The sequence below is a fragment of the Adiantum capillus-veneris genome, chromosome 30 (genome assembly GCF_014529385.1).
Source record: "Adiantum capillus-veneris isolate H3 chromosome 30, ASM1452938v2, whole genome shotgun sequence".
NCBI lineage: Eukaryota > Viridiplantae > Streptophyta > Polypodiopsida > Polypodiales > Pteridaceae > Adiantum > Adiantum capillus-veneris.
In genome coordinates this window covers 3,991,548-4,063,636 of record NC_140960.1, presented here as the reverse complement: position 1 = coordinate 4,063,636, position 72,089 = coordinate 3,991,548, and the positions used below count along the sequence as shown (strand labels likewise).

Here is a 72,089-nt window from a genome sequence, read left to right as displayed (position 1 = left end):
GGTTGAAGAGGGAACCATTGTTCAATCTTTTGGTATATAAGTAGTGATCTTCTTGGCTCCTTGCATACCCTTGGCATTGCATGTACTTGTCAAACTTCATGTATCATTGCCTTGAGCCGTCTGCTTTAGTCAATACAATTTCTTATGCAATCTACACATCAATTATGCCTTTGTAAGCTTTTCAGGTTTGATTTCAAAACCCTCAAGTTGTTTCATGTAGACATTCTCATCAAGATCCTTGTGAAGGAAAATTATCTTCACATCCATCTGGACAAGTTCCATGTCCTCAATGGCTACTAGTCCAAACACAAGACGCAATGTAGTCATCTTGACTACTGGAGATAAAATCTCATCAAAGGTCATGTCTTTCTTTTGCTTGAAACCCTTAGCAACCAATCTAGCCTTATACTTAGCTTCGGGATCTTTTGTCGTATACTTCTTCTTATAGACAAGGCTTTTTTATTATCTTCATTTGTCATAACCAATTTATACATAAATTTCATTTCTTGCTCCCATTTCACGTTATTTTCCATCTCAATAGGCTCTGGAGAGACACGTGTAAATCTCCTTACTATCTGACTACTAAATTATGCTTTCTCAGGAGCGTCACTAGCTCTCTAGAGCACTTCTAGCGGTAGATATATCACTAGTAGACTAAGATAATTGCGTAACTAGTCTTATGCTATCTTTGAATCTCACTTTGCGATATTCAACCTCTTTCGAAATTTGTCTATGCATCTTTGATCATTAAGATAAGTTGTGAGCTATGAATGACTCTGCGAGATTTCGAGTGCGAGAGATGATAACCCATCTCTCCATCTACACCATAGCCAATGAAGATGCATTTTTACGAGATCTAGCTTATTTCTATGCTCCTTAGGCACATCTCAAAATGCCTCATAGCCAAATACACATAATCTGTCATAATTAGGCTTCTTGCCTATCCACATCTCCTGTGGAATCTTGTAGCTCAATAGTGTACTACGCGACCTATTGATTATATGCATTGTTGTCATAACAGCTTCCCCCCAAAACTCTTGAGGTAAATTTGCTATAGATAGAATGGAAGTGATCCTCTCCTGAGTAGTCATATTCATCCACTCAGCGACTCCATTCTATTTGTAACGCAAAGTAAACTATCATTGAATTCCTCTTTTGCTACAAAAGTCCTTAAACTTAGTGGAGGCATATTCTCCCCCATTGTCAATACACAAAGCCTTCATCTTCTTTCTTGACTGGTTCTCTTACCATTGCAAGAAATTTTTGAAACATAGAAAAACTTTGTCTTTCCTCTTCAACAGATAGACCCACACCTTTTGAGTAAAGTCATCTATAAAATTCAAGAAATATAATGTCCCCCATAGACTTATGTGGTATAGGTCTACATAGATTGCTATGGACAAAATCTAAAGGATTTCCTAACTTTCTATCCAATGTGATGAGGTAAGTGTAGTCTATTTTTCGCCGATATGCAATTCTCACACAAATTAAAATAAAAATAGTTTCACTCAGGGATATAGCCAAGGCGTTGTAACTACTTCACTCCCTTCTAACTTATATAATCAAGCTGGCTATGCCACAACTCAGTAGAAGGCAGCTCGGCTATATAGATAGATCTCTCTTTCACAGAAGAGAGATCCAAGGAATATAATGAGTCACACATTTTGCCTTTTACCATGACCAAGTTACCTTTTTTGATAATCTAGGAACCATTGCCAAACATAGTAGTGTATCCAAGATCATCAAGTTGTCCTGCTAAAATAAAGCTCTTAGTTGCTTTGACACATGTCTTAACACCTCATAGCATGAACTCGGTACCATTATACATACACAACTTCATAGTATGATCAGTGTGATGGGTGTCCGGTCGGTTGGCCTGAATCTTAACACCAAACAAGAAAATTGACCAACTTTTGATAATTTGTAGCATCTACTACATTTGGGAGGTTAGATTGTGACAACATATGGTTGAAATTCATAGGAGAACAAAAATTGATATTCCCTCCTAGAAGAACATGCTATGATTACATAGTAGCATTTTTTTTCATATTTTTCCCATTTCAAAATTAAGTCTCCTCCAATCTGTGATAACATCATCTTGAGCTTTCTTAGTGAAGAATTGCTTCATGATCGCAACATTATACTCTTTCCAATTTTGAGGTCTCTCTCCTTTAACCTTAAGTTTGGACCACTATCTGGTCATTAGGCACACATGTTGTAGAAAGGGTTGAAGAGGTCATGAGAGTTGAGTAGGCCACACAAATTTTGGTCGTTTTGGGGATTGTGAAGCTTAAGATGCAAATTGTAGAGAGCAATTATGAGAATGCAGAGTAGCACTTATCTCTATTGATAAGTAATCATCAACTATATTGCCTCAGTTTGTACATTTTTTTGTAAAAATATCAGGGATGTTGTGAATGGAGCGATCTTTAATTCTCTTTTCAAGCCCTAATTATACTAATTCCTTGGAAAACTCCCATTTTTATCAAAAGTGCATCTTTAATGTGCCCTGTAAAGGAGTATAAAGGGTGAAGGAATTACAATTCACTATTTTCATATCATTATGGTAACTTTGAGAGAAGAAGAAGGCACAAGAGGTGGAGCTTCTATCCCTTTTCTCCATTTCCAAGAGATTTATACTCGATCCTCCTTTTTTTCTTGCTATACTCACAATTGTGAGTGGATGTATTAAATTCACCATGAAGAAATGTACAATAACCCTCAAGCTCGGGACGAGCCTTAAGGGGCCACAAGATACAACAAGGAGCTATATAGTCCGAGACTAACGAAAGTCACCATAGAATATTCCTTACACGGTGGTACTTATTTGTGACATGATGGCGTGGATTGCTTGATTCCACTCATTAAAGTACTTCCTTTTTTCAATGAATACGATGACTTCTCTGCTTTCCTAGATAATCTCAATGAAGCTAGCTATTGAGAGGTCATTTTCAAAAACCCATCTATTTTCCTAGCCCTCAAACTTGCTTAAAATAGCAGAGGCGAACAATTTGTGTGCACACTAAAAGAGCTTGGTTCTTTACAATCTCCCCTCCCAAGAATAGATTCTTCTTGAGAAACCCAATCTTCCAAGTCTTTTGTATCCATTTGCGATTTTTTCTCGCAATGTCTCTAATTCTTGCATTTCTTGACTAAATGAGGGGGATCTTTACTTATTGCTTTGCACCTCGAGCATCTATCCGAGTCAATCCTTCTTCATAGAACTTAATGTCAACCGACATAGCCTCCATAGAACCTTCCACAGGAATACCTTCATTGCATGGGGCCATTGGGGGTCCACATGTTGCTTGATATCAACATCCACCTAGATTTTGGTCATTGCTTACTCCACTATTTATTGAGGGGGGAAACCAATTAGACTTGAGTGTTAGGCTGAGGTAGATATCCTTGGTTGGTAGTTTAAAGAATTATCTTTTTTTGGGCCACTCATATGCTTTCCACTCAAATTCAAACTTGCAAATAGGCATCAAAATATTGTCGAACTCTCAACGGCTCCGTTGATCAGCAGTCTTTCAGTCTCATTGAGATGAAACTAAGTAGGCAAATGGTATGTTTATTTCCATCTCGTGTTGTTGTTGTAAAAGTCCTGGACCAATGTCTTATGGAAATATCTAGCTACCTCCTCCCATTCTAGAGCCTCTGTTTCTCTTGTACATTTTTGTACTAGCTTGCTCGTGGTGCCTAATCTCAAGTTTGTCCATCTAGATGCCAGCAGCTTTCATAAATCCCTAACTCCTTCCATTGACCACCTTGAGAGTAGAGCTTCACCTTGTCAATCATTCATCCTACCATAATGGCCCGTGCCTATTTTTGTTTTGACCATAAATTTGGCACATTGAGCCTCTGCATGAATTGCAAGGTCGGTCTCTTGATATCATCTTGCTCCTTAGGTCTAGCAATAACCTCCCATTTGGCCCACTACTAGGGTATCAAATCTTTGTTGTTATTTTCACCAGTTTCAAGAATTCTTTCCAATTGCATTTAGCTATTTTGAGGAGTGGTGGACCAATGAAAGACATGTACGAGATCATAAACACATCAATCACCTTCACCCTAGCCTGGAAGGGAAGGAGCACATACTCACACCTTCGCATCTTGCTCCTTAATTTTTCCAAGACCCAGTGGAACCATGATTGATATCAACCCCGAGCGGGATCCCGAGGTGCCACAAGATCTTTCCATTTAAGACAATCTCTTATGTCCATTCAGTTGGGTCGAGTGAGTTGTTTTTTGAGAGAGATCAGTCTTGATTTTGAAATATTGTGCTTCAAACATGAGGTTGTGGCAAAATTTTGAACAATCTCTGAGGGTTGGCTTTTAAGAAGAGCAAGGAGTCATCCGCAAAGAGCTTAGCCAGGAATTGCTTGTTACTAGGTAAAGACATCTCTTGGATCTCACCTCTTGCAGCTCTTGCCTCCAGCATGGTAACTAGGGGATGACAACCAATGGCGAATAACAGTGGGGTAGATGGCAACCCTGCTTGATTGATCTTTTGACTTGAAAGGCGTCTATAATTCTATTATTAAACAATAGCTCAAAGTGGCTGCTTGCACCAAGGGCATGCAGAAGCCGACACGGTCAAGGTCTAAAACCAAGAGATTTCATGACATCTTCTATGATGGACCAGGTGATTCGGTCATAGGCTTTGTCCAAGTCAAGTTGGAGAAGGAAAGACTCTCAATTGGTGAAGTGTACACACTCAATGCCAACCATCGCCACCAATATGTTATCATTGATTGACCTTCCTTCATTAATCCATGTTGGTGAGGGGTAATAGCTTTGTATAGGAGAGGAGAGAGTCTAAGGACAATAGCTTCGGCAGTAATTTTGTATGCCACCGTCGTCATTGTGATGGGTTGTCAGTGTTTCACTTAGGAGCAACAAACTTTCTTAGGGTTCGGTTTGATGAGACCCCTTTTAACGCTTGTGTCAAGCACTCCTTAAACCAAGGCTTGGTTAGCCATGCATGTAACAGGGGACATCATACCCTCCCATAACTCTCTCCTTCTTAAGCATACAATGCTTGAAGAAGATGGAAATGCAAAGATGATTCTTTATCATTATCTCTACTCTCGTGTTTTTTCTACTCTTTTTGAATGCATACAAACGTGGTGAGTGAAATGTTTGTTTGTGTGCACTTAATGGCTAATCTCTTCATCATCTTTGTTTGTTCTCTTGTTTATATTAAGTGCAAGAATGTGTTTTGCTTAATCATTGTGCGTAAATGAGAGAAGCTATTGAGGTCATAATAAAAGGATTTGGAAGAAGCTTCCTTGAGCTTGTGAAGATGTTGTATCACCTCTCTCAAGCAAGGACTGAGAATTTGCATCAGTTTCATAATTATTGTGAGCCAAAAAGGAAAAGCCGTAAATGCTCTTTAAGTTCCAAACATAGATATATACATGACGCCTCTCACAATCTCTCTCTCAAAATCATAAAATGAGTATGATTGAGACATCTTTTTGGTACACACACACATATACAAGTAGATATAGAAGTGGAAGTGTAAGAGAGTGTAAAACGGGGAAATTGTGACTAAATTGATTTACAAGAGAGTGTGAAAGAGAAAAATGGTGACCAAATTTCAAACCCAGAGAATAGTTTAGATAAAGATGGAAGAGGCTCATACAAATATTAGCCTAAACATTTATCCTTTTCAAAGATAGCATCATTGCAGCATGCCTTAGTCCTAGCACAAAGCCCTACATTGAAAGGTTTAGGGGGGATTAGCAAGACTAGCATTCATGTTACCATACTTAATTATTATGCTAATTACTTTGTGTGTGTGTGTGTGTGTGTGTGTGTGTGTGTGTGTGTGTGTGTGTGTGTGTGTGTGTGTGTGTGTGTGTGTGTGTGTGTGTGTGTGTGTGTGTGTGTGTGTGTGTGTGTGAGAGTGAGAGAGAGAGAGAGAGAGAGAGAGAGAGAGAGAGAGAGAGAGAAAGTAGACTTAAATGATAACTTCATGAATGATGAACTAACAACATGCTTGATGTGTACATAGACATACAAAGATCTAATGATGATTGATACGAGTTGAAAGGTTTAGGGGGGACTAGCAAGACTAGCATTTGTGTTAGCATACTTAAATGTTACACTACTAATTACTCAATGAGGAGAGAGAGAGAGAGAGAGAGAGAGAGAGAGAGAGAGAGAGAGAGAGAGTAGACTCAAATGATAACTTGATTAATGATGAACCAACAACATGCTTGATGTGCACAAGAACTAGATACTTATACAATAGTTGCATGTGGCTAGGTGCACCTCCAAGGGTCACATAAGCATCTTTCCCAAGGTTCAAGGGTATCTCCTGAAGGGCAAGGTTTACTCCAAAGAATGGAGAAAGGTAGGGTGACTGAGAGTAGCTTTTGGACTCTTGAGCAACTCACCTACCATGTGTGCTAGGCCTTGTGTCCTCACATGCTCATATTATGACTAGGTTGTTTTCTGTAGAAGAGATGGTTTACACAAACGTTGTCGGTATAGGAAAAAGGCCACAATCCCAATATACATTACCTCTACTCTATATTTTTTGTCCTTTACTGCTACATTGCTACCATCCTTGAGCTCCCCTTGTGGGCCTCCTCCTTAACCATTTGTTGCCCTAGATTCCTGCATTTCCTTTGTCTATCCTCGATCATACAAGTATCCAACTATGTATAATAGTATTACAGCCCACCTTAACTACCTACAGTTGGCCACTAGGACTCCTACTTTCGCACATAGGGGATGCATGTATGGTAAGAGGGGAGCGATGTCAAGCCTAGGGTAAGACTGGCCAGGTGAAGGGCCATGACAGAGCCATGCGTTCAAGGGGGGCCTATAATTAGCAAGACAGGGCCTATATAGGGCATGGTCGGGTGGAGAGTTGCAGGCTCAAGTCCCCCTCAGTCTACTGGTATCAGAGCGCAAGGAAGGGGAAGCTATGGAGGAGGGGGTATTGCATGGCAAAGACATGGTTTTGCATATTTCTTCTCTCTCTCTCTCTCTCTCTCTCTGTGTGTGTGTGTGTGTGTGTGTGTGTGTGTGTGTGTGTGTGTGTGTGTGTGTGTGTGTGTGTGTGTGTGTGTGTGTGTGTGTGTGTGTGTGTGTGTGTGTGTGTGTGTGTGTGTGTGTGGGTGTGGGCGAGCTCTTTGGCAAGCAATTGGAGAAGGCCGTGGGCATGGCCCCTTGAATACATAGACATCTTATGGTCGAGGGCTGCGGGATTGGCCGCTTGCATGAAGGAGATGGGCTTCTTCGACCTACAAAAATATGAGAGGTGTTGAGCTCATTGGAATTGCCTTGGGCCAAGGAGGAGAACTTGTCATAGGAGTTTGGACAAAAACCTTATGTAGCGTGTCCCCTCAATTTGTTTCTCCCTACGCAGGCAGCAGCATGATGCCATAGCCAAATAAGTAGAAGCTTACACATTATTGGGTGCCCATGGGCCACCCAAGGGGCCCGTCACACTAGCATGCGGCCATGAGTAGCCGTTTCTTTTTTTGGCGAAGCTCCACAACCATAGCAACGAAGATCTGCAATAGGATAGCCGTAAGGGAGATCTGCAACAGGAAATCATGCATCAAAGGTCGTGTGATTCGAACGACAATGGCAAGGTGCATCAAGGGGTCAAACAGGGATTTGGCACAGGCAGGTGTGGTGTAGCTACAAGCAACCATAGACAATTCTCGAGCAAGCACAACATATTCATGCAAAATGTTAACAACCTCACTTGGTCGACAAGGTTGCAGGTACGCAAATTTATTTAAAGCTAACTTGATTTTGAGTTTATTTTGCAGAAACATCCTACGAATTTGAGGAAGATAGTACGACTATCTTTCTCACGTCCCTAAAGAATGTTTATAATTGGGACAAAGGAGCAAGGGTCCATCCAAAGACGCTCATGGGCACGGTCTGTGTAGACCAACTAGAGCATTGAAGTTTTCACAAGCTTCAATTCGGTTGCGAATCAGGCAGGGCCCTCGGCAGCACGAAGTAGAGCATCTATTGAACCAAGCAACAATATGTGGCAAAGAATTTCTCGGTTTTCTTATCGGTTTTCTCTTGGTTTAATGAGCATGTGGTTGATAGCTATGGTATGCAATGGATATCTGTGAATGATCAAGGATAACAGCCATCAAGTCAAGCAGGTATGAGATGCATAACTTGCAAGTATTGTTATGTTTCTCCATAGGATCAACAATTAGACAAGGTCATTTTTTTGTGAATGATCAACCAGGTCGACTTTCTTTTGCTATGACATATGTCTGTGAGCAAAAGTATTTGTCGCTATGATCAATGATAGCATCCAAAGTGGGGCTACTGAGATGTATCATGCAAAGACAAGACTTCCCAAGTTTGGAATATGCTATGAGTATATGAACTTGGGGGGGTTGGGGGGGGGGGGGGGGGGGGGGGTCTTGCATTTGTAGGTTATTTCACTATATGCCAAGACGACATACATGGTGCATACGACAACTCCCTCTCGTGAAGCAGATATGGTTATGAGCCAAATTCAAGCGAGTTTTTATTTCAAAAACTCGAGACAATTGGCTAGAGCAGAGCAACCAGGTTAGACAATTTCAAGTTTTCTTGTTTTTCTATATTTGAAGTTGGCAAGGATTGCCTACTGTACAAAGCAAAGTGCTTTGACATCATTCATGAGAAGCAAGGCTTCTAAACCGTGCCAAGATCCTGTAGTTGACTTTGAATCAATGACATTGGCTCACAGTTGTGGGAATTTGGCAAAGTGAGGATATAAGCTCGCAATTATGTATGACAACGGCGAATTGTGATGTATCCATGTCCACTTGTGCAAGGCACTTTTGGTATCGGCTCAATTTGTAGGGGCCGTCATTGTCGCCAAGGTTTTAGTGCACGGCATGCTAGTAAGGTCAACATAATTCCATCTCATTATTGTTTACACTTCCGCTATAACACTGACTACTCTGTCAAGGACGAGGTAACTATTGATGTCTTAAAACATTTTTTATTGATGTTATTCAAAGGCAAAGTGCCATATTTAAGGCACCATGATATAGTCACAACCACATACAAGGTAGATGGGTCCAGATGTGACTTATGTTACCTCTCTCTACGAGTGCCTTGTACAAGCACATTGTTGTACATTTATAGGATAAGTTACGACGCAGCCATTGTCTGCACAGAGGCATACGCAGATGGCATACAACACAATAGAATAAGGGATTTTTCTCAGGCCAGCATTCTCTCTCTCTCTCTCTCTCTCTCTCTCTCTCTCTCTCTCTCTCTCTCTCTCTCTCTCTCTCTCTCTCTCTCTCTTTCCTCATTCTATAGAAAAAAAGTGAAATTACGCATGATTTTACTAAAATATTTCTATGACAATATGGTAACAGGAAGGGCTAAGAGCTATCTATTTTGGAATGGCTAAGAGCCATGGCTAAGAGCCATCTGTTTGTAATCCATCAGTGATTGCTTTCAAGATCGAACAATTCTATCAAGTTGAGTACCCATCGATTCTAATGGACAAGCTAGAGTCTTGCCATTAATGATTTTTTTGGTGTTATCTTAACATACTTTAAGTGTAAAAGATTAAGTTAATTTTTTGAATGTCTTAAACTCATAAAGGTTTATCTCTACCAAGGTGTGTAAATGAAGCAAGCATTTTAGACAGCACCTGTTCACAACAACCCAAGATTATGGTTTCAGGCCTAGAAAATATCCAGTTGTGAATACGCTTCCAACTTGAGTGGATCTCCTACTTTGTCTATAGCATTGAGAGTGTCTATACGAGCACAGTTTTGGGATAAGACCCAGCTCATGATTACTAAATCACATATTAAGTGTTGATGGTCAGCTCTTGGAACCTTCACACTTCTCCTTTCAAGGAAAGAAGTTCACAAGCTGCCAAGGGGTAGTGGATAAGTTCAACTTCCAGAGTTGACTCCAATCACTGATAGACATAGTAGATTGTGTGGGTCATTGTTGGCTGCTAGGTTGTGCAATTTTCATGCAAAGTCTAACCTAGCGGTTTGACATTGCAGAAGCTAACCAAGGAATTTGGATTGCAAAGGCAACACCCATAGTTTTTCCAGTTTTTTCTTTCAGGTTTGCAAAGTGCACGTAACTAGGGGTAAGTGAACGTTATGTTCAACCTCCAGGTATGCCTTTGTTTGGTTTTCTTCCCATTTGGAATATGCTTTGCTTGACTTTTTTTTTCAAGACGGATGAATAAGCTTGAATGCTTTCATCCATTTTTCTCTTCAGTGACATGACAAGGTCATATAAGAGCCAAGAATTTTGGGTCGCAGAGTCCCAAGTATATTTCTATATTATGAAGTTATGAACCATTAGGAGAAACTTGGACTCAATTTTGGGCCTTGGAAGAAACGCCAACTCGACATAGAGAGAGGTAATCCTAAAAAATACAAAAGTCCATGTCTGTGAATCTTAATGAATGATGTGATGTGCAATGAGAGAAAACACATAAGAGATGTTTTCAAAATACAAAAGAATACCACAGATGCATCTGAAACGTCCAAAAATCCATGTCTGTGAATCTTAATGAATGATGCGATGTGCAATGAGAGAAAACACGTAAGAGATGTTTTCAAAATACAAAAGAACACCACGGATGCATCTGAAACGTCCAAAAATCTTAGGATAGCACTTTAAAACACTGAAATCCAACGTCTCTAGCTCAAGATACATCCTTTTTAAGCGTAGGGCCTCATGAGGTCAGAAGCAAGAAAATAGAGGCCCCAGAGACCCCTCAGGGGCCTCTATTCGCTTGGTTCTGACCCTTTCATAGTTTTAAATAGTACTTATCAATCACTATCAAGTACGACCCGTTCAAATTTGAATTGCGAATACCTCACTAAAAAATGATTGATGCTTGTGCGAGATAGCAATAGGGGGTCATAAAAAGGTGCTCGGCGCTTGTGGAAGATGTCACTATCAAGCGCCTTACTTTTCTGGTGACAATGAAAATTTCACCAAAATTATTTTCATGGACATTTTCAAAAATGAGACAAAAAACTTTTATATGTAACGTTAGCCTTCTTCCTATTGACTAAGGAGCATTCTGTCACTAGAGCTAAAAGGCCCAAAAATGAGTCCGTTTCATTCCTAATGCTATATGTCAGTTTTTCTTTGGCACATGTTGTCACATGGGATACAACATGGCGTAGGAACTCAAGGAGTTCGGTTTAGCAAGTGTGGAGCACGGTTAATGAGGGTCCCTCTCACTCATGTTGTTGAGTGTTTATAGTTACCTCCACACATATAAGTACATCTCGTACTTGAAGGATGTTCTTTTTCTAAACATCCTTTTTTGAGACATATTCCACATGTGGAGAATATACCTCTATGGGACGGACACTAGCACCCGTTATATCAATTATGTGTCAGCGACAAGTCTCCAGGTGCTGCTCAAATATTTTTGTTGGACCATTTTGAGCACATTGTATCAAGAACAATTTCAGTGGTCGGATACCTAGTATGACTTGTTAAGGTTACAAGTGCTACTAAAAAACGTTAACGGATGGTTGTTCATGCATATAGCAAGGCTATGTATTGTAAATGAAAATGTTTCATTGTTTGTGCCTAGAAGTAACTTAGGTTTCACATTCTATTATGGTTCAAATGTTTCAGCAAGGCTTGCAAATGATTGCAGTAGAAAGTATTTAGTTTCTTTTCAGAACTATTTACACTTCTCTTTTATGTGTGCTATGAGCACCATATTCGCCAAACTTATTAACAAAAATGGTCATGGATATGTAGGTTCGGATCTATTTTTGCTAAATGCATGCACACTACGTGTTATGGGTCCTAGCGTTTAGCAAAGGCTGATTTGGAGTGGCATGCACATTCATGACATACATCTCACAATCACCAATAGAGGTCATGGCTCGGTTTGGGTGCTTGTGGATCTCTCAAGTTAACCGAGATGGTTATTCATAGCATTGTTGATTCCTCAGCAATGTTGTAAGGTATTTTGATCCCTATTTATCAGTCATTTAGGAAGACTGACTGTAAACGATGGAGAAACACACCTCAGTACTGTTGTTTATCCAAAGAGGATCGGCAGATTACGGTGTAATCTTGTGCTAAAGGATATACAAAGCATGTACGTTAGCATCAAGAAATCCAATTAGCAAGCATGTACTGCTCTAGTTGGAGTTTGTTCACCATAAGGTAAAGCATGTTTGCAAGTAGGCTTAGTCTTTTCATGTATAAGTAAGGTTCTCAACCTTGAACACTACTTATGGTGGAATTATTCACTGATGAAAATTGATAACAAGTCAAGGACTTATACTTTGTTGTTGAGTTACGCCAGCCAAATACTTTCTAGGAAAGTGAAAAGAGGTACTCGTTGGGGTACATTTTAGTTGTGATAACTTGTTTAGCATACTCAATTGAGTTCTAAATGGAGTCTACACGCTACGTTGGATACAGACCGATTACAAAAGATGGTTACAAAGAGACAATAATGCCAAAAATCAAGATGTTACTCTAGATTTCATTGAACTTCTTACTAAATCGTGTTCCAATCAAACAAACAGTTTGATCCATGAAGGATGCCACTATGGAAAACATTAGTGTTTTTATGAAGATACATTATTTTTTGTTTTTGAGGATAAAAACGTTTCTCCAAGGAGGGAGTAATGTCAGGCCTAGGGTAAGACCGGACAAGCCAAGGGTCGGGATGGAGCCATGCGGTCAAGAGGAGCCCCTATTATTAGCAAGGCAGGGCCTATATAGGGCATGGTCGGGTGGAGAGTTGCAGGCTCCAGTACCCTCAATGTTATAAGAGACATGAAACACCGGAGAGAGAGAGAGAGAGAGAGAGAGAGAGAGAGGACAAAGAGTCATCCCATGTAAATCAACTACGAGAGAGAGAAATGAAATGAAATGAAATGTTATATTAACGTCTTCAAAAGGCCATAGTGACCTATGAGACCAGAAAGTTACAAGGTGGTGGATCTGATACAAAGTCAAGGTAACAAAATAACCTAACAACAGTACAAAACAAAGATATATATTATGGGATTCTAGATTGGTCGATGTGAGCTAAGCCGAAAACTAAGCAAAAATGGACGGCTAGTTGGGATAGCAAAATCACAAAAGATCTAGCATCTGTCGTTGGCGAATCTCATGAATTTCCTCCATGGTTAGTAGTCTGACCGGGCGTCGTGCATGCCTGGCCAACGTGCTCTGAATCTTTTGACGTAGCCCCCGTCGATGCTATGTAGTCCTTCGCAGTCGTGGGCGCTTGGATTTTCCCAGTTCAATCGCTCAGTCAATCAGTGTGCCTCTGGCGTGAGACGAGGGGGAGCTCTAATGTGGGAGTGGCTCTTGCGGCTGTCCCGTGTCTGCTGTGAAGAAGTCTGTAATCCGTCTTTGAGACTAGTTAGCCTCACCATTCATCAGGCTCTCTCTGTGTCTACGTAGCTCGAGCAAGAACAAACCCAAGCATCTTTGATCTTCGTATCCCATTACTCTTGAGAGTGGTCCAAAACCCTCTCTGAACAAGCAATGGAAGCGGCCTCGTATCTCGTAGTAGACGGGGCAGCGGCATGTATAATGCAGCTTTGTCTCAGGTTCCATGCCACACAAGGGGCATGTCCTGGCCTCTGCTGGTATTCCACTGTATCTCCCAGTTTCAATCCGCAGCTGGTGAGACGATGTGCGTAACTGGCCAATAGCACATCGTATCCCATGAGACAAGTGGGTATCCATGTATCTGGGTCTCGTCACAAAACCATCTTTCGTAAGCTGGAGAAGGTGGTCTATGTAGAAAGCCATCTTCGTGCCCAGTTCTTGTGATGGTTGTATCCATGTCCTCCTGGTGTCTAGCTGGGTCAGGTCTTGGCGGATGAGCTTGGTGATCTCCGACTGTGTAAGAATGAGAGATGGTGCATCCAATGAGTACTGGAATGGTGGAAGCATGTCTATGTTGAACCCATGCGCCTGGAACCATGATGTCATCTCCCCATACCAGCATGGTGTATCTCCTTGTATGGCTAACTGTCGAGAGGACTCAAGTGCTATGCGAGCATATCTGTCTCTGGGAAGTTCCCATGTGCGGTTTATGAAGGAGACTGATCTGGTGAGTGCCTCTACCACTAGTGGGGGGGGCGCTAGCTCTGTTCGGATAATGGCCCGTGGTACTGATGCCTTGGCTCTAATGAGCCGCGAGATCATAGAGACGAGAGGTTTCTCCATGTTCCCCCATCCGTCTGTGCGACCCGACCTCCCGTGGTGATCCAATGAAGGTCCCCATATCTCAGCCCCATAGAGCAATGCTGAGGCCACCAAGGTGTCAAAGAGCCAGAGCTTCGTCCGGGGTTCCTGAAACCGAACCTGCGAACACATCCTCTCCAGTCTACCCAATGCTGCGTGGGCTCTAGTCAGTCTGGTCTCTGCTGCTCTTCTGAGTGAGAATGTGGGTCCAATAAAAACCACTCCAAGGTAAGTGTAAGCGTCTGTGTACTCCACGGTCTCCTGGTTGTATGTGAATGTAGGTGTTGATCTCCCGATCCACTGTGGGGTGGTATTAAACACCATAACCTTGGTTTTACCAAGGTTGACAGACAAACCACTTTCGTGGGCAAACGTATGCAAAGCATCCAATTGGCGTTGCATTCCCTATGGGGATTCGGAGATCAACACAATATCGTCCACATATAACAAAAGTGGAATCCATGTCCCTGCCACCTGTGCACCTTTATCCCCATCCCTGTCAATGTAGTCAGAAACCTCATCCACATACATACCGAAAAGAGTAGGAGAGAGCGGGCAGCCCTGCTTCACCCCAATAGTGGAGTGAACCGGTATTGAGAGTCCCTCCGGGGTGCGTACATGCCCTACTACTGATCTGTATAATGCCATGATCCCCCAAATGAGCTCTGTGGGTACTCCCATTTCCTGTAATCTGCACATCAATCTAGCTCTGGGTACTGTGTCAAAAGCTTTGCGGAAGTCCACAAAGCTACAATAGATCCGTCTCCCATGAGATCTGCCTTCCTCGATGATGGCCCTGAGTGTCAAGATGTGGTCAAGAGTAGAGAAGCCTCTCATGAACCCTGCCTGCCCAGTTGCACGCATTCCTTCCCTCTCTGCCCATCTACTCAGCTATTGCTCAAGAATGGATGCATACAATCGTGCCAGTGTGTGCCCAATCATAATAGTGCGATAATTCCCAGGCTCCATGGGGTCTCCTGACTTGAAGATAGGTACTATCATAGATAGGCTCCAAGTGTCCGGTAGACACACACACACACACACACACACACACACACACACACACACACAAAGAGAGAGAGAGAGAGAGAGAGAGAGAGAGAGAGAGAAGGCAAAGAGTCACCCCAAGTAAACCAACTGACGTAAGAAGGGAAGGGGGGGGGGGGTGGTGTGGTTAGAGAAGGGTAATCTCCGGATTTTCCTTAATGCAAGATTTAAATTTAATTGGCAGGGTCCTACTTATATACCCTATTAGCTTAAGTTGTCTAAGTCACTACCTAAGCTCTATCTTGAGAACACAGATGGACAATTCCATCACATTGTACCAAGTTGATAATCAAAATTCTATGTTTTCTCCATTGTTTCTCTACTTTTGGCTACTACAACATCATACTTTCTTTCACACCCACCCACTGCATCAATGTACTTACAATAGAGCTAAGACACATCAAAAAAGCAAATTCAGAAGGGGTGAGAAGACCTCCAAACTTAGCAAAGAAGAGACTTTTTTTTTTTTTTCTTGCACAAGCTTATGATTACGTAAGGGGTACCAAATGAGATAAAATCAAAAAAGGGGCATATTAAGTTCATAAGGAAAAGGGAATGCGGGTTTGGAAAGTGATATCTCTCCTCACAATGGAAATAAGGGCTAGGATGTAAATAAGTAGCGAGAAGAAGTTAAATCCAAAATCGATCCTAGGAAACCCAAAAAAACAAAAAAAAAAATCTAAGAACGTCAAAAGGGTTTAGATACCAGGAAAAACAAACAAATCGAGAAGCAAAAAACAAAAGAAATTAGAAAAGAAACAAAATCTACAATAAAAGACAAAACAGGTGAAAGCTCCACCCCCAATGTTGAGACCAAGAAACGAAATAAAAGAAGGAATAAACCATAATGGAAAAGCCAAAAATGTCTAAAATGAAAGCCAAGGAATAGTGGGGTAATCTCCGGATTTTCCTTAATGCAAAATATGAGTTCTAGAGCCGTGGTTGATTTTCTAGAAATCAGTTTCTAAACTCCACAGTCCCTGGCACAAGAAGTTTTGGACAAATTCTCATAATAATTCCCACATTCCTCAACATCATGAGCTTCTATGAGGGAGGCACCGCATACCTAGCTGATACGATTGGAGGAAGGGGACCGCCGGCCCGGTAGGGGGGCCGGTGGTATCCTACCCCCAATTGTACGTAGCTAGGTATGCGGTGCCTCTCGAGCAGAAGCTCATGATGTTGCGCATTGTATGAAAAACACTAAAAAAGACTCCGTTTTCCTACATGAGAAAATTTCTAAATCTTTTTGTGTGATAAAAGAGCTGTCCATAAATGCCTTTTTCAAAAAACTTTCTGTTTTTGTTATTTATTTTTTCTAGGAACAAAAGCGAAGCTAAAATATTCTTATACACACTGAATTTAATACAAGATTCAGAGCTGCATAACAAAAGCCTAACTTTGTTCACTCTTGCTAGCAAAGCAAAACTTTAGAAATTCATCCTCTACTTCATCTGCACATCCTCCTTTACTTCTTCATCAACAATCTATGCTCCTCTGCATTCATCCCAGCTTCAATCTTATCTTTCTTTCTCTAACATCAGGTTTGAAAATTCAAGAATGGAGATTCATATTGGGAAATTTGTATTTATCTCCATTTCATGTCCCAAGGGTCCTCTGGCCATTTTGCCACAACATCATTCCCAAAACCATTCAATAAACCTCTCATTACTAACAAGGTACCCCAAACAGTATTTGGGAGGGTTTCACATCACCATTGAGCGATGGGATTCAAAAACCTTTTCTTAGGACTCATAGTTTATCAATGGCTTACTGAATTGTTATAATGCCATCAAGCTTGTTGCAGCTTGAAAGCTTGTTGTATCTCAGGGAGGTACTGGAAAAGGACAGGAGTTACATGCCAATGAGAATGATAACTTCTTGGGAATCATACATATATATATGATTTCTAAACGTGTATTCAGTAAGCTACCATACCGTGATGTTTTAGTACAGGACAGCTTTAGTAGTCTATATTGAGCACATGGCAAGTTGGAGGTCTGAGTAATCAGTCGAGGCTTGGACCAGTTAGTTCCCCATATTGTATCTCTTGATACATCTTATTGTAGAAATTTAATGAACTTACTCAAAGATGCAATACATTGCCTAATCCTGTAACTATGCTTTCTTGTTGTAGCTATTGCAAGGAATGCAATATCAAAGGGATGGATTTTAAATCTCTACGCACTTCCAATATGGTTTGGCAACATTGTAGCAGACTACAAAGGATACATATGAAAGCAATCTCCATTACAGAAAAGAGTAAAGTAAAAATTGAAGGAAGAAAGATCAATTTGAACATACCTCTTACCTTGCTTTGTCCTGTTTATCTATTGATCTACTACAATAGATAAAAGGTAGGAAGAAGAAACTTGCTAATGATGGTTGTTCAGATCAATTTTGAGGTGAATGGTGATTGATAGCTTTTGAATTTTGGATTCAACAAAATCAGGGTGCGATATTTAGAGGACAACAAATTGCAAGGCACTAAAGATATCATGTGTTCAGGACAACACATTGCAAGGCACTAAAGATATCCTGTATTATTGTCACCGATTGATGGTTGCACTTCTCCAAATTGGCTCTATGTACAAGCACAATGAGCATCATTATCCTATGAAGAAAGAACTTTGAAATCTCAATGTGCCTTTCATCTGATTTAACACATTCTTTCCTCATCATGCCAGCTGCTTTTGTCCCAAAATCTTCTCATGTTGAAATGGAGTGTCAGAATCAGCTACAGGTGTGATAAGCATGCACATTCTTTACAGTGAGAATTAGACACCCTTTTAGTGGAGGGCATGCTTTCACTAGACTTTGAGCCCTTTGTTTGCATAGTTAGTTAGGCTTAGTTATTAAGGAAGGTGGTAGAATCACAATGCAAAAGATTTCCAAGCCATACTTACCAGCAATTTCTGTTGCTAGCATATGTTAGATAAAGAGCCAATTATTTCCAAGTTAGTATTCGTCGGGGGAAAAAACATTGTTAATTCATTGATTGAGCCTCTTTCAAAGAAGTCCTGAAATTCCCATCAAAACTCTTCTATTGTACCTATTTTCCCTAATCAGATCCATCTCTTCCATGGTAGCTACGATGCTTCAGGATCAATATGAAAAATTTAGAATTCTGTAAGCTGACAAATCAATACCACCGATACAGTTTACTTATCAAAAGGCGAAAGCAAGGCTTCGTTATACCACAAGGCGGTAAATTTTTTGTATCATTTGGGTTTGAGCTACGTAACCTCAAGAAAAAGGGGGGTAGAAAAGGCAAGCTGACCCAGAAGTGTCATATGCACAACAGAGCTTTCTGCGCAATCGATATAAATAATGTACACGAAGGAGGTCATAAATGCAATTGAAAGATGACCCCACTTTACAAGAAGCATTGGAAATAACAATCCCAACAAAATTACAAAAATGATTAGGCACAAGGCCTCTCTGCCGGTGCTCTGAAGGACTCATGATAACATCACATTTTCAGACCAGCAAGAATGGTTGCTACCTCCTCAAGCTCGCAAGCCTCTGTCTTTACAGAAACAGTACTTGATGGTACAGGCACGTTCTCCTTCTTGAGGCCTCCTATATATTCCAGATTCTTCATCTGCCTGTTCAAGTCCTCCAATTTTTTTCTCAGATTGCTCCCCTTGTCCGGAAGCCTCGAGATGAGTGCCTGTGTGAGTGCGTAGGTAAGCCACACATGTCTTTTTCAACAAGAGCAACAAAGGATGCGATAGGCATAGCTTAAAAGCGTCAGCTAAGCTGTAATCAGTATTTCTAGTACCTTGTCAGACAAGGTAGACGAAAGACGACTAATATGCGCAGAAACCTCTACTTTCTGCCTCTCGAGAAGAACCTCTTCAGACTCTATCTTTGGCTCCACTTTCCTGCAACATGCCATTTATGCTTATGTTTACCTGAACACATAGTTGTGGACAGACAAATTAAGTAGCTTACGTATGCCACTCTTGTGGAGGAAGACTTAGAATATCTGGGCGAGGCCCTGAAGCACCATGCCGCCAATGCCTGAAGAGAGACCTTCGATTATGACTTGCAAATCAGGAGTAAAAGCAATGTAGAATCTTTCATAAAATTATTTACTGAAGATCCCAGCTCTCATTTTCCGCAGCAGGCAACTCGGGAGCTTGCTTTGAGAACAAGAGATCATGATGGCTAACTCCAGCAATATTCTGACTCTCTAGAAAAGTGATGTGCTCTTCTAGCTGCTCATCTCTGCAAAAAGCAAGCATCGGACAGAACAAACCTAGCCTTGAGAATCTATTCTACTTTGGTTAATGTGGTCTTCAACACAGTTAGTAATATTTCGATGTACCTCTGATATTGCATGCTGTGCTCTTCATGGAGCTGTTGTTGAGTCACAGATATATCAAAACCAGTCTTCGGAAGCGTTAATAGCTCATGTAGTTCCTTCAAAGCAGAACAGCAATCAGCTCATTTAGGAGATTAGGCAACTCCTGTTTCGCATCCGCAAAATCAAAATAGGGGATGATGAAACTCCTGTTACAGATTCCCATATATAAAGACTAGACAATATGAACCTGATGAGAGAAGTAACGGAATTGCTCCTTGTGTTCTGTAGCAACCTTGAATAGGCCACCTTTGAAGACCTGGTCACCGGACAAAGTCACTCATTTTTTAAGAGAAAGGTTAGTCAAAGTAAAGACGATCCTGGAGCTTCAAAAAGACCCTTGGGATCCTTGAATAAAGATAGTCTACAGACAAATTAATGATTTGTAGGATGTAAACAGACTCCATTGGTGGAAATTTCTTTCTCAATGTTTGGCAACCGCTCATTATCTTTCCTTGTCTAGGCGACAGAAAGCTTTTCTGTTGGATAATACACCTAAAAACTGGGGGGTTGGTGTTCCTACCCACAGAACAATGCACAACAGATGCTGGTCTCTATATGCATATAACATGGTGTTCTCATTTGAAAATTAAACAACAGTTCACACAAGCACGCATCAGCCGTTCCCTTGCAGAGGTTTTCTGACATCAAATTCCAAAAGTAACTGTGTCATATGTCCAAATCAATGTTAAAAATGAAAGTACTACAAGCTATTGTTGCTAGTATGGCCTTGCCTGCTTTCTGTATATTTTCTCTTCAATTGTTCCACTTGTCATTAATCTATAGATAATGACATCTCGCTTCTGCCCAATTCGATATGCTCGATCCACGCTTTGATTGTCAGTGCTGCAGAGGACACATCCATATTATGACAGGTCAGGTGGCCTGAAATTTGACAATCCACATTTTGGGAACTAAAATGCATGCGACAAAGCATGTCAATTCTGAATGGCACCAAGTGGCTGGCCAAATGACTAAGAGGAAGCACTCATAAACAAAGTTCTCATACTTAAAACCAAGAACCGTTCAAAAACTTGCCTGGGATTCCATGCAGGATCGACAATTATGACACGGTTTGCTGCTGTCAGCGTCAGTCCAAGCCCACCAACTTTTGAAGTTAGCAAAAAAATTGGAATAGAATCATTTTTTTGGTACTCCTGGCATTGGTTTTTTTTTGTTGTAGTTCAGAAAATAAATGTCAACGTTTATCTTTTAATATCATTAAGTGCAATCACACATACTACATTTCCTGACTGCAATACCTGCACAAATCTTTCTCTATCAGAGGCCTTCATGGTTCCATCAATGCGGACAAATCGATATTGCTTCTTTGTGGCTTCCCTCTGTACAACCAAGCAAGGACAATTCAGGTATGCTCCTGTCAGATGGTGTGCAGACCATGCTTTCTTAAAACATATGTTACCTGGATAATATCCAGCATCTTGCGAGTTTGAGCGAACACTAAGGTACGATGCCCTTCATCAATTAGCCTCTCCTGAAATACATATTGCAGTTTGTTTAATTTACTGCAGTTTGTTTAATTTACATAAACTTCTGCAAAGTTGTGTACAGTAAATAGTAAATGAATTGCAAACATACCAGCAAAATCATTATAAAGGCAATCTTGCAGGAAAGTGCCTCGTGTGATTCTGTCAAACCCTCATCTTCGTCCAAGATCTTGGCCACTGAGGCACTCATGGACTCAATTTCAGCTGCATCTTGTGCATTAAGCATAGACTCCATCCCTTCTGCAATGTCATCAGCTGCTCGTTGTGTCAAAAGAGATGGATGATCACAGATCTTCTTGAGCACCTAATGCATAGCCAATGTATAAATTAGTTGTGCACATCGTTGACAGTTTAAGGTAGGTCCCACTTTTATGAGACTTACAGTCAGAGCTGCCAATGCTGACCCCTCAAGTGATTGGTGAGCAGTCTTGCTTTCAAGAAATGCTGTATATAACTCCCGCTGAACTCATTTAAAGAAAACAGGAAAGCAATGAGCTTCTTTTGGGTTGTAATGCCCAAGTAAAAGAGGAAAGCTACAGCAAAAAAGGACTAAATTGGAATGCGATCACAAAGATATACGGCATACCTGCCGTTCCGTTAGTCGAAGCCACACTATTAAGTCAGTTTTCCTTGGGAGTTTGCAACTTGCTGTATCATCAGAGCTGGGAAAGACCTCACTTTTCAAGCGTCGCAAAAAGAAGGGGGCAATGCGTTTTCGTAGTTCCTGGCATCTTCTTGAGTCAGTATTTCTCGAGACAGATTTGAAATAAACAAGCAACTTGAATCAAGCACCTTAATACAGAAGGTACACCAATCATCACAACCTTATTTTGGACTTCCTAAAAAATCAGCAATGAGGCATTTTACATGCATTGCATGATTCAATTCTTATCTCTGTGTATTACCCTTTTTTCCTATGGAAGTTATGCCAAAACCAGTCTTTGACCTTATTTCGAAAAGGAGCTGCTATTCATACTGATAGCTATCCACCTCAGGACCGCAGCTAGTAACAAACCTGTGACTGAAGTCTGCAGCAGATATGAGGTCAAAGTTGTGGGGGAAAGGTCAAGGAAATGCCTTTTTTCCAAAGGTTTGCTGGGCTATTCCTTTACCCAGGTGAAAAATACTTCTACTTCTTTCTTTCCTGACTGCAGTTTGGTATGGTTTTCCTACTCAAATGTCAAGAATGCTGCCACACAATGTTGCTTGTTAGCCAATTTAGGTATCCCTCTGAATAAAGCAACCATTAAAGAGACCAAAAGTAAACTCCCATGATTTTTTTATGGGTGGTCCACTAGTCAGACAAGAAAGGAAGGATCCTTATCCCATCTCAAATCCAAATAACCATCTCCCATGATCTGAATCTGAATTAGTTCTACTGTCTAATAGCATAGGAAATGTGACACTGCAATCTTATCTCAGCAGTTACTGAGTATGTACCAAGGCGTGAAGACCCAAGTTCAACTCCCAGCAAGCCCCAAGCTAGAAAACTACCAGTCACAACAACAAATGTAACATACTTGGACACCCTAAGTCAAGATTCTACCACGACAAAGCAGAGATTCACTTCAAAACAGTTCACAAAAGACGACACAGCCCGGCGTAGTTCCCTGCCAAGAGGTATTGGGGCGCCCCTTTTGGTTATTTCTTTTTATATTAATCTGTGTGCAAAGTACAAGAGCCTGCGGGTGCTCACTCTCAATCTCTGCGTCCAAATGCCCAGAGAAGTGAGCCCCTGAGGCTTATTTATTCTTACAAGGGATGCCCAAAAGCAGAGGCCCAACAGTTTAACTCAAAACCTTTTAAAAATAAAGCAAACTGTCCCAAAAGCTTGCTAACGCTAATTCAGCCAACCAAAAGCAACAACGTAATTTCCGAAAATCCGTACACTCCCACGTCATCATGTCAGCGGAAAGTGGAGGTCCGTACATATTGCTACGTCAACGTTTCAACACGTTTTTCGGGGCCTGTTGCCATGTGACATTTCCTGCCGCATGGTGTGTGTGTGTCGGGGGGCTTGCCACGTCACCAATTTGTGGCATACCCCAATCTTGAAAGAATTGTAATCGCCCTCGATTACGCTTGCAAAATAGACAAAGGTCATAAACTGTCTTAGTAGACATTGACTGTCAGTACCGACACACTAGACACAACACATCTAGCATTTGTACAAAATGACAATCACATCACCGGACATCACACGACGTCACTTGACATCACAAGACAAATCACATACAAATTCATTCCAAACCTCAAACATGATCAATCGGCAACGTATGTAGTAATCGCATCTAGATCCATTCCGAACCTTACGGATGCCCGATTAACTAATCCTTATTGCAATCATGTCTATAGAGATTTATGAGATCGAAATGCTGGAGTCGTTTCGTCTTTCAGTTCCTGTACTCAAACAAGTCAAGTACAAATCAATCCTTTTCATTTTCGAGAATTCCTGTCATAAAGTCATACAACAGAATACTACTCAGCCCATGAGTATCCTTGAAACCCAAAGGGGACATCAGTGACTCTATTCAAAATCAAGATAATCCGTTGATAAAGGAGCGGAGTGACTCCCCTCTTGTGCAAACCCGCTGCACTAGATTCACCCTTGTTGAAATCGGGGTTCTATCATAGTAGACTATGCTAAACCGAATGCTTCAAGGTAAAGTTCCAAAAATCTCAGGAGTATCTGCTAGGTTTTTCTCCTCCATCCACTTCGCATCCAATGCAGGATAGTTCATGAATTTAGCCAAGAACCGCCTAATCGCTTTACCTTTTATCTTTCTGTCTTTGTGTGCCAATATCTGTTCTGGAACAAGTATCTCCTCGCTTTCCTCCACTTCGGGTTGTTCATCAAGCTCCCCGTCTTCGGGCACCTCGCCTTTAAAAGGCTTCAATAGACTCACATGAAAAGCATTGTGAATCTTCCAAGTATCGAGCAGCTTCAGTCTAAAGGAGACATCATTTATCTTTTCTTTTATCTAGAAAGGGCCATAATACCTCATGCTAAGCTTTGAGAAAAGCCACTCCTTTCCCTTTTTCTTTCTCAAGCGTGCCTTCTCAAAACATAAGAGCACCCAATCGTCGTTCTTTAATTTCAAATCGCGACGGTGTCAATCTGCTGCCTTCTTGTGTCATTCCTGACATTTTGCTAAAGCCTCCCGGACCTTGGCAAAAGCAATGTCCAAGTCCCTCGTGTATTGGTCGGCTTCAAAAATCTTATCTTTCGTGCTAAGGAAGAGTGGAACCTTCGGAGCACCTTCAATGATCTCAAATGGTGCCTTCCCCGTCGAAGGGTGGATCATGTTATTGTAGGCAAATTCCACCAAGGGCAAAAAAAATTCCCATTGAGTCTTTTAATCAAAATTGTAAGACTTCAATAAATCCAAAAAAACTGAATTTGCAATCCGGCTTGGTTGTTTTCTTCACTGGAATGAAGTCAGCTTGCTTGCTAAATCTGTCGATGACAGTCCAAATGCCATCATGCCCACTCTATGTCTTCGGGAGATCAAAAATGAAATCCACAGCAATACTTTCCCAAGGGCGGGTGGGAATGGGTAAAGACTGTAACAATTCGTGTGCCTTATACCTGTCAAACTTGACCTTCTGGCATACTAAACAACTGTGTACATAGTCGTCCACATCCTTCTTGAGTATCGGCCAAAAGAAGTAACGCTCCACACCTTTCAAGGTGGTGTCGATGTCGTGATGACCCGTAAAAGGTGGACAATGACACTCAATCAAAACCTTTTCTCTCAACGGCTATGTAATGCACAACATCGTTTTCTTCATCAAGTAGCCATCCAGTATGGAATATCCCGCTACTACCTTCCTTGTTTGTATTCGAGTGAATACATCCGAAAAATCCGGATATGTGGCGTCCTCGAAGCTTCTACGATGAATCGCGAAAATCGTCAAGACTAGCGGCTTCCAAGACATAGCATCTACCACCAAGTTCTTCTGTCCATGAACATGGACAATCTAGAAGTGAAACTGTGACAACATGTTAGCCCACCGCATCTGCTTTTCCGAAAGCTGCTTATGTGACAAGAAGTAGCGTAAATTCTGATGATCAGTGAAGATCGTAAAATCGGCTATGAGTAAGTAATGTCAACACTGAGTAAGAGTATGGATCACTACCAAAAGCTCTTTCTCATAAATCTGTGCTGTCAATTTTGGCCTTGGAAATAATCGGCTCTCATACGCAATGACATGACCTTCTTGCATTAAGACCACTCCCAGACTACGACCACAAGCATCACAAAATACTTCAAATGACTTTTGCAAATCCGGCAAAGTCAACACTGGTCCAGTAGTCAGTTTCTCTTTCAGTGTTTGAAAGGCAGTCACCTTTGTGGGTCTCCACGAGAAAGGGACTCCAGAATGTACAAAGGGGAAGCTACCTCTGCAAACTTTCGAATGAACCACCAGTAGTAAGAACACAAGCCCAAGAAGCTTCTAACTTCATGAACATTCTTTAAATCTAGCCAATCACGTATAGTCTCAATCTTGGCCGGGTCCATCTGTACTCCTACTGCTAAGACGATGTGTCCCAAAAAGTGTATCTCCGACAAGAAAAATTCACTCTTTTTGGCATTGATAACTAATTTGTGATCTCGTAATGCCTGAATGACCTGTAGCAGATGGTGTCCATGTTTTGCTTCACCCTTGGAGAAGACTACAATGTCATCAAAGAAAGTGCCGACAAATGATCTATACTCCCTGAAAATCATATCCATCATTCTGTTAAAAGTCGCCAAAGCATTGGTAAGGCCCAAGGGCATCACCAAAAAATCATACAAATCGAAGCTCGTCCAAAAGGCCGTCTCTTAGACATCTCTCGACGCGATTCGGATTTGATGATATCCGCTTTTCAAATCAATCCTGCTGGAACAAGAGGAACAATCAAGTCAGTAAAGAATATCATCAATCCTTGGGATCAAAAATCTATTCTTGATGGTGATTTTATTGAGAGCTCTGTAATCAATGCACATTCTCCAAGATCTGTCTTTCTTTAATACCAACAACACCAGAGAGCAATAGGGTGAAGTACTCCGCTAAATAAGACTCTTTTCTAGAAGGTCTTTCATTTGGTTCATGATCTCTTCATTTTGGGCTCGACTAACACGATAAGATGGTTGGTTCGGTGGTGTGCTTCCAAGGATCGAATCAATGGTGTGATCCTCAAGACGAGATGAGGGAAACTCGCCTGGCAGGCCCTCAAAGAAGCAATCGGCATGAGTGTGAAGAAAATCTTGGCATTCTCTATCAAGTTCACATGTTCGTTCTGTGTTCATCATTTAATTCTTTCAAGTACATTGAGTAAACAAAGAGACTAGGTTTCATTAATTTGCAAATGGCTGAAGCCAATACAATAGGGACGGACTGGCTTTCCAGTTTTACATCAAGTACAATTTTCGACCCTTTTCATTCGTCAAAGTCGCTTTCTTTGCCCGATAGTCGACCACGGAGTTGTTCTTATGGTACCAAGGAACCCCTAAGAGGACGTCACAACCTTCCAAGGGCATTCTGTAAAAGTCCTCGTGCCCTAAATACCCCTAATAATGCAACCGAAGTTTGCCAATGACAGGTGTAATGGCTATGTCCCGCCCGGGTGCCGCTAGAACCGTCTCTGCTTGTCACGTGCACATCTAACCCTATGTGCATGTGGACAAGCTACTTCGAGTCTAGGGTTCAAGTCAGCTTAGGAAGTGTTATGGCACCTTTGTGAGCATGTGCGCAAGCCGTGCATGTCCAAACATTTAGAGTAGTTGCATATCCTCTGGTTGCACACAGCATGATCATCAACATGACAGTCAATATCCATCATGAGCATTTTACAGTGCACAGAACTCATTTTTCCTATTTTATCCATTTTTCACTTATTATTAATAAGTGACTTTGTTGGAAAACTGGATAGGGCAACTTTGCTAAGCTGGTATATATGAAAACCTAGCGCTAGCACTTTTTGGCAGAAGAGGCAACAGAAGTCCACCAACTTACAGCACAACTTCTCAGTAAGATCGACAAGTGACCTAGCGTTTCCAACCAACAACAGATCAAGACCAACGTTTTTGGCTACAATTTCAACCTAGCGTTTTCAACAGCACCAAATCAACCATGGCGTTTTGCAGATTGCAGATCAAGCCTGGCGTTTTGCACCTTGCAGATTACTCTAGCGTTTTGCAGTTTCCCGGCCACAGATCAGCCCCTACCATCAGTGTTTTCAGTTTTCAGCATTTAGACACCGCAAGATCAGCCCCTGGCCTCGCAGAATTCACCTACCCACAGTAGATCCTCGCCGAACCGTCAGATCAACCAACGTTTTCAGATTCAGCCCGTTGTCCGTAGATTTCAGCATCTGCGTTTTCAATGCATCGTCGGCACGTCGTCACCATCGTCGTCCTCGCCGACACAGTGTCAAAATTCAGCAGTTAGCAAATTTGCAGATTTCAACCCCTAGTGTTTTCGGATTTCAGCCTGTCTCGTCATCCTCATCATTGTCGTCGACATCGTCGGCAAGTCCATTGCATCTAGACCATTGTACCATATTTGTGCAATCAATAGCATAGACCTCTCTCGCCATAGAGAGGGGGAGTCTGGTGTCGTATTCTTCTCTCTCTCTCTCTCTCTCTCTCTCTCTCTCTCTCTCTCTCTCTCTCTCTCTCTCTCTCTCTCTCTCTCTCTCTCTCTCTCTCTCTCTCTCTCTCTCTCTCTCACACACACACAGTAGATAGCGCACGTGCACACAGTACCTTAGGTCGCGTGCAAAAACAGTCTACTGCAGGCAAAGCGTGTGCAAGCTTTGAGGTTCAGCAGGCCGCATGCTGGATTGAGCAGTGTCGACTGTGTGTTGGCCTGAGTAACACGCACAAGGAGCAGAGAGCAAGTGACGACCACGTGCTGAGCAACAGATACGCAGCAAGGGAGTTTTCTCTCTAAGGATGGACCAACCAGATGAGTTGGATGATACAAGTAGCTTCGTCACCCCACAAAAAATGCAAGCGACTTTCAAGCGGAGGAACAGAGAAAGTATACTCTCGCCAGGTTCTTTACGGGCAGGGAAAACCATCAGAGTCAAGGATGATGTATTAATGGAAAGAATCCAAGTAATGATTAAATCAGAGCTCAGCTTTATGAGAGATGATATTAGGAAAGAGATGTATGCAAATGTGGATAACTATAAGAATTCTATGTATGCAGATATGAGGAAAGAATTGGATGAAGCGATGCTTGGTAAACATGATGAGATGTACGCATCCTTGAAAGGGGAGATGCAGAATTTAGTGCGGACATAAGTGAATGTTATGGAATGTATTATGCAAAAAAAATTAGATGAGGCAACTGCAAGCTTTGATGCCTGGAAAACAAATGTGGAAAAGTGCATAAAGGAAAAGGATGCAGTGATTGAAGCGCTTAAAGGGGAGCTTGCAACTTGCAAGATTATGCCCAAAATGGAGAGGGAAAATCAGCCTTTGATGTTGAAGGAGCTCGAGGAAATTAAGGAGCAAGTGGAAACTTTGCGCAAAGGGGAAGAGCAAAATTCGAAAGCGGCCTCTTCATGGGCGGAGCGCCTTTTTAAAACACAAGAGAAGGTTGACGAAGCAGAAAAATGGATTGCGGGTGCAAAGAAAGGGAAGGCCCAAATGCCAGAAGCCGTACAGACTTCTACCATCTAGATATCTATATGACCATTGAAGAGGAACAAAAGAGGAAGAATAGAGCCCTGCATGTGCGTATTACAGGTATCAAAGACACTGGAAATGTAGAGGATGAAGTGAAGGAACTCTTGCAACGTATGGGCATCCCGAAACCTACGCATACAGGTGCTTGGAGAGTAGGAAAGAAGGGAATTGATGGAAAGGGAAATGTCAAAGAGAAAGCACTTATTTTGCGATTCCCAACTATGGAATCAAGGAAGGAATTCCTAAAGAAGAGACCAGCACTTAAGAACACAGGGATATTTATGGGGGATGACCTTACTTTGGTGCAAATAACACATATGCAAGAGTTGATGCCAGAGATTAAGGCAACAAGGGAGAAAGGAAAACTTGCATTTTATAGAGGAGGGAAAGTAGTGGTTTTGGAAAAGCGCACAGTATGACGGTGCGAGACCTATGGGACCACACTCCGGATGGCGGCATGGAATTGTAATGGATCTTATAGGTTGGATGTGAGTGCTTTTGAGGATAGCTTCAAAGATAGAGACAATGTTTTTTACTCAGAAACGCATTTGATGTCTGGATAGTTGATGCCACGTGTGACTGGTTATTTATGGGAAACAGCTTGTAGACCAGATGCTAGATCCCAGCACAAGAGCCGGGATTCAGGAGGTGTAGCTATCTTATTCAAGGAGGAATTGCAGCCGCTATTACAGATAGTTCGAAGAGATGACCAGGCGAGATACATGTGGGTGAGACTAAGAGCTGAGACGGGCAGATTCTTATATATTGCTATATGTTACTTTCCCCCTAGATTTTCAGTCTATGCCTCACCCAGAGGACAATCTCCTTTCTCTATACTTGATGATGACATATGGGAGTTTTCTAGAGATGGAGATATCATTCTCCTGGGAGACTTTAATGCCAGGACGGCCAACTCCCAAACGGTATCCTATGATACCTCAGAGGAGATACTCAGAGAAGTGGATATTTCGAAGATGGGGCTTGACAGACACTCAACAGATAGGGAGCATATAGAGTATGGGAGATATCACATGGAGATGACGGCTATGCATGGTTTCACCATACTTAATGGAATAGAGATTTTTCCTTCTTCTGGGGGATTTACATGCTTTCCGCGCAGACATGGGGCTAGTATAGTGGATTATGTCATGACTTCACCGAGCTTCATTTCTAGCATTCAGGATCTTAGTGTGGGATCTAGACCTGTTGGAATAGCAGTGGACCATGCTCTTTTGACTTTTTCAGTCTCCTTCCAGTACACTGCTTCTCAGACACCACAAAGGATTGCACACACACGATATGCTTTTACCCCAGAGACCGACTCGGTGTATGTAGAGGAGATTTACAGACGGATGTGGGCAGCCGAGCCAGTTTATACTGTGGAGGAGATTACTACTCTATTGACTGAGATCTTGCATGGGGCAGCAACAGAGGCATACCCACATACTCGACCAGATCAGAGAAGACGTTCTGGGAGCATACCTCAAAATAGTTGGTATGATGATGAGAGCACAAAGATGAGAGCTCAGATTCAGCGCGAGCTTGTACTTGGGGTGATCACATATAAACAGTCTCGGATTGCACTTCGGCGTCTAGTACGACGGAAGAAGCGGACCTTTTTAGCCCAGTTGGAACGTGATTTGTATCAGCTCTTTTTAAGTCGAGATTCAGGGGAGGCCTGGTGTTTCTTCCATGAGCACTGCCCCCCTCCAGTGATTACTTCTCCCGAAATTTGGGGTCAGTATGCAGCATCATTATATACAATACCGGGGCAACCGCCTCTACCAGACCCCCCAGAGCCATGCCCAGACACCAATACCTTCTTTACCACTGAGATGGTGAAGAAGGCCATTGACAGGATGAAGACTAGGAGAGCATATGATCATGATGGTTTGGTGGCAGAGCACTTGATACATGCTAGAGATTTATTGTCAGAGGTTCTTGCACGGTTGTTTAACCAGGTCATGTGTGAGGGACTGCCCAGGTCTTGGAGTTTATCTACTATTGTACCTCTCTTTAAAGCAGGGGATCCCAAGGTACCAGGGAATTACCGTACTATTATGGTAGGGCACACATTAGCACGGTTGTATGCGTCCATCCTGGAGCAGCAACTGAGTAAATGGGCAGAAAATGAGGGCATACGAGCAACAAGACAAGCTGGATTCAGGAGGGGTTTCTCCACCTTGGACCATATTCTTACACTCAGAGCCATTATTGAGGAGGGTAGGGCACATGGGAGACGGATGTATTGTTGCTTTGTGGATTTCCGCAAAGCATTCGACACAGTACCGAGAGCCAGATTGATGCGCAAGTTACAGGAGTTGAGAGTGCCCACAAAGATCATTTGGGGGATCATGGCTTTATACGGCTCAGTGATTGGCCACATACACACTCCTGAGGGGATTTCTGACATTGTCCATTCCACTATTGGTGTGAAGCAGGGGTGTCCTCTGTCCCCTACACTATTTGGTATGTATGTAGATGAGGTTTTTGACTACATTGACAGAGAAGGCGACAGAGGTGCTCAGCTAGCAAGGACATGGATCCCTTTGTTACTATATGCTGATGATATTTTGTTGATATCAGAGTCACCAGAGGGCATGCAGAGACAATTGGATGCATTACACAGCTTTGCGGAGGATAGTAGATTGTCTGTGAACCTTGGTAAAACCAAGGTTATGGTGTTTAACACTACTCCGCAATGGGTCAGAAGATCGGCACCTACACTCGTATATGGTCAGGACACTATGGAATACACAGATGCATATACATATCTTGGGGTGGTATGGTTTGCTGCGAGGAGAGCAGAGAGACTAGACTGTCTAGAGCATATGCAGCACTGGGAGGGCTAGAGAGGATGTGTTCGCAAGTTCAGTTTCAAGAACCACGAACAAAGCTATGGCTTTTTGATACTTTGGTTACTTCAGTTATGCTTTATGGGATACAGGTGTGGGGACCATCTGTGGATCATGACAGGTGGAGGAACATGGAGAGGCCCTTGGTATCTATGATCTCTCGGATGATTAGAGCCAAGTCCTCCGTACCACATGCGATTATTCGAGCGGAGCTAGCAGCCCCTCCTATAGAGATTGAGGCTATTACCAGATCAGTGTCCTTTTTGCACAGCCTATGGGATACACGTGGAGGCAGATACGCTAGATTGGCTCTGGAGTCTTCTAGACAATTAGCGACGCAGGGAGACACATCATCTTGGTATGCGCAGATGACCTCTTGGTTTCAGATGCATGGTTTCAGCCTAGATAGACTGCTTCCTTTTCAATATTCCCTGGATGCACCTTCACTACCAGTCACACGGACGGAGATCACTAGACTTATTCGTCAGGATCTTATACAGTTGGACACCAGGAGAACATGGGTAGAGCCAGTGCAGGAGTTGGACACAAAGATGGCTTTCTACAAGGAGCATCTTCTCCAGCTCTCAGGAGATGGGTTTGTGATTCGTCCGAGCTACATGGACACTCATCTGTCTCATAGTTTGCGATGCGCTATAGGTCAGATCTGCACATCCTCGCACCATTTGGAGATTGAGACGGGCAGATTCAGAGGGATACCACCAGAGAGCAGGATATGTAAATTATGCGATACAGAGCCAGAGACAGAGTTACATTACATATGCCACTGCACTCTGTATTATGAGATACGAGGGCGCTTCCATTGCTTATTCAAGGAGGGCTTTGGACCCCTAGATAGAGTCATGAAGTATGAGGATCAGAGATGCCTTGGCTAATATCTACTTGAGCTACAGCGGCATAGGGATAGTCTGTTGAGGAAACATGGGACACGACAGTCATAGAGACCGATCACAGATTTCTTTGGATCGGGAAAGCCAGGAGAGCAACCACCAGCGCAGAGTTGTGCCCGCGTGCATACCAGAGGCACCCTCATTGACAGGGCGATTGAGCTTGGGAGATCGAGGCGACCACGACCGAGACACAGGAGCACACTCCATCGACGGAGACTTCAGCAGAGGATCAGGGACATCCTAGCACGACATCCGGAGTGTCATTGAGAACTTACTCTACACTTCATTTTCACTTCACTACTCACTTCTCATTTTTTATTTTTTGCATTCAGTACCTTTGTACTTTTGTATTTAGACATTGTACTAGTTTCACCACTTTGTATCAGCTGGTCTCATAGGTCATTTTGGCCTTTTGAAGACGTTAATATATCATATCATATCATCTCTCTCTCTCTCTCTCTCTCTCTCTCTCTCTCTCTCTCTCTCTCTCTCTCTCTCTCTCTCTCTGCACCTTCATTCACAATGTCATTCACTATGTTTGTGATCATTTGCACTCTCTCACTAACGAAACCCTTGAGCACAATTCGGAGCACTCATCTTGAGCAAAGTTCAACATTCACTTCCGCTGCACCTTACATTCACTTTGGCATGTTGCGGTCGCACTTAACCCAAATCCACTTGGGCGCGTCGATTACTAATCGTGTTTTTTAAGAGTGACAGGTAACCCAAGAAAGAAGGGCTTGTCCAGCCTCCCCTTGTTCCTCTTTTCACTCATTGAGAGCGGACGTGCACTTAGCAACCAATCAATCGACGTGAGGTGGGAAAAAGCAACCTTGGTGTAAGCGCAAGGCCGCCAAGGGGTGCGCCCAAAGGGAAGCGTCGAGCTTGAGTAAGAGAAAAGCCTTCTCTAACACACATTGCAAGCTAAAGAAAGAACTCAAGAACCTCAAGACCCCAAGTTCCTCGCGAACTTAAGTACCCAAGATCTCAGTGTATGGTCATCACCCGAAGCGGAATGGATACTTTGCATAAAGGTGATGAGCATGGAGATGGTGAAGAATAATTTTCCCCACCAAGAGATTTTTCCAACCCTCCCCCTTCCCCATCTATGCCACGGTTTGCACCAAATCCTATGGAGGCTTTGGTCAAGACGATGATGGACATGATGCTACAACAAGAGGCGCAACGCACCACCTTGGATCGCGAGGGTGATCAAGAGCGCTTGGCGGCAGAGGAAAGAAAGGCAGAATTGGATCGCGAGCACGAAGAAAGACGGTTAGCCTTGGAGCGTGAGAGCAAGCAAACGCACTTGGCGGCCAAAGAAAGAAGGGTAGCCTTGGCGCGTGAGCGAAAGCAAGCGTGCTTGGCGGCCGAAGAAAGACGAGCGGCCTTAGAGTAGAGCATGAGGCACAGAGAGATCAACGCATGCAAGAGTTGGTCCTACAGGTACTCACCTCGAAGCCCGAGCCAGTCAAAGATGTTGGTAGTTCATCTGGTAGCACAAGCAAAGATTCGGAGTCCAACAACCCCGTCACTAAGAAGTTGACATTCAATAAGTATGACGGTTAGATGGATGCTACTATTATTCATTCTTGGTTGCATCAATTTCATGCATACTTTGCGACAACTAAGAAAACAGGAAATAGCAAGGTTTTGACGACAGCCATGTACCCTGCCGGTGATGCCATTAATTGGTACCACGCATGGCAAGAGGCACAGTTGACCGCGCACCTAGAGGAAGCCGAAGAAGGCACGCCCCTTTCCTTCAATTGGGCCAACTTCCAAGACAAGCTCAAGCGCCGTTTATGCAACCTTAGTACCTAGCACGGTTGAAAGACGATTGGCACAATCTCAAGCAAAATGACATGCCAGTTATGTCTTTCTCTAATCGTGTTTTATAGCTTTGCACCCAATTACACAAATCGGATGATGAGCGCAAAGAGGCATTCCTTTATGGAATACAAATATATCAAGTTTGATGTCAAAGTACTCGATCCAATAGATCTCAACAAGGCGGTAGCGATTGCTCTCACACAGGAGATGAAGCATAACAAAGGAAAGTCTAAGGAGAACAAGGCTTCTCACAGTACCTCTCAGACTCCTCAGAACCCACAGAACGGTCAAGATGGTAAAAATGGTAAGAGCGATAACTCTTCTAGCCAATCTTCCTCTAGCCCTTCGAAAAAGAACTCTCACAATGAATCTAAGGGTAACGCTAACACACATGCTATATCTAAGCTCACACCATATGAAAAAGCCGCACAAGGAATTAAAGGAGGATACATAACAACAAGTCATTTATTCTAAAGAAAGAAGATGTTATCGATGTCACATTAAGGGTCACATAAGACGAGATTGTCCTACGAACGAACCTAAAGCACCCACAAAGGAATCCAAAGAATTCACATCTTCTATTAATGCAATCAGAGAGCACACTAATGTGTCCCAAGTTTCTCACGATCATGTCGATGCATCTCTTATGCATTGTTATGGTTATGTGAATGGTCAACGCATTGTGGTCTTCTTTGATTCTGGTAGTATGCATGATGTGACTATGACTCTGTCGTGAAGAGCGCACGTCTAGAAGCTCGATCCATTGATCCCATTGCGGTCTCTGGGTTTGCTCCTGGCATGCACTCTTCATTTACGCATGAATGTCCTCATGTGACAGTGTCCATTCAAAATGACTGTTTTCGTCGTAAGTTTGTGATTTCTCCTCTCTTAGGATACGATGTGATTTTTGGCATTAAGTGGTTTAAAGGTCATAATCCACAAGTTTGTTGGAAAGAAAACACTCTCAATCTCGCAATTGAAGGAGCACCTCTCGTGGTTCTTCAATGTGACACTAAGATTCTATCTATGTCAATAATCTCTCACTCTCATGTTTTGGACGAGGATAATACACGTAGTTTCATTCTAGAGAAGCATGATTTGTTGCATGACAAAGAACAAGAAGACGCATGAAACGGAACATGGAAATGAACCAAGAAAGGAGACTCTCTCAGTCATTCCTTTTCCATTGCACGACACACATTTTTTTCATAATAGAGATGTGATTGTTCACACGAATGATGGTTTGGATAATGATTTTTCTAGGGAAGCTAACCTCATTGCAGATACGATCAATCAAGAAGAACCGATCTTGGCTCTCGAGCCGAGGTCCAAAGAACCCACTCAGGAAGTATTGTGTGTTCGCATGATTAGTCAGCACGCATTGTTCGAGTGTTTCATTCGTGACGGTATCTTGTATTTTTGCCACCGTCTTTACGTGTTCCCTTTTTATAGGCATGCCGTATTGTACAATGCACATGATTCATTCATGAATGAGCACGGATGTATGCGGATCTCTCAACAAAAGAAGAAAAGTTTGCATAGGCATTCACATTCCATGTCTCTTCCTTGGCATGACACGGTCTCAGAAAGAGCACAAGAAAGATTGTCCATCAAGCATCAACATTTTCATTGTGATTTGCAACAGTTGATAGGTTTAGGCCGAAAAGTCAAGATTCGATCACTTTTTGCGTGAATTTGGTGAACGGTTTGACACTCCGTCACTTAGTTCATCTCAATTGCATGCACAGTCATTTAGGAAGCATAGTATTTTTCCAGTCATTCTACATGGAATAGCTATGTTTATGATTTTGTGTTGGACATGGTTTCAAGAATTTTCCTCCTCGACTGATGCTAGGGACTGATCTGTCGCCGGGAAACTGCAAAACGCTAGAGCAATTTGCAAGGTGCAAAAACGCTAGGCCTGATCTGCAATCTGCAAAACGCGAGGGCTGATCTGATGCTGCTGTAAACGCTAGGCTGAAATTGTAGCCAAAAACGATGGTCTTGATTTGTTGTTAGGTCACCTGTCGATCTTGTTGAGAAGGTGCATTGTAAGTTGGTGGATTTCTGTTGTCTCTTCTGCCAGAAAGTGCTAGCGCTAGGTTTTTATATATACCAGCTTAGCAAAGTTGCAATTTGCAAAACGCTAGGCTTGATCTGCAATCTGCAAAGAAAGTGCCAGGCTTGATCTGCAATCTGCAAAATGCCATGGCTGGTTTGGTGCTGTTGAAAACGCTAGGTTGAAATTGTAGCCAAAAACGTCGGTCTTGATCTGCTGTTGGTTGGAAACGCTAGGTCACCTGTCGATCTTACTGAGAAGGTGTACTGTAAGTTGGTGGACTTCTGTTGCCTCTTCTGTCAAAAAGTGCTAGCGCTAGGTTTTTATATATACCAGCTTAGTAAAGTTGCCCTACCCAGTTTCCCAACAAAGTCACTTATTAATAATAAGTGAAAATGGATAAAATAGGGAAAATGGGTTCTGTGCACTGTAAAATGCTCATGATGGGTATTGACTATCATGTTGATGATCATGTTGTGTGCAACCAGAGGATATGCAACTACTCTAAGTGTCTGGACATGCACTGCTTGCGCACATACTCACAAAGGTGCCAAAACACTTCCTAAGTTGACCCGAACCCTAGACCTGAAGTAGCTTGTCCACATGCCATAGGGTTAGATGTACATGTGACATCCCCTCCTTTTCAAAGTGAGGTACTGGTACCAAACTCTATGCCGTCGAGGGAGAGCGCCAACAACGTCTGGAATCCTGGGAAGGACTCTTCGCTGGCTCACTCTGATGCATGGGTTGTGCGATACTTGAACTTCATGAAGATCTACAATGCTTGCTTCTTTGGGCCGTGTCGAAAGCGACACAAAGTGATCTGTGTCTGCTTCAATGCTCCAACTTCGGCTATGGACGTAGGTCCACTTTCATTTAGACACCGCAAGATCAGCCCCTAGCCTCGCAGATCTCACCTACCCGCAACACATCCTCACCGAACCGTCAGATCTGCCAACGTTTTCAAATTCAGCCCGTTGTCCACAGATTTCAACATCTGCATTTTCAATGCATTGTCGTCGCGTCGTCGCCATCGCCGTCCTCGCCGACACAGTGTCAGAATTCAAGAGTTAGCAGATTTGCAGATTTCAGCCCCTAGCGTTTTCGGATTTCAGCCCGTCTCGTCGTCGACATCGTCAGCAAGACCATTGCATCTAGACCATTGTACCAGATTTGTGCAATCAATAGCATAGACCTCTCTCGCCATAGAGAGGGTTCTTGGAGGAGGGTTTGACAACCGTATGGTGTTGTATTCTTTTCTCTCTCTCTCTCTCTCTCTCTCTCTCTCTCTCTCTCTCTCTCTCTCTCTCTCTCTCTCTCTCTCTCTCTCTCTCTCTCTCTCTCTCTCTCTCTCTCTCTCTCCCCCCCCAACAAACTCCAGCAACTGACGCGCCTTTTGGAGAATCTCTCGCGCGTGAAGGAGTAGCAACTTTAGCTGCTGTGCGCAGATAAACAGGTGTTTTGGGGCGGTGCACAGGCCAGCATAGCGTGGGCAGGCAACAGAAGGGGCGCACAAGAGGGCACAGAGTCGCTAGTTCTCCTTACAAAATAAAGCCGCAAGTCGCTAGTTCTCCTTACAAAATAAAGGCTCAAGCAGTGTCGTGTCAGCCTGAAGAGTCTACGACGATCTCCATTCTCCATCAGCTTGTAGCAGGGGTCGCCACATTTGTGGCTTGGGTTTGATGGATCCACCTACCGAAGGGGAAGGGCCGGGTGTAGATAGCTACACCACCAAAAAAAAAACAACAGCTACATTTAAACAGAGAAACAGAGATACTGTACTATCACCAAGATCCTTACGAGTTGGGAAAACCTCCAAGATAAAGGATGAGCTAATGATGAAGAAGGTCCAGGTGATGCTCAAATAAGAGCTAAACTATATGAGGGATGACATCAGGAAGGAAATACACGCGAGCGCTGAGAGCTACAAGAACTCCATGTATGGAGACATGATGAGAGAACTAAGGAGAGAGATCCGGGGGATACAAAATGAGGAAATTCAGATCTTGAAAACGGAATTACGAAACCTAATCAAGGCCGAAGTAAATGTAACAAAATGCATTATGCAAAAGAAACTTGATGAGGCAGTAGCAAGTTTTGAAGCATGGAGAACAAATATAGAAAAGCACATGGGGGGAAAAGATGCAATAATCGAGGAGCTAAAAGGAGAACTTGCGGCTTGCAAATCTGCAACTAAGGAGAAGGGAGACGACCAACCTTCGGTGTTGAAGGAGCTCGAGGACATGAAGGATCATATGAAAGCTCTACGGGAAGGAGATGAACAGAAATCAAAAACGGCATCTTCAAGGGCGGAACGTCTTTTTAAGACACAAGAAAAGGTTGATGAAGCAGAGAAATGGATCGAGGATGCGAAGAAAGGGAAGGCCCAGATGCCCGAGACCGCACCTACCTCCACCATTATCAATATGACCATTGAGGAAGAGCAGAAAAGGAAGAATCGGGCTTTGCATGTGCGGGTCACAGGAGTCAAAGACAAAGAGAATGTAGATGAAGAAGTGAAGGAACTGCTACAACGCATGGGCATCACAGAGCCTACTCACACAAGTGCATGGAGAGTGGGCAAGAAAGGAATCGATGAGAAGGGAAAAGGATAGGGCACCTATTCTCCGCTTCCCGAATATAGAAATAAGAAAAGAATTTCTAAAGAAGAGGCCAACTCTTAAGAAAACCGGTATTTTCCTGAAAGATGACCTTACATTGGCACAAGTGGCACACATGCAAGAGTTGATGCCAAAGATCAGGGCAGCAAGAGAAAAGGGGAAAATCGCCTTTTATAGAGGGAAAGTAGTGGTTCTGGAAAAGCGCTCATCATGACGATGCGAGACCTATGGGGCGACGCTCCGGATAGCAGCATGGAATTGTAATGGATCATATAGGCTAGATGTAGGTGCCTTTGAAGACAGCTTTAGGAACAGAGACATAGTTTTCTACTCAGAGACACACCAGCTACCAGGACAGCTTATGCCACATGTGAAGGGTTATTTATGGGCAACAGCTGGTTGACCAGACAAGAGATCTCTACGGGGTAGCCGGGGTTCAAGAGCAGTAGCAGTCTTATTTAAAGAGGAGCTGAAACCACTACTACAGATTATCGGGAAAGATGAGCAAGCAAGGTATATGTGGGTGAGAATGAGAGCCGAGACATGTAGATTTCTATATATCGCTATATGCTACTTCCCTCCAAGTACATCAGTCTACTCCTCACCTAAAGGACAGTCCCCTTTCTCCATATTGAATAATGACATATGGGAGTTCTCTAGAGATGGAGACATCGTTCTCTTAGGAGACTTTAATGCCAGAACGGCCAACTCTCAAGCAATATTCTATGATACTTCTAAGGAAATGCTCAAAGAAGTGGATTTATCACAGAGGGGGCTTACTAGAACCTCACAGGATAAAGAACACACTGAATATGGGAGACATCTCATGGAGATGGCAACTATACATGGTTTGGCCATACTTAATGGTCTAAGAATTTCCCTTTATCTGGGGGATTCACATGCTTCCCGTACAGGCATGGGGCCTGTACAGTGGATTATGTCATGACTTCACCAAGCTTTATTTCTAGTATGGAGGACTTTAAGGTGGGACCCAGACCGGTTGGGATTGCAATGGATCATGCTCTCTTGACCTTATCAATCTCCTTCTAATACAATGCCTCTCAAGTACAAAGGAAGAAGACACACACAAGATATACTTTCACGCCAGAGACTGATTCAGTCTATGTGGAAAAGATCTATGATAGGATGTGGGCAGCCGAGCCAGTATATACTTTAGAGGAGATTACTTCTCAGTTAACAGAGATACTACATGGAGCAGCACAAGAGGCATACCCACATACTCAACCTGATCAGAAGAGAGGATCTGGGAACACGCCTCAAAACAGTTGGTATGACGAGGAATGCAGAGAGACGAGAACCCAGGTCCAGAAAGAGCTTGCACTTGGGATCATCACATATAGGCAGTCTCGGATTGCTCTTCGGCATATAGTACATCGCAAGAAAAGGCATTTTTAGCCAAACTGGAGAAGGATTTATATCAGCTCTTCTTGAGCAAGACTCACATGAGGCCTTGCATTTATTTCACGAGCACTCACCGCCTCCGATGATTACATCTCCTGAGATTTGGGATCAATATGTACATCATTATATATGGTCTCTGGACAGCCTGCATTATCAGATCCGCTAGAGGCATGCCCTGCTACTAGTACTTTCTTTACTACGGAAATGGTGAAAAAAGCCATTGATAAGATGAAGACAAGAAGAGCATATGATCATGATGGTTTAGTAGTAGAACATCAAATCCATGCCAGGGATCTACTTTCAGAAGTCCTTGCTCGTTTGTTTAATCGGGTCATGTGTGAAGGATTACCTGAATCTTGTAAATTATCTACTATCGTACCTATTTTCAAGTCAAGGGATCCTATGATACCCGGGAACTACCGTACCATTATGGTAGGTCACACATTGACCCGACTGCACGCATCCATTCTTGAACAAAAATTGAGTAGATGGGCAGAGAATGAGGGCATAAGGACAACAGGACAAGCTGGATTCAAGAGGTAAATATTCCACTTTAAATCATATTTTTACTCTCAGAGCCATTATTGAGGAAGGAAGAGCAAGTGGAAGAAGGATGTATTGTTGCTTTGTGGATTTTCGGAAAGCTTTTGATACAGTACCGAGGGCCAGATTGATGCGCAGGATGCAAGAGTTAGGGGTCCCCAAAGAGATTATTTGGGGGATCATGGCCTTATACGGGTCAGTAACTGGTTATGTACGTACTCCAGAAGGGGATTCCCACATTGTTCATTCCACCGTTGGAGTAAAGTAGGGATACCCACTGTCCCCTACTTTATTTGGTATGTACATAGATGAGGTATCAGATTACATTGATAGAGAGGGTGACAGAGGTGCTCAACTTGCATGATCATGGATCCCTTTGTTGTTGTATGCAGATGATATTGTATTGATAGCAGAATCACCAGATGGAATGCAGAGGCAGCTAGATGCATTACATAAATTCACGGAGGACAGTGGCCTGTCGGTAAACTTGGGTAAAACCAAAGTTATGGTGTTTAACACCACACCGCAGTGGGTTAGGAGATCGGCACCTACATTTGCATATGGCCAGGATACAGTAGAGTACACAGATGCATACACATACCTTGGTGTGGTATTTGCAGGACCGAAGTTTACTCTTAAGAAAGGAGCGCATGCTAGATTGTCCAGAGCCTCTGCAGCCTTGGGAGGGTTGGAGAGGATGTGTTCACAAGTGCAGTTTCAAGAACCACAAACAAAACTTTGGCTCTTTGATACTGTGGTGGCTTCGGCTATGCTTTATGGGGTCCAAATTTGGGGACCATCTGTGGATCAGGATCATTCGAAGTCAATGGAGAGACCTTTGGTATCTATGACTTCCCGAATGATTAGAGCCAAGGCCTTCGTACCACACGCGATTACCCGAGCGGAACTAGCTGCCCCTCCGATAGAAATTGAAGCTCTTACCAGATCAATGTCCTTTATACATGGTTTGTGGGATACAAATAATTGCCGATATACTAGACTGGCCCTCGAATCCTCTCGACAATTAGCAATGAAAGGGGATACATCATGCTGGTATGCGCAACTGTCCTTGTGGTTTCAGAGACACGGGTTCAGTATGGAAAGATTACACCCCTTCTAATACTCTCTTGCGGCTCCATCACTAGCAATTACACGAACGGAGATTAATAAAATCATCCATCAGGATCTTATACAGTTGGATACTAAGAGGACATGGGTAGACCTACACAAGAATTGGACACGAAGATGACCGACTACAAAGAAAACTTCCTACAGCTACCTGAAGATGGATTTGTGATTCGCCCGAGCTACATGGATATTCACTTGTCTCATGGTTTGAGATGTGCTATTGGTCAGATTCGTACATCCTCACACCAGCTAGAAATTGAATTTGGCAGATTTAGGGGAATCCCACCTGAGAGCAAAATTTGCAAGTTATGCGGAATGGAGCCGGAGAAAAAATTACACTACATATGCCATTGCACCGTATACTATGAGATACGTGGGCGTTTCCATTGCCTATTTAAAGAAGGCTTTGGACCTCTAGATAGAGTCATGCAATACCAGGATCAAAGATGCTTAGGCCTGTACCTATTGGAACTACATCAGCACAGGGATAATCTAATGAGAAGACAAAGAGCACCACAGCCTCAGAGGTAGATCACAAGTTTCTTCGGATCGAGAGAAGCAAGAGTGGAAGGAGAAGCAAGAGGCCAGCAGCCAGCACAAAGGAGTACCCACATTCATACCAAAGGCACCCTCATTGACAGGGCGATTGAGCTTAGGAAATCAAGACGACGACGACCGAGATGCAGAAGCACACTCCACCGGAGGAGACTACAACAAAGGATTAGAAGCATTCTAACCAAACACCAAGAATGCTCCTAAGAAGTTTATTTAATACTTTGTATTTAGTTTTTCACATTTATTTTCACACTTTCACACTTAGTACTTTGGTACTAAGGTACCCAGACATTGTAACAGATTGACCATTTTTGTATCAGTTTGGTCTCATAGGTCATTCTGGCCTTTTGAAGACGTTAATATAACATTACATTTCATTTCATTTCATCTTCTCTCTCTCTCTCTCTCTCTCTCTCTCTCTCTCTCTCTCTCTCTCTCTCTCTCTCTCTCTCTCTCTCTCTCTCTCTCTCTCTCTCTCTCTCTCTCTCCACCTTCATTCACAATGTCATTCACTTTGTTTGTGATCATTTGCACTCTCTCACTAAAGAACGGAAGGCTCTCCCTTCCGTAAGTAAAAGGAACCCTTGAGCACAATTCGGAGCACTCATCTTGAGCAAAGTTCAAAATTCACTTCCGCCTGCACCTTACATTGCTGGTGGTCCCATCCTGTCGGGTGTAATCTCGAGCCGTGCCGCCAATTCAGGTGAAATAAAGTTTGCCTTGGCTCCTCCATCACAGAAAATCAAGGCTTCTCGATCTTTCACTTTGCCCCAAGCTCATCAAAGTTTTGTACTTTCATCAATCAGGCTTGGGTTAGTACCCATGCAATCTGGTACCATACCTGCTTTCATCTTGCCTTTTCTACCACGTTCCTCTGCTGCTCTCGAACTCTCTAGCATGTCTTCAATCTGTTCTTGCCCGGCCTTTTTGAGCACTTTTCGAAGATGTGTCCTTGTTCCTCACAACCAAAACACTTCCCTTCTTTGATGTAGTTCGCTCTTTCTCGAAGAGTCAATCGGGGTCGTGTATCCTTATCCTTATCCTTCTTGTCTTGAGAGCTTTCTCTTTCTCCTTTCATCGTTGGAGGTCTATCGAGTTCTCTGAGTCAAGATCTCATCAGTGGGGTAAGTCAAATTTCCCGAATGTATCGGGAAACCCTGTTTCGCATGACCCATTAATTCTTGAATAGAATTTGACTTTTGTTCAAGGCAGTAGTCTCAGATCTCTGTAGGGAGTCCGCAGCAAAACCGCTCAATCTGTTACTTAAAAGAGACATTAAATGAAGAGATTGGTAGAAAAGAGTCCCAAAACCTCTCGCAATAAGCGTCTAGAGAATCTCCCTTGGTCATCCGTAGATGGTTCCAAGTGGTTCGTACATCCCGTTTGTACTCGCGAGTCAGCCAAGAAGAAATAAAGAGCCTTTTGAATTTCAACCACTTGACTGCAGCTTCCTTCTTGAGAAGAAGAGTGGACCACCATGTTCGAGCATTGCCTTTAAGAAAAGATACAGCTCTCCTAATCTTGGAGTGCTCTGAGCAATGCCCTCCAAAGAAGGCTATGTCAAACTGTTGAATGAAGAGCAAAGCCCTGCATCTCGAAACTCAGAAAAGGATTCAAAGTTTATGGATTTTCCACCTTCCTTGAATTCTTTTGCTTTCTTGCTTTTGTCTTCGAGGAAGTCATATTGGTTGCTCTGTAAAAGTGCTTCTTCTTTGCATAAAAGATATGGTCATCAAAATCCGAACTGTCAGAGGATGACTCCTCTATAGAGCTATCAAAAACTGGGCAAAATCTGAATTTCTTTGCCTTTTTCTTGCCCTTTTCGAAGCTTTGCTTTTTGCTTCACTTTTTGCCTTTTCAATCTTCCTTGCTCAAATCCGAAGAGCTAGAAGAACTATCAAACGAAGAAGAAGAAGAAGAAGGAGAACTAGGTAGTCCTTCAAAGCGTGCACGCTTCTTCTGCTTTCTTGCAAATGCAAAAGAAGATTAACGGCCCTAATAACCAAGGTAGTCAGTCCCCTTCTTGCGCTTTTTCGCTTGCTCTTTGGATTTATTTTGGGTGTCCAAAAGCTAAATGAGCTACGTCTGGACCACCTGTTGTAGTTTTGTTCTGTAAACATCCTCGGAAAGGAGGTTTCTTGATTGCCGATTTGATGGATGGTTTTGTGGCTTTCTGCCATTGGGTGTGCACTTCAGCAATGGATTGCTAAGAAAAAAAAATTGCTAAGTGAAGGCCCTTCGCAAATTTAATCATCTGCTTCGTGCACTCGTCAACCAATTGTCGACGTTCCATCTCACGAAGCACTCGTCAACCAATTGTCAACGTTCCATCTCTTGAAGTTCATACTGAGTAAGTCGAGGTGAACTCTTCCTCTGTTAATTCAGTTGAATCTTCTTCGTGATCTCCTCCCGCATCAACAGATGCAGAAGAAGTCGATTGGTTCTTGTTGGAATCCAGAAGTGTCACGAGAAAAGGATCGGATTTCTTGGTAGAAGAGAAATAGGTAGCACTTTGATACCACTGTAACAAACTTGGACACCCCAAGTCAAGATTCTATCACGACACAGCAAAGATTCACTTCAAAACAGTTCACAAAAAACGACACGGCCCAACGTAGTTCCGTGCCAAGAGGTATTGGCCCCAAAGATTGGCGCCCTTTTCGGTATTTCTTTTTATGTTAATCTGTGTGCAAAGTACAAGAGCCCACGGGTGCTCACTCTCAATCTCTGCGTCCGAATGCCCAGAGAAGAGAAGTGAGTCCCTGAGGCTTATTTATTCTTACAAGGGATGACCAAAAGCAGAGCCCAAAAAGTTTAACTCAAAAGATTTTAAAAATAAAGCAAACTGTCCCAAAAGCTTGCCAGCGCTAATTCAGCCAATCAATGGAAACATCGTAATTTCCGAAAAACCGTACACTGCCACGTCGACATGTCAGCAGAAATTACAAAGGTCCCTACGTACTGCCACGTCAGCCTGACGGCACGTTTTCCAGGGCATGCTGCCACGTGGCATTGCTTGCCGCATGGTGTGTGTGTCCGAAGACCTGCCACGTCACCAGTTTGTGACATCAAAACAACCCTCACTTCCTGTGATCAGCCCCATCAGCCCCTCATATGCGGGCACTAGCAGCCCTACCACGATCTGCGAGAGGTAGCAAACCCTAATACCCCCTCTCAACTCCTGGTCGAAAAACACAACTATGGAGTGCTAGGTGACCAAGGTTACTGTGGCAAGGTAGGATCTGTATGTATGTAGGGATCCATATTGTACAAGATTTAGGTTAACTAAAAAAAAGGCAAGTTTTTTAGCACTCCTATCTAGGGCTATTACGCCCATGTAGACTTATTCCTATTACATCCCTTTCATTGTTCTTCTACAAACCAAGAATGTCATATGCACAGGGACTCGATGTGCCACGTGAACATGCTACTAGAACTAATAGCCAAACCTTAGACTAGGAACCCCTAGGGAAACTTGTATTAACACCTTTGTGAGCATGTCTGCAAGACTTCTTGCACCCTTGTGAGCCTTGCATGTGTAACAAACTTAAGCACCCCAAGTCTAGAATCTGCCGCGGCAAGAGAGAGAGAGAGAGAGAGAGAGAGAGAGAGAGAGATTCACTTAAAACACTTCGCTGAATCAAATACAGTTAAATTGAGTCGACACGGCCCGGCATAGTTCCATGCCAAGAGAGATTGGCCCCAAAGACTAGCGCCCATTTTGGTATTTCTTTTTGTATCAAACTTTGAGCAAAGTACAACTGTCGCGGCTCCTCAACTCTCAGACTCTGCGTCCAGATGCTCTACAGAGTGAGACCCTTGGGTTCCTTTTATTCTTACAAAGGTATGCCAAAAGCAAAGCCCCAAAAGCAGTAACTCAAAAGCAATAAGCCCAAAAGCTACCAACGTTTTTCTCGAAAATCCGTTTAGTTGTGCCACGTCAGTGTTGTCAGTGCAAATCACAGAAATCCAAACGCTCTGCCATGTTAGCAACCAACACAATTTGCGACGTTTGTACAGCCAACCGCCAATCAATTTCTTTGTCCTTTGTGTCCCTTGACCCCACCTCGACTAATGTCCATAAGTTGGAACAACTTATAAGGTATGCCATGTCATCAGTTTGTGACATAGCCTCCTCTTGAAAGAATGGTAATCACCCTCGATTACGCCTGCAAAACAAACAAAGGCCATAAACCAATTCAATAGACACTGACTCTAAGTACCAACGCACTAGATAAGACACATCTAGCACTTGTACAAAGACGACAATCACACTAATACCGAATCTCTTTGGGAAGTCCACAGCAAAGCCGCTCAATCTGCTCCTTGAAAGTGACCTTAAAAGAAGAGGTTGGTGAAAAAGAATCCCAAAATCTTTCATGGTAAGCGTCCAAAGTGTCACCCTTGGTCATCCGAAGATGTTTCCAGGCGGTTCTCACATCCCGTTCATACTCTCGAGTCAACCAAGAAGTAATAAAGAGCCTTTTGAACTTTATCCACTTAGTCGAGGCTTCTCTCCTCAAACGAATATTGGACCACCATGTTCGTGCATTTCCCTTCAAGAACGATGCTTCCCTCTTGATCTTGGAGTGCTCTTGAGTAGTGCCCTCCAGAGAATGCCATATCAAACTGCTGAATGAAAGCCAAAGCCTTGGGAGCATCTCGGAATACAGAAAAGGATTCAGATTTCATTGATTGTCGACCCTCTTTAAGTTTCTTAGTCTTTTTGCTCTTCTTTGAGAAAATCATAGTGGTTGGCTCTATAAAAGTGTTTCTTCTTTGCATAAAACATGTGATCATCGGAGTCCAAACTGTCAAAGGATGACTCCTCAATAGACCTGTAAAAAATGGGTCGGAATTTGATCTTCTTTGCCTTTTTCTTGTTCTTTCCAAAACTTTGATTCTTGCTTCGCTTCTTGCCCTTTCTGTCCTCCTCACTTGAGTCGGAAGAGGAAAAGCTAGAAGAATTGTCAGAAGATGAAGAAGAAGAACTCGGTAGTCCTTCGAAACGTATGCTTCTTCTATTTTCGTACAGATGCAAAAGAAGATTGACGGCCCAAGTAACCAAGGTAGTCAGTCAATCCCCTTGTTGCACTTCTTCAATTGCTTCTTCGATGGCTTCTTCGCATCTAGAAGTTGATTAATTCGGGTTTTTTCAACATCATTGAGTTCTTCTTCAGTGAACATCCTTGGAGTAGGAGGTTTCTTGATTGACGGTTTTATCGGTGACTCAATGGCCCTTTACCAATGAGTGTACAGTTCATCCATAGGGTGATGGGTCAAATATTTGGCATAATGTCGATCCTTGGCAAACTGGAGCATCTGCTTTGCGCACTCATCAACCTGCTGCTGACATTGCATCTCCATGAGTTGATAGTACGTAGGCAGAGGTGGCCCGAACTCGTGTTCAACTAATCCACTCGAATCTTCCATACCGCCTCTCGTTTTCGAGGTGACAGGTGGAATCGTTTGATTCTTACCTGCATCCATGTGTGTCACGAGAAAAGGGATTGGATTTCTTGATAGAAGAGAAATCAAAAGTGCTCTGATACCACTATAACAAACTTGGGCACCCCAAGTCTAGAATCTGTCGTAATACCGGAGAGAGAGAGAGAGAGAGAGAGAGAGAGTACTTAAAACACTTCACCATATCAAATCACTTAAATTGAGTTGACACGGCCCGACGTAGTTCCGTGCCAAGAGAGATTGGCCCCAAAGACTAGCGCCCCTTTCAGTATTTCTTTTTGCATTAATCTTTGAGCAAAGTACAACTCCCGCGGATCCTCAACTCTTAGACTCTGCGTCCAGATGCTCTACAGAGTGAGGCCCTTGGGTTCCTTTATTCTTACAAAGGGATGCCAAAAGCATAGTAGCCCCAAAAGCAATAACTCAAAAGCTTCTACTCAAAAGCAATAAGCCCAAAAGCTGCCAACGCTTTTCTCGAAAATCCGTACAACTCTACCACGTCAGCGCTGTCAATGCAAATCAAGGAAATTTGTACGCTTTGCCACGTCACTAGCCAACGCAATTTGCGGCGTCTGTACAGCCAGCAACCAATCAATTTTTGTCCTTTGTGTCCCTTGGCCCTGCCTTGGCTAATGCCCATAAGTTGGACCAACTTATAAGGTCTACCACGTCATCAATTTGTGACAGCATGCTCAACCAATTCCATAAGATTAGTTAAAACGCTTGCATAACCGTCTTTGCAAAAATGGTTATGAGGCACAATGGGTAATCAGCAACGTAGATGTGCATTCATGTTCTCATACCCACCAGGATCACAAGAATGATGTGTGCAAGCATGTGCAGGTCTTGTCAAGTATGTGGTTGCAAGTGCATTTGGTGTAGACCCAACTATGACACTTGGCACTCCTGGTTCCACAAAAAGACTTAACGCCTAAGTAAGCAGCAGAAATTGGTGGTAGAAGTCAGTTATAAGTCAACAATCAGCAAAGTCATCATTTCTACACACTAGGTGACTCTACTCATATAAAAGTAACCCTTGGGCTCAATTCTCACGCAAGATGCAGTAGAAGAGAAGGAGCTCCAAAGCCTAGTGTTTTTTCTCTCCTTCTCTCTCAATTCTTGATCGAGCCATCCAGCTTGGCCACTCACGACGCCCGAGGATGCGAGGATATTCACATCGTAGACGAGGTCATCGGAGGGTACTAAGCAACATCTAGCCCCCCCACCCCCACGAGAGCTGACCATGGAGGACATTGAGGCCATACTGCAGAGACCTATGGGAGAGTTCATGGGATGATCACCATTGTCTACTTTCCCCACTGTGCACCTCATTAGCCCTCATGTGATGTGATTGTACCCCTCCCCATATGTTTTGAGCTGATGTATTATGTGATGAGGATGTAGGTGAGAGTGTCATAGAGATGAGGTAGGGATGTAGAGAGAGGAGAAAGACGCTCTATGAGGTCCCAACTAACCCTCTCAAGGGCCCCCGACACCGTTACCAATGTGGTATTTTTTTTAGATCACGTAGATGAAATGTACACCAATGCAATACCTCAATGCAAGACTCAAATCAACTCAAATGGATGATGTACCATGGTAACTCTTCAAAATGAAGCGCCTCCTGGGCTAATTTGATGCACTTTCTTATTGGGCTCAAGGTGAATGTGAGAGGATACAAGGGCTGAATGCTGGCTGCAAAAACATAGATCTGAGATGCTGAAAACACAGCAGATATGGCGTTAACACAAGCTGGAAGTGGAGGCGAATGTTGCCGCAAGGATGGGGCAGCAAGTGGCTCAAATGCCAAGGCAAAGAGGGCGCTTGGAGAAGGAGTGTTCTCCTGCAAAAACGCTAGGGAGATCTTGCTGGGGCGCCCAAGAATGTGGGTAACTGATGGTGCATGTGCTCCCTTTATACTGCAAAAGGGACATTAAGTAATTTGACAGGCAACCTTCTTCAGCCAAGGCAGGAACAGTTGGCCTCCTCAAGGTATGCAGTGGCTCCTACCAAAGATTCCTACTCTTCCCTATTGAAGCATGTACTTCAATCCTTTTGTGCATTGCTTGAATAAAGCCAGATATGCCCCAATTTGGATGTAGTGGGGATTATTGAGACTAATATATACCTCACACTTTACAAAACTAGGGACTAAATTCCTTGGCATCTAAATCAAATGATGGAGCACCTGAGCAACAGCAGACCCTGCCCTTTTCTGCCTATCAGTAGAATCCTTGCTGTTTGCACTCAAAATGAAGTCCTCATATCGAGCTTTGAACCTACAAAGAATGTGCACATCAAAAAGTTACTATGGACATACCCAAATGAGTTGACAACCACAAAAACCATCTACAACTATTACCAATTATTTTCTGCAGCATAGTAAGGCTTCAATTACAATGTAGCAATTAAAAGTTCCACGATCTAGAGAATCACATAAAGACCCTTTTCTTACTGTCCCTACATTTGAAACCCCTCACGCCCAAAATCCAAACAAAACAAAGGAATAGAGGTTGAAGGGAAGGCGGACAGGCACCTCTAAAGTACATTTTAAAATCTCAAGCTTACTCTTTTCTATCTCCAAGAAGTTCTGGGCAGCAAAAGTCAAATAAAGCCCACATTTCCTGCATCAGAAAGGTACCAATCATCATGCTCTAGTATCAATGATGGTTAGCAAACAAAACATATGAGACAAGTCAAAATAAAACCAGAAAACCCTTTCAAAAAATCATACCCTAAGATTGTTTTGGATGGGAGTGCCACTAAGTACAATACGATGTGCACAAGGAATCTCCTTGAGACTCTTTGCTCTTTGAGTGGAAGGATTTTTAATCAAGTGTCCCTGGAAAGAAGAAAATACCAAACCAAAGGTTGACTATATACCACACTTGAACTTGTAGAAAATCATAAATTTAAGAAATGCCAAATGCTCCTAATTATAAAAGTGCTCGGACAATAACCTGCCTAAAACGTCTGAAAAACTCCTGAAAGTTGACAGGACTTCTTATGCATCTGGCGTGTCGGATGAAATAAGTGGGGCCCCTCAGACACTCAAAAACCTAAAGTTTCCTCTGTGATTGGTGAACAAGAGCTGCAAGATATTTTGTTTTTAAGCTAAAATGGTACTACGATCTCTACCAAGATTGAGCTTCAAGTTGGAGGGCCACCATAACTAATTTGTAAAATAAACTGAGCTGCCAATCAGTGTTCCTTGATTCACAGTTTTTAGACTTCCCAAAAGTTTTCCAAGGATTGAAACAGCTGGCAAGACCACTCTATGGAGAGACAGGGTTTGTTAGGTTCCCTGTCACACGAAGCACAAGGGTGCTTGAAACCAGGTTAGAGTAAAGCTATTAGCTGCCACTGCTGAGGTCATAAAATCCCAGATAACTGTGCCACTCATGATCTGGACAAATGAATGTCAAGCAGTTGCATGGTGTGCCCATAGTGCTGCCCCATTGTTACATCCATAGACGCCATGTATGGGTGCCTACAGCTTTGGCCACTAGGTGTGAACATATCTAACCACAGTTTAGACTCTAGAACCTGGCAGCTCGACTCACAATTCAGTGCTGGTCAAATGGGATATAAGTGTTGGAGATTGGACGGTAAGCCTGTTTCAATTTTTGCTGAAAGGTGAGTTCGTTCTCCATTCACTTATGCTTGCAAAAATAGTTGTATGTAACCATTAGACGGAGCCCGAAGCTGTAAGATTTAGGCAAGGATATGCCCTTGCTGCAAATGTAAGAACCAATTGAACATTCAAGCAAACATTTCAAGGACCAACGTGAATGATCAAAACTCCCACGTTCTGTGCAGCTAGTGAATAGTTAGAACGACTCGTCACTCTTTTTATACGCCTTGGAAGGAAAAAATGCTCAAGAAACTCGACATGAGACATCTTGACCATCAATCAATTTCGTACATCTGAGGTTCAGTGCAACAAATCTACTATTAAACAGTCCCATTCATGATCGATCACACAGATTAGAATAAGATCCTGGGCAAAAATAAAATTCTCCGAGCCAGATAGGGGGCTACTGCAATCATTACAAACTTACAAAAACTAAGGCATCATTCACAAACCCAGAAAAGAAAGTTGTAATATCGTTCTTTAATGGCCGAAGTCAGCCTATAGGCATAATCAATACAACCATTTATACCTTCCAGTCTGGGAATGTGCCATAGTTGGCACATAAAAAGATGAGATTAGCTACAGTCCCAAGGCTCTTCAGCAACATGAGGCATGAGATTAAGAACAGGTGTATCATTATACTCCCATGAGGAGCTGTACACCATGAAAAATACAAAAAAGGGGGATGTATGTTCCTTCTTAGGGCCCTAGGGGATGCAGTGATGAAATCACGAATGATTGAGAGAGAGAGAAAGAAAGTAAGAAAGCAAGATCTTTTTACTTCTATTAGAGGCCGAAGTCAGCCTAAGAGACAAATGGGGGATGTATGTTCCTTCTGAGGGCCCTGGGGAATGTGGTGATGGAATCACAAATTATTGAGAGAGAAAGAAAGAAATCATGCTTGATTGATTGAATCGATGGCAATGTAACCACACAAGGTCACAGCATGATTGATTGACTAGATGGCTATGTAATCATGCTTGATTAATTCAATCGATGGCAATGTAACCACACAAGGTCACAGCATCGCACGTATGAAGGAGACTCAATACATGCCCCAAGGTTGTTGGGGCAAACATACTCCCACTGCACATACCATCTAAACAACACAGATGCATGTGCAATCATCTCTTGGGCTGTTCTTCATTTGTCAGCTTTGAAGATATTACATAATTTGAAATTAACCTTCACACTAAACTTGCGTATTAGAGCAACAGTTTGATTTATAGATTTTCTGCATATGAACGAGTAGTGTGATGTGCATGCTGTGTTATAAAGATAAGCACCAACGACTAAAAAATGCAAAAAGATATGAGCATTGGCATCGTGCATAAAGCGAATAAAACTACGAAGTTATCCAAGTATCATGTGCACAGAGTGGGCTAGTATTCAGAAAATCTAACTTGGAATATCATATCATACATGATTATCATGGAGCAAGAGTACCTCATCAAGCACCATATAGTCCCATGTTATTATGTCCTCACTTGTGTCACCAAACCCATCTCTTCCATGAAAGTCTCCTCGCAAAGCTTGCCAATTATTGCGCACCACATCATATGTCGTCAACAATATGCCACCTAACTGTTCATAAAACACATAAAGTGGTGCATGCGTTAATGCTTAACATTAATATTCTAAAATGTTAATCAAGCTTATTGCATCACCTGTAGAACATGTTGAAGGGCATGTTGTCGTTGACTAGCAGACGTCCCAGAGTAGCTGCGGTCAACTTCTTCTTTCAATTAGTCTGTTACAAACACAACATTCAGATCTATCTAAAAACTAAAAGAGCAAACTAATACTCTTTAGTCTTCCGTGCCAAGCCAACAAAAGAAAGCTCCTTAGACCAATGCGCAATCAACGTCTTGGGGGCCACAATTAGTGCATGCTTGATTAGATCCGATGCAAACAGTCCAACAAAGAATGAGGCAATCTGTAAAATAGTTATGTCCATGAGCATTCCGATAACCCCACAGCATGCAATTTGCTAAAGTTGAACTTCAGTTACCTGCATAGTTTTTCCGAGGCCCATATCATCACCCAAAATACCTCCCATTCCTTTGACATGAAGCCCCCACAACCACTTGATCCCCTCATGCTGATGCGGGTATAATATGTTCGCAATTTTTTTGGGTAATTTAAAGACAAGTTTATTGTGCACAAATGTAACAGCCTCCCCTCCTGAGTTTTCCTTTTCATCCTCAAGGTCCCAACAGACCTCAGCTTTTATCGACTTGCTGGCAAAGCCTCCATGAAGTTTTGGCACGAGGCTAGGCTTATTCAGCAATAGCATGTCAGTACGATCATCTCTCTTTGTGTCGTGCAGATTTGATATGTCAGAACCCTTCTTTACATGCAGACTCTCTGCGTCATCACCTACAACCGTCACACGGCGATTGGCTTTCTCACTAGCAGACAGCTTCCTGACTTCATTCAGAAAAGCTAAACTGTCCATTATCTTTGGCCTTGGCTTTTGTTCACTAGATTTCGCATCATCGCTTGCTTCTCTACTATGATCAGTTGTGATTGAAAGTTTATCCAAGCTGTTAGCCAAATCTGCAGAACCGGGGTTCTCTAAGACTTCCTCCTCGTGCCAATCCTCAAGATCATCATACAAATTGCCAACAGGAGAATCCCTATGAACTTCATTTGAGCGTACTTTACACAATCTGCGCCTACCTGCTAGATGAATACACTATGTCAAAGCTACAAACCAGTACTCCAACAGATATACCTTAAACAGATGTGATTTACAGCATGCCTGAAGATACATGAAAGCTTCAGCAGATTCTCTGTTTGTTTGAAGACAATGCAACTGCACCTTAAGACTTATGACAGACTACCCGATTATCTACAAAGGGGTCTATGAAGTTCAGATAGTTCGTTTTTTCAGCAGACCAGATGTCCGTAAAGTTTTGATTTCTTTTGTTGCCTATGTTTGTCAAACAGTGCAACTTGCTAATGATGTCCATTGTGCATCTCAACAGTAACAAATGTCTGCAAGGTCAGGATGTGATTTGAGAAAAATCAGGATTTTCTCAGGGAAAATGCTTTACTGAAGTGACGACTCCATTGTAGTTTGGAAAGCGTTTCTGAAAATAAAAACATGGTAGCATCTCACATGGGCGCTGTGCAGCTTGAATACTTTCAGGCTCTTACTTCTTACTAAAATACCATTACGATGTGCATACTAAGGTATAGCAGTAGTAAGAACAAAAAACAATCTATGTCCAAGTGTCACTCTGGTAACACTGGCCATCGCCCTGCATGATGTTCTGGCCCCTGGGCCTAAGTACACACTCAGCCTTCCTAGTTGATGCATGGCAGTTGTACCTACTGTTGCCACTCCCACAGTGCTAAGACATTAGGCCTCACTGTCACTCCTTTGCCTTTGGTTAGTTGTATGTTATTGCAAGATACAATCCTCTAGATTATTTGCGTCCATGTCATATGCCAGTTTGGCTTCTGCAGGTATATCATTTCTCTTTTCTTACTTCTGTTCTTGAAGTGCAAACAGCCAAGTACCATGGCACCCACAAGAAAAATATATCGAATGAGCTCGCCCTATAAAATCGCCTGGCCATTTAACCGTGCGCACACATTGGAACATCCTTGGTCATTGGACAAATGATTATGATACGGGGATAAGAAGGTTACCCACACGAAATGTTTTATATTGGCCTAGCTCCTACTCCCCTTGTAGCAGAAGGGTAGAAAGACCCGCAACCCACCGGATAAAGCTCTGCATTTGAGCGATGCAGAGACAATTTCGAGATAGGTGCGAGTCCTAAAACTCAAAATAACAGGAGAAACCAGTGAATAACCTCACAAATGAGGAAAATGTACCTGAAGAGCTGGCTTGAGATGAGAGCGATCCTTGCCCCTGGCGATAGTCGGCTGCAGCTACCGCTTTGTTCTGCAATGAGGAGGAAGCTCGCTGCTCTCGAAGCTGCGCTATGGTGTGTAGAAGGTCTGTATTTGATGAGGGGGGTGGAGCTCGCGAGGGGCGGGAAGAGGATGGAAGCTCTTGATCTGCCATAGCTCTGCGCAGCAGTCGGTGTGCTCCTTGTGTGTGTTTGCGGGAGAGAGAGAGAGAGAGAGAGAGGGAAAAACAATGGAATTGGGCTGTGTCAGAAGCAATTGCCTCGTTCAAAGTTTTGAAAAAGGCCCGAATCCCACCTGAAAACCGGACAAATTATAACAGTGATAACGCCTAATTGGAGCCCTTGTTCACGCGCAAGAAACTTCTTGCACAAGATTTGCATTTGATTGTGTTATACCCCATGCCAAGATGGGTGGTGGGGTGTTTACCCATAGGGTACAAGGGATAGTAGCGAGATGTTTAACTTGCACAGAGTAGATCTTCAAAATCCATGGACGATTTTGGGTTGCAAGGGGCACAAGGGATGCGCAGTGACGCGGGCTTTCAAACAATATAGGTGGCTTCGAGGCTACTGTCACACATAGAATCCATGACAAGTTGGCATGATATTCAATGCATAAAGAGGTCATCAAGACATTAGAGACAGCAACAGGCCATTATAGCGACGCTCACAAACCAGATTTAAACAGAAGGAGCCCACATCATCTCTCGTAAGCCAACAACTCAAGCACTTTTGTGCTTCTTTTGGGGGATGTTTAGTGCTTATATTGGTGCCCGTCTCGCTACTAGCCCTTCTACCCTACGAGCATAGCCTTTCCACCTTTTTGGCTTGCTAATTAGCAAAAGCCTTAGTGTTTGGTTGGGTTTTTTGGTTGCTCATGACAAAGGCCTTAGTGTTTGGTTGAATTTTTTATGCTTTGGAAATAAGATAACGATGGTTTGAACTGGTGATCCTCTAAGTCATCGTTGATCTCTTTAATGCTAGATCTTGAACTTCAAAAGCCAATGCTAGTCATTAACCTTTTCAGTCATTTCTTCCAATCTCTCTCTCTCTCTCTCTCTAACACACACACACACATACCTTTGATAGATATATTCAAACACTTTCATTGATTCTATTGTTCATTTATTTAAGTTATTTATGGGAGGCCATCTTAAATGATTTAGCATGTCCTAGAGAACTATGTCTATTTAGTTAGTTCTTCCAATATCTCTCTCTCTCTCTCTCTCTCTCTCTCTCACACACACACACATACCTTTGATAGATATATTCAAACACTTTCATTGATTCTATTGTTCATTTATTTAAGTTATTTATGGGAGGCCATCTTAAATGATTTAGCATGTCCTAGAGAACTATGTCTATTTAGTTAGTTCCGGTGATAAGGCCATGATGGGTTTAAGTGGATACATTCAAATCATTGTTTGTCCTTCAATGTTAAATCTTGAAATTTAAAAAACCAAGACCAGCCATGATGGATTTAAGTGGATACCCTCAAATCATTGTTTGTTCTTCGATGTTAAATCTTGAAATTTAAAAAACCAAGACCTTCCTATTTGCCTTTGCACTCATTTCTTTAGCATATGCCATCTCTCTCTCTCTCTCTCTCTCTCTCTCTCTCACACACACACACACACACACATACATTTACACATGCACACCCACTTAAAAATAAACTTCCTTATGCTTGAGCATAATTTTTTAACATTTGTTATGCTTGTTTGTTTAGAGGGTCATCATCGGATGCATGTAAGCATTGGAGACATTGTTTAACAAGGGTGAGGGCTACCACACCCCTATCGGCAAGCACCCACCCTCATTTTGGGGTGAGCTGGTATGTTTTACACACCTGCCTATCGAATCTCAAATAAATAATAAATGAACACTTCTACATTCAGCAAAAGGAATGCAGCCTATTGGTTGCATCTACCACTTTAAGTCGTTGCAACATGGGTTCCATTCCCGTAGAACCTTGGGCAGGGAAGCCTCGTCAATGAGTGGCACGAGTGAAGGTTCAAGGCTTCAATGGTGGAGGTCACCCGTATCAGGTTGGAGGGATCCTATATAAATCGCCACACCAAGGGAGGGCTATAGTTTTAATCTTCTACATCCATATTGCTTCTATGCAGTCGCATTAGGGAGTTGGTAAGGTGAATGTCATGGTGAGGGAGGGCAAAAGTGTTGGGGTATAAAGCCCAATGTGGTCGCCCAGGTAAGTGGGCGGGCCGCCAGGTATGTACACATATTCTTTTGTAAAAACCTAATAAGAACTCACTATGCTCTACACATTAGAGTAGAGCGAGTTCACCATATCGTCGTGCTCTTCTTCTCGCACTCTCTCTCGCGTCGCACTTTCGCTCGTACTCCTTCAACTGGTATCAAAGCTCAGATCGAGGCTCGGGGCAGCACTGCAGGAGGCTAGAGTCACCAACTCAGATTGGAGTGAAATTCGACAGGCGAAGACACGGCCCCAAATCTCGTGGGTAAGCTCGAAGGACTTGGTGTTGTCAGAATTTCATTCTGAGGTCATCTCGGCCACCGTTCGGCTTCGACAAAGGTCTGCGCAGGTCATTTTCGACTACGTGGTCTCGACGGGTGCAGATCCGACTCTGCAAATTTGGGATTTTCGGCCTACTACTACAGGTGCTGAGGATATCGAAACTCCCAAAGTGCTGATTTGTGGTTGTCTACACATCGAAGGACGGCTCACAGTTCTTGGAGGCGTGTCACATACGACACGGGCGCATCTACACACAGACTGTAGGCGACATCCACTAGTTCATCAGGTAGCTTGTGTTTGTTGCTTGATATTCCAAATTTCATCCTGACATTGCAGGTACTTCCACATGGGATGTATTGTCAGAGATAATGTATGTCTGTTGAGGGTTTGCTGGCTGTGAGTCACGCAGCAAACAACCGCCACAGCGGTTACAGCATACAGTGGGAAATTTGTGGATGTATGACTTTGTGGGAAGTCTATGTACTGTCAGATTTACTGCAGCCTTTGTTGAGGGTCGAGTGAGGTTTTATTGAGCTGGGGGATTCTCGAATGTTGAGATCCTTTCGGTGATACAGGTCTTGGAGCGATCCCTCGAGCACCCTTAGATAGGCAGCTAGGATGTACTGACTGTGAGTTAGACAGTTGGGATTACATCTTTGCTTTACTGCCGTTGAGGCATTGTCGCAGTCTATGCTTACAGGACAGTGACAGAACAGGTGCAGGACAGGTTTACTCGCAGCTTACAGTGTCAGAGAGACAGTGGTTTTTTGAGCTGTTTTTTGGTCTGTTTTTTAGTACACCAGAGCCATTTTACAAAGGAGACTCTGCCAAAATTTCTGCAGAATCTGAAGCTTTCTTGGTTCATTTGACAGGTTGATATTGGTTCAGAGGTCAGTTTACAGGGGAAACTCTGCCGAATTTTTCCCAGAAAAGTAAACTACTGTGAAGCGTAGCTATGGCTGGATCACAGGACACTGCTCTTTACAATATCAAGAAGCTGGATGGAACCAATTTCCCATTGTGGAAGAAGCAGATTTGGCACGTGTTGGTACAAAAGAAGCAGATAAAACCTATAAAGCTCAAGGGGATAAAACCAGAAGATATGGACGAAGATGAATGGAGCGAAATGGATGAATTGGCACTTTCTACCATTATGCTGACTTTGGCAGAAAGCGTTTACTTCAATGTAGCAGACGAGATGTCGGCTTATCAAGCATGGTTAAAGCTAAGTGATCTTTATGAGAAGCAGAGTGCAGCTTCACAGGTATACTGGCTTAAGAAGCTTGTTGACTTGAAGATGAAAGAAGGGACACCTATGTCCAATCATCTGAATGAATTCAACACAATCTATAGTCACTTGTCAGCTCCAGGTGACAAGTTTGATGAACCTGTTAGAGCTATGTTCCCGTTGATCACATTGCCGGAAAGTTGGGACACTTTGAGTAATTCTGCACCTCCAGATGGTTTGAACATAGCAGGTGTAGAAGGAAGACTGCTTACTGAAGAAACCAATAGAAAGACAATGGACAAAGGCAAAGGAACAGCCTTAGTTGTCAGGGGAAGGACCAAAGAAAAATACAAAGGTGGAAAGAGGAATCAGTTTCGTAGCAAGTCCCGCAGTGCTAAAGGCAAGAGTGACATAGAATGCTACCATTGTGGCAAGAAGGATCACATGAAAAGAGACTGCAGAGAATGGAAAGCAGAAAAAGGCAAAGAGAAAGCTGAAGACCATGGTGAGAAGAACAAGTCCTCAGTGAAGATTCAAGAAATAAATGTGACAAACACTGTTGCACAGGATGACAGTCTAGTGTCAGGAGACATCTACTTCTTGAAGAATACAATGGACTCAGCTCTTCTTACAGCATTTGATGGAAATGCACTGAGTGACTGGATTATAGACTCAGGGGCATCACTTCATGTGTCTCCAAACAAGGAGTGGTTTACTTCTTATGTGACCACTAAAGATCATGTTCGGCTAGGCAATGGGCAGACATGTGAGATCTTAGGTGTTGGAGATGTTCAATTGAAGTTTCAGAATGGCTCTTCTTTCACGCCGAAAAATGTGAGACATGTTCCCGCAATTACAAAGAGCTTGATCAGCACAGGTTTACTTGATGATGCTGGCTACGTCACCACTTTTGGACAGAACATGTGGAAGATATCCAAGGGTTCTATGACAGTAGCACATGGAGTAAAGTCTGGAGGACTTTACATTATTTATGTATCAAATGTCTCTAAAAATGTAATCAATGTAACTGGGCAGCCGAACGTTTCTTTGTGGCATAGCCGGTTAGGACATATGTCCAAGAAGGGAACGGAAATCTTGTCTCGTTCTGGTTATTTGCCTGGCTTTTCATTTAATGATTTTGAATTTTGTGAACATTGTCTGTATGGTAAGCAAACACAGCAGCCACATAAGCATAGAAGCAGTATAAGAGATACACAGTTGGCACTTGTTCATAGTGATTTGTGTGGACCTATGCCTAACCTATCTCTAGGGGGAGCTTCTTACTTTATGACATTTATAGATGATTACTCGAGGAAAGTATGGGTTTACTTTCTCAAGCACAAGGATGAAGTGTTTAATGTTTTCAAAACGTTTGTGACACTTGTGGAGAATCAGAGTGGCAAGAAGCTTAAATGCTTACGTACTGACAATGGTGGAGAGTATGTTTCAAAAGCCTTTCAGGACTTCTGTGAGTCAAAAGGTATAAAACGTGAACTTACTGCTCCTTACAATCCTCCTCAAAATGGTGTTGCTGAGAGGATGAATAGGACCATACAAGAGAAGGTCAGAAGTATGTTGTCTAATGCACAGCTGCCAAATGGGTTTTGGGCTGAAGCTGTATCAACAACTGTTCATCTTGTAAATAGATCTCCTAGCAAGGTTTTGCAGAAGGATTCAGTGCCAAAGATGGTATGGTCAGGCAAAATGCCCTCATACAAGCATCTTAGAGTCTTTGGCTGTGAGGCATATACTCACGTTCCAAAAGAATTTAGGAACAAACTTGAGCCAAAGAGTAGAAAGTGCATCTTTCTAGGCTATGGTAATTCTGGTGAGATGGGGTACAGATTTTGGGATCCCGAATCCAGAAAGGTTGTCCGCAGCAATGATGTTCACTTTAATGAATCCAAATATCATTCTAAACCAGAGAGGGTTGAGGAGATTAGAAGAGTTGTCTTCCAAGAAGATGGACCTGCACGTGCAAGACAAAATGTCAGGGCTCAAGAGGAGCAAGGACAGGATAGAGTGGAACCACAGGTTGTGGCTGAGCCTGAACCACCTATTGTGCGTAGATCTGGACGTGTCACGCGACCTCCTGATAGGTTTGTTCCATCTATGAACTATGTCATGTTGACTGATTGCAATGAGCCTTCATGTTACAAGGAAGCAGTGCAAATGAAGGACTCCGAGAATTGGCAATTGGCCATGCAGTCAGAGATGACAGGTCTACATAAAAACAAGACATGGAAGCTAGTTAAATTACCACAGGGCAAAAAGGCTCTACCTTGTAAATGGGTTTACAGGTATAAGATCACCGCTCATGATAGTCAGCCAAAGTACAAAGCAAGGCTTGTTGCCAAGGGCTTTAAGCAAGAACAAGGCATTGACTTTGATGAAGTCTTCTCTCCGGTGGTCAAGATGACTACATTGAGATGCTTTCTTGCATTGGTTGCCATATTAGATTTGGTGTTGCACCAAATGGATGTCAAGACAGCGTTCTTGCATGGTGATTTAGATGTGGAAATTTACATGCAGCAGCCACAAGGGTTTGTTGAGAAAGGCAAGGAAGATTGGGTATGCCAGTTGTTAAAGAGTCTTTATGGATTAAAACAATCACCGAGGGCATGGTACCATAAATTCCACAAGTTTATGCTTTCTCAAGGCTACAAACGTAGTGAGTTCGATCACTGTCTATATACAAAGAAGGCTGAGGATGGTTGTTGGCTAATCCTTATTTTGTATGTGGATGACATGTTGATTGCTGGCAAGCACTTTGAAGAAATTTCAGCTTTGAAGTCAAAGATGGCAAAATTGTTTGACATGAAAGACATGGGTGAGGCAAGTCATATACTTGGTATGCGCATTGAGAGAGACAGATCAAAGAAGTTGATTTGGTTATCTCAAACAGAGTATATTGACAAGGTTTTGCAACGTTTCAATATGGAGAAGGGAAAGGCACTGAGTGTTCCATTGCCACCATATGTGAAACTTAGCAAAGAAGATTGTCCTGTGTCTGAGGAAGAACATGCTGAAATGGATAAGATTCCATATGCGTCTGCAGTGGGTAGTTTGATGTATGCAATGATTGCTGCTCGCCCAGACATTGCATTTGCAGTGGGAGTAGTAAGTCGATACATGTCAAACCCAGGCAAGAAACATTGGGAGGCAGTGAAAGGAATATTGAGATACCTGAAAGCTACAAAGAGTATGCGTATATGCTATGGGAGTCAGGAGCTAAGTGTAAAGGGTTTTACAGACTCAGATTATGCAGGTGACTTAGACAACCGAAGGTCTATGTCAGGGTATGTCTTTACATTGGCTGGTGGAGCGGTATCATGGCGTTCTAGATTACAAGATTGTGTTACTCGGTCTACTACAGAGGTTGAATATGTTGCAGCATCAGAGGCATGCAAAGAATCAATTTGGCTTAATCGACTAGTAACAGATTTGGGAATCAAAGAAGAGATGCCTGTGTTATATTGTGATAGTCAAAGTGCTATACAATTGGCTCGCAATCCGGTTTATCACTCAAAGACAAAGCATGTGGATGTGAAGTATCATTTCATCAGGGAAATGCTCGAGGATAAGCAACTTCAGCTTGTCAAAGTTCACATCACAGAAAATCCTGCTGATCTACTTACGAAAGGACTTCCCTCAGAGAGCTTTGCGCATTTTGGCAAGCAGTTAGGTGTAGGATAGTACATCACTTCTCTACATCTCTTGTATATTAGCTTGTATAGTAGCTTCTCTCACACTTAAAGTACCACATTGGACTTTAAGTGGGAGGTTGTTGGGGTATAAAGCCCAATGTGGTCGCCCAGGTAAGTGGGCGGGCCGCCAGGTATGTACACATATTCTTTTGTAAAAACCTAATAAGAACTCACTATGCTCTACACATTAGAGTAGAGCGAGTTCACCATATCGTCGTGCTCTTCTTCTCACACTCTCTCTCGCGTTGCACTTCCGCTCGTACTCCTTCAAAAAGTTCCAACCATGGCCGCGCAGCAGGGGGTTCAATCTTTTTAGTTGCCAGTCCATCTGCCATGTGGATCAGGACGAAGAGTCATCAATAATTTATTTTTCTTCAACCATATATGCCACAAATATTTTTCTTGAATTGCATTTCAAAAAAAGGGAAGGTAACACAACAAAGGCACCGAGCAACACATGGTTCCAAGCCAAAAGAATGCTTTTTTGCCACTAGAGACATGAGTACGTATAAAAATGCATAGTATCCTTCTATGCATAGTTGTAATACCATAGCAACATAAACCATTGCCAAGTCCCATGGATAGGGAAGTAACCCAACAGAGTCACCAAGTGTTAGGACCCAAGTAAGTTTTTTTTCTCAATCCACCACCAAGTAGCCACCAACTTCTAGTTCCTCCCACCCCCCTCCCATTGTCATCAACCTACCTCCTTGAGAACCATCCCCACCACCTCTACAACCCCAACCACACCCTCTCCACCCCTTTACCACCATCTAGCCTCACCGGGCACCATCGCCACCCCACCCTACCCGCTTCTCCCATGGGCGAGCCTAATCACCAACCAACCTACACCAACAATTGGCACATATATGGGCATCAAACATCACCCCTTCTTCCTTGGCTTCATCCACTAAGTGACCTCACCATGCATCTGCCCTACCACCTTGTGCCCCTGCTCAATCCCTCTCTTGTAACCTCCCTCTAAACCCTCCCTCGCTTTTACAATATCCCTCAGGGGGTCCACTTAAAAATGTCTAAGTGCGGCACATGAGCTCACAGAGGGGGGGTTTTAATTTTGAAGAGTTATAGAATTACATGTACAAGAGGGGTTTAAAAATGAATATTTGAAAAAAGTAACATGCTTACAAAGAAGAAGAAGGGGCCGTTTCATTCATGGTGAAGTGTGTGCGGAGGGATTTTATAAATACCTCTTGACCGAACATGCTATAGGTATTTTTGGAAGGTGAACCTCCTAGGCAATCCCCACTACACATTGTGACCATAGCATCGACTTACTTCTCGATCCCATAGGCAATTCTTGTTGCCTTTGGTTATACATTTCAAAAGTAGTGCACAATGCACATTTTGTAGTAAGAGAGGTCACATGATAGTAATTAATCATTTAACATGTGGTAGTTGTGTTGTTCCTATCACACACACATTTATAAAACTAATCAAATTACTAGTTGTGTAAGCTATGGCATCGTATTGAAGGATACAACATTGCATACATAAGGCTTTTTTTTTAAACCTCACAATGCAGAAGGAGAGGATCCGTACGAAGGGCTCAAAAATCTACTATTCCATGACGTATCTCCTTCCCAAAGGAGAATCCAAGTTTCAACGGTAGAGCCCCCACCGAAAGAACAAGAAAGAAATGAGTCTCCTGCCACCTCAACGGAGATGGCTCCACGAAGACGGTGGGCAAAACGCTCTCCAACACCCCCTAAACGGAGAAGACCATCACATACTTCTCTACACCATGATTCAAAGAGGGACGAGAGAAAACAAGAGAAGAAAAATGCGATAAAGAGGTCACCCTCTTCTCCATCTTCCTCATCCTCTTCCTCTTTTGAAGAAAGTGATCGTGCAGACAAGGAAGAACAAGGGAAGAAATAGGTGACCCTCTTCTCCATCCTCCTCATACTCTTCCTCTTCTGAAGAAAGTGATGGTGAAGCCCTTGAACCACCTAAAAGAAGAGGCCATAGAAGATTGTATGCCGCCTAGAAGAGGTCGTCCAAGCTCAAAAATTTCAAAGAGGGAGGAAAGAACATCTCTTTCCTTACCTACGATGGCACTTTTGGTGCTACAAACAAATTCTTGGCCTTTTTCCAACAATTCGATGCGGCGCTTGGAGATGAGGGCTTCACGGAGTCCTCTGAGCTACGTCATGTAGCCATGCATTTTCAAAAGTCCGTCAGGCAATGGTGGTCTAGCCTACGGGCAAACGGTGAAGCTCCACAAACATGGAAAGCTTTAAGAGCTTCCATCATGAAGCAGTTTTTGGCTAACGATGCCAAAGACAAAGTACTCACCGAATGGCAAAGCTTGAACCTCTCTCTGTTAATAGACTTGGACACTCCAAGTCAAGAATCAATCACGACAGCACCAAATAACCACTTCAAAACAATTCACAGATCACAATAGATTTACACTGGCCCGGCGGAGTTACGTGCCTAGAGATATTGGCCCCAAAGATGGCGCCCCTTTTGGTATTTCTTTATGTATTAAAATCAATGTCAGAGTACAAAGAGCGGTTAGGGTTTCACTCTCAGACTCTGCGTCCAGATGCTCTGAAAAGTGAGGCCCTCACCGCATATTTAAATGTTACAAGGGATGCCCAAAAGCTTGAAAGTAAAAGCATATTCTCTCTTTATCTCTCTTTCAATTTCCTTGCAAAGCCAAAAAGCAAGGATTTGCGTCGCTCAAAAAGACAAACTACTTTATAAAAGACAAAGCCTTCGAAGCATCTGAGTATCCTGAAAAAGTATCAAACTTGATCGAGTGGCCACCTTCCTTAAACTCTCGGACTTTCTTGCTTTTATCTTCGAGAAAGTCATACTGGTTGGCTTTGTAAAAAATATTCTTGTTCGCATAAAAGTTTCTGTCATCGGAATCTGAGCTGTCTGTAGACGAGTCCTCAGTACAATTGTCAGTCTCTGGGCGAGATTTAGCCTTCTTTGCCTTTTTCTTGCCCTTTCCGAAGCTTGTTTCTTGCTTCGCTTTTTACCTTTTCTGTCTTCTTCGCTCGAATCTGAAGAGCTAGAAGAACTGTCAGAAGAAGAAGAACTGGGTACTCCTTCAAATCGAACATGCTTCTTCTGTTTCTTTGCCTTGCCGAATGTTGACTGACGACCCAAATATCCCCGGAAGTCGGTGCCTTTCTTCTGCTTTTGCCGTGATTTTTGGATTTCTTTTGCGCGTCAAAAAGCTAAGCAATCCGTGCAACAACCACCTCTTGTAATTCCTTCTCTGAATATTGTTTGTGATTAGAAGGTTTCTGAAAGCGGGTTTCAGGGGTGGTGTAGTGGTTTTCTGCCAACACTACGTATGCACTTCCTGAAAAGAAGTCTCGCTCATATATTTTGCCAATTTCGGATCCTTCGCAAAACTGAGCATCATCTTTGTTGCATCGCCGATCAATTGACGACGCTTCATCTCTCTTTGCTCTGCCTGAGTAGGCCGAGGCGAGCCATACTCTCTGTCTGAATCTTCGTTTTGATCCCTACCCGCATCTCCAGATGCAGAGGGAGTTGACTGATCCTTGCGTGAAGCCATAGGTGCAGCGGAAAAAAATTTGGGGATCGGATTTCCCGTAGAAGAGAAATCGATCGTGCTCAGATACCAATGTAACAGACTTGGACACTCCAAGTCAAAAATCAATCGCGACAACACCAAATAACCACTTCAAAACGATTCATAGATCACAATAGATTTACATTGGCCCGGCAGAGTTCCGTGCCTAGAGATATTGGCCCCAAAGACTAGCGCCCCTTTCGGTATTTCTTTATGTTTTAAAATCAATGTCAGAGTACAAAGAGTGGTTAGGGTTTCACTCTCAGACTCTGCGTCGAGATGCTCTGAGAAGTGAGGCCCTCACCGCATATTTAAATGTTACAAGGGATGCCCAAAAGCAGAGCCCCAAAAGCTTGAAAGCAAAAGCAGATTCTCTCTCTCTCAATGAGAGTAAAAATAAAGCATATTCTCTCTTTATCTCTCTTCCAATTTCCTTGCAAAGCCAAAAAGCAAGGATTTGCGTCGCTCAAAAAATATATATAATATATATATTATTAAAAAAAAATCTCCACCTCCGCGATTTCTAGATTAGGGTTTTTGGCAAAAATTAGGGTTTGCAAGAATTTTAGGGTTTTTGCTGTCGGTAGCCACGTCATCACTTTGTGACACTCTCCCTACGAATCTATTCACAAATATGTATACAAGTTTTGGGATTTACATCTCAAGCCATTGTCTTTCAAAAGATGGATTTTGGAGAGCAAAAACAACAATTTTGTGCAGGTTTAACCAAGGATATGGCGGAGTATGTTAACTCCCAAAGGCCACGCACCATATATGCGGTCATACACCATACCATGGTGGCTTCAAGAATCAACATCCAACAAGGGGCTAAGAGAAATCTTAAGCCCACGAAAAACAAGCATTGTAACGAGCCTAAGGGGAATGACAACGTCCAAAAGTCTCCCAAAGGCAACGCCAACAAGAATAAAGCTAAGGAGAAGGGAGTTTATAAAAGCAAAAATAAACTCTCTCTTGAAGAGCTAGAGCGTTATCAAAAAGATAACCGTTGTTTCAAGTGCGAGGAGCAAGGGCATGCCTATCATGCTTGCCCCCACAAGAAGAGCTACCTTGGTCAAAATTCACGAAGAGGATGCTCATCACAGAGGATCTCCTCTATGTGATGCTTGGGGAAAGGTAAGAGAATATGATGCTTTTATTCTCTTTGACCCTGGTTCTACTCACAATTTCATATCCACAAAGTTGGCCACCAAGCTAGGCATCCAAGCCTATGACATGGGAGATGTCCTACCTGCCGATGGTGCTTTCAAGGGGCAAGAAGCCTCAGTCACTCCCTTAACTGGGAAATTGAGGCTCCATGTCCAAAGCTATGTGGACAAGGAGGATTTCTTTATCTCTCCTCTCAAGCACGAGGATGTAATCCTAGGGGCACCATGATTTGATTGCATGGCTGCCAATGTTAAATTCCCTGAAAGGCAAATCTACTTTAGGTTCAGGGAAAAGGATATGTACATAGATGCTAAGGAGTTGGGTAGTACCATACCTCTTGTACATAAGCAAGCTTTCAATAAGTCAATAAAGAGCTTTATTTCCGTGTATACGATTTTTCTTAAAGATTCTCAAAATGAACCTAATGCTTTAGCAAAAGAAAATATAAAGAATAAAAAATAATTAGAGTTATTCAATTTCCTCAAGGGCTTCCAAGATGTTTTTATTGACGATATGCCTTGTGAACTACCTCCCAAATGAGGCAATGATGACCATGCAATTGAACTTCTCCCGGGAAGTTCATTGTTTAATAACCCTCCTTATAGAGTTTCCCAAGGTCAACAAGAGGAGATTATGTGGCAAGTGCATGAGTTAGTTGAGAAAGGCATGGTTAGGCCTAGATCATCTCCATTTTGTTCACCAGTGTTATTAGTGCAAAACAAATACGGCACATATCGTATGTGTGTCGACTATAGAGCATTAAATAGAATCACTATCAAGAATAGGGTTCCCATTCCACGGGTAAAATACCTATTTTGATAAGCTACAAGGGTTGACCTACTTGAGTAGGATTGACCTAAAAAGTGGCTATCATCAAATAAGGATAGTTTATCAAGACATTGTAAAGACCGCATTTCACACTACGTTTGGTCTTTACGAGTACATTGTCATGCCTTTTATGCACCAGCCACATTTAACCGCTTGATCGAGAAGCTATTCAGGCCTCACCGAACCTTCATTGGAGTGTTCTTTGATGATATAATCATCTACTCTAATTCATTAGACAAACACAAGCAACACCTACAGGTAATATTTCAAGTTTTACGAAAGAATAAACTTTATATTAATAGAAAGAAAAGTGAATTTTTATTACAAGAGATTCAATATTTAGGTCACATTATCTCTCAAGATGGCATCCAAATGGATCCATCAAAGGTAAAGGTAATAAAAGGATGGCCTAATCCAAGGAATATGCATGAACTAAGAAGCTTTATAGGTATGTGTGCATACTATAAATGCTTCAAAGAAAAGTTATCACAAATAACAGGACCATTACATGACCTAACAAAGAAAAACGTTAGGTATATATGGTCCACCAAGGAGAACAATGCTTTCGAAAAGCTTATCTTTCAACCTGTGCTTACACTACCAGATCTCTCAAAGCCATTTGAGGTCCAATGCGACGCTTGTGGTGATTGCCTTGGAGCTATTTTGCTCCAAGAAGGGCACGCCATAGCCTATGAAAGTCGAAGGCTCGACCCTATTGAACAAGCTCTAGGCATATATGAGAAGGAACTCTTAACAGTTCTACATTCTCTAGATTTGTGGAAGCACTATTTATCGGGGACTCTTTTTATTCTGCGAATGGATCACCAAAGTCTTAAGTACTTCATGACGCAGACCAAGCTCTCCGACAAACAAATGAGATGGACAAATTTCCATTCGCAATTTCATTTTCATATTGCTCACATAGCTGGCAAGAATAATCAAGTAGCCGATGCACTCTAAGACGACCGAGAATGAATGCGGTATCCATACCGGTTCACAATGGTCTATCTTCTATGATAGATGAGTACGCTATCGATCCCGATTTTAGAGATGTTATTTCAACCCTTGCACTAGGGAAGAAAGAAGAACCCTTTACCCTACAAGAGGTTATCTTCTCTATGGCAATAGACTATGCGTTACTAACTCACTACGTGAGAAAGTAATGTATGAATCTCATGCTCCTCCTTATGCGGGGCATAGAGGGATTCGGTCTACCCTAAAAGGGATAGAAACATATTTCTATTGGCCTACCATGAAAGCAAACGTACAAGAGTGTTTCAAAATGGGTGGTATGCCAAAAGACAATTTGATAGAGGGAAGTAACCTGGATTGCTTCAACCTTTGCCAATCCCTAATTCACCGTGGGAGAGCGTATCCATGGATTTTATCTTTGGATTTCCCAAGTCTATCCATGGGAATACATGAATATGGATGATAGTAGACAGGTGTAGCAAACAAGCACATTTCATACCTTTCAAAAATACTATCAAAGCCCATCAAATGGCAACCCTCTTTATATCATAAATCTTCAAGTACCACGGCTTGTCAATGTCCATAGTGTTGGATAGAGATCCTAGAACGACCAGTAATAATTGGAAATATATATAAATGTAAATATATATAAATGAATGCGTATGCATATGTTAATGCGTATGCATGCTTAGGATCACGTTTGTGGAGACGACATCTCCCCACCATGGAAGATCGATACAGACTAATGTGCAGACATGCTTGCAGTAGCTAACACTCTCAAGCACCAAATGAACTAGTCATCCATTGTGGGACGATGTCGTAGGGTAAAATAGGGATCCTATACCCAAGAGCGAACAGAATAATGACTAGGCTTTATCTTCTCTACCTCATAGTCGAGGATGACTATGATTTCAAGAGAGAGGTAATGTTAATATCTAATACTCCCAAATGATTTTCTCATGTTAAACTGATCATTTAATATGGGGAAGTAGCAGGGGAGTAAAAGCTAGAATATTGGTAAGGCTACCAGACCGGTCTCTATCGGGGATCCAAAGGAGGCAAAATAGGGATCCAAATGGGGACAGCCTGCAAAAGAGCAATGTGCTTCAATGGGGCTTAAAAGACCTAAGGTTCAGCTCCAATAAGACTTTCATAGGCTAAGGTTCCAAAAATTAACTCTTTTATCCAATGGCCAAAGCAAGGGAAAATTGGATGGTCATGGGAAGACTAAAAAATCTTCCCACATCCCTAGGAAGGAGGGGGCGAGCCCTTATTGTAGGGGATGAGAGAGAAACACACACACACACACACACACACCAAGGCTCCCCCTTTACACAAATGGAATATTGGACACATAGGCTCTTAGCCTAGTTGCCCCCAACCTCCCGTCAAATCCTATTGGATGGCCATAGAGGTGGATCAATGAGAATTAGGCTAGAGTAAAATTAGTCTAATCAATCTAAAAATGCTTGATAAAAGAACCATTAGAAATTAAGCTCCCTAGAAGACTATTGGACAGTCTACCAAACTGTCCAATGAGCATTCAGCAGCCCAATGGCTTGCCTGATTTCTATTGGCCAGAAGACTAAGAGGTCCAATGAGAGTTTAATTGAATTATTTAATTACCTAAAGCTCTCACAAAAGGGGAAAGGGGGACGCATGTCACAAGGATAGCAATTATGCTTCTAAATTGTCATTGGCTAAGCTTTGCGAGAATGCCAGCATGAGCAAATAGCAAGAGGGGTTAACCAAGATGAGGGAGAAGGTTGCATTTTTCTCTAACTCATTGCCCCCCCCCCCCCCCCCCCCCCCCAACCCACACACACACACAACTCATGTGTGCAAGAAGGACTCCATCTCCTTCCAAGCATTGAGAAGTAGAGGCTTACACCAACAACTCTTGGCTATGGAATGCAAATATAACCAAGAGCCAAGCTTCAATGGCATGCTCATTCCCTCTACCATGCTAATTACTAAGCTAAGCTATGCTATTAGAGTGATTATGTGAGTAGAATACTTATTTCTCGTAAGATACCTCTTCTTCCTCTCAATCTATCCTCGTTCCCTGTTAGCTCTCACCATTTTTGAAGGTGTGTGAGGTCTTGAGAGTGAGGCTAGGGACACTAGGTGTGTTTTTTGAGCATAATTTGGTGTATGAAGCTTCCATCTTCATTCCACCAACGAGTTTTTGTCAAGGAACACAAGAATTGTATTGTACAAAAGTCTCCTTTGATGGGAGAAGCCATAATACAAAGCCTTTATGGAGGGGGGACCGGCTCCATGTAAATTTGGTCCTCAACTGTTGTCAATTGTTCTATTTCTCTCTCTTTTCAAGTATTGTCAATGCCAAATTAGGTAGGTGTAAAT

At 42.7% G+C, this 72,089-nt stretch overlaps 1 protein-coding gene across 2 annotated transcripts; it reads right to left on the bottom strand.

The window, feature by feature from the left end:
• Positions 1 to 18,462: 18,462 nt before the first annotated feature.
• On the bottom strand, positions 18,463 to 56,023 carry CHR24 (chromatin remodeling 24). 2 transcript variants are annotated; one of them, XM_086507145.1, is made up of 21 exons: positions 55,706 to 56,023; positions 53,868 to 54,541; positions 53,662 to 53,792; positions 53,524 to 53,578; positions 53,303 to 53,440; positions 50,957 to 51,064; positions 50,791 to 50,846; positions 50,411 to 50,501; positions 21,734 to 21,871; positions 21,530 to 21,607; positions 21,239 to 21,451; positions 21,063 to 21,134; positions 20,902 to 20,982; positions 20,678 to 20,796; positions 20,374 to 20,485; positions 19,830 to 19,898; positions 19,604 to 19,698; positions 19,372 to 19,503; positions 19,228 to 19,296; positions 19,055 to 19,157; positions 18,463 to 18,943 (listed from the first exon to the last, which is right to left on the bottom strand). In XM_086507145.1, exons 1-21 carry the CDS (start codon positions 55,896 to 55,898, stop codon positions 18,743 to 18,745), a joined length of 2,928 nt encoding a protein of 975 aa, XP_086363271.1. In that variant the 5' UTR covers positions 55,899 to 56,023; the 3' UTR covers positions 18,463 to 18,742. The 2 variants fall into 2 exon arrangements, with proteins under 2 accessions (XP_086363271.1, XP_086363272.1); XM_086507146.1 differs by having other exon boundaries at positions 53,868 to 54,538; positions 55,706 to 56,022.
• Between the last annotated feature and the right edge of the window lie 16,066 nt (positions 56,024 to 72,089).

Excerpts from the sequence above, each read along its gene's own strand:
- CHR24 (XM_086507145.1), bottom strand. The coding sequence starts at position 55,898 with ATGGCAGATCAAGAGCTTCCATCCTCTTCCCGCCCCTCGCGAGCTCCA. Across the intron at positions 53,793-53,867 it reads GCCTCGGAAAAACTATGCAG|ATTGCCTCATTCTTTGTTGG; the intron begins GTAACTGAAGTT and ends ACTATTTTACAG. Across the intron at positions 53,441-53,523 it reads CCCTTCAACATGTTCTACAG|TTAGGTGGCATATTGTTGAC; the intron begins GTGATGCAATAA and ends TTTTATGAACAG.